Consider the following 72,089-nt stretch of genomic DNA (forward strand, 5'->3'; position numbering starts at 1 on the left):
AATTCATTTCCAATCTTAAACAAAATTACTGGAATCATTGGGTTTAGAAAGGTGTAATTTTGCTTAGGTTGTCACTGCAGGTCATTGTTTTGGTCCTGGTTAGGGAACTATCTACAGCAAGGAGACAGAACGTACTAATTTATTTGCTTTCCCAAGGAACAAATAAGGCATCTCTTTTTCCCCACCACTGGAAAAGCCTACAGTGTTTTGGATAGGCTACCTTTCATTATGGCATAAATCTTTCACCAAATAATACCCATGGAATACAAACACCCCAAACAGAAAAAAAAAATCACCCTGAATAACTAAGTCTCATGTAAGAACCAAGGTAATGACAAAGAACAACATATACAATATAAGTTGAAGGCTTCCTTGCACAATGTGTTTTTGCATGCTTCAGGTTTTTTTAAAAAAATGTGAAATGTGTGAGAGAAATAATGCATTTTGCAGGTATACACATCTGAGAGACAAGACTGGCTGCAGCTCCCAGGTGAATGACTACTACACAATGGCAAGCTTGGGTTTTACTGCTGTGTACTGCATGAAAGGAACCTCATCACTCTTTTATGCCTTGAAAATCACAGTGCTGCAAGAGATTCAGTGGCTCATATAGATTACTGTTAGGTGGCCAGGGATCCAGTGAGGCACATGTAGTAATTTGACCTAACAGTTGCCCTGCCTATACTTTTTTTTCCCTAAAGGAAAAAAAATAGGTTCAACCTTAGGAAAAAGAAAAGAAGGGAATGCAGGGGTTAGTGGAAGGACTACCCAGGCTCAGTCTCATAGCTGCATTGATGAGATCAGTCGTTCTTATGTCTGCATTAATCCAAAAGAAAGAATATCAGGTTCTGGTATGAAAGAGGGAGAAGAAGGAGATCAGTCTGTATATTAGGAGTCTTTTTAAAAAATTAATAAATGAGACAATTCTATGATTCTATAATTTAGGGGGAAGTGTTTATGAATTTCCTGCATTGTGCAGGGGGTTGGACTAGATGACCCTAGAGGTCCCTTCTAACTCTATGATTCTATGAACCTCTGAGCCTTTCTTGTATGAACATCTACTTATTTCAAAAGAAAAAGTGGAGCAGAAGCACTTGTAAGGCTCAAGGTCAGTGCCGGCTTTACACTGGAATTTATGCATGAAACAAGATTTTTCTTGTGTAAAATATTTTGAATATATATTAGCAAAATGTTTGGGATATGTATTGGCAACCACTAAGGAGCAGGGATTTTTCAGTGATGGCCTCAACACTATATAACTCTCTTTTTCTGGAGATTATCTTTTCTGCCAAATTTGACTATGAGATTTGAACTGTTGTGATTTTAATATGTGCATTGGTTGCAGTCAATGACAAATTTTATAGGGCTATTGTTTTACTGTATGGTTTTTCATACTTTGTAAACAACTTTAAATACTGTTGCATAAAAGGCTGTATAATAGCAAATAAAAGAAAAAGAAATTATCTTTCCAGGCAAGAAGGATAAATTTATCACATGTCTGATCCTTCTCTCTTGGATATAATCATTTTTATTTAGTTTGTATCTGATGAGTAATAACTATTTTCCTCTATAGAGGCTCATAGCATTATTCATTGGGAAGACATTCAAGGAAAAATCCTAAGCAGAATTATATCCTTCTGAGTCCATTGACTTCAATGGATTTAGAAGGGTATAAGGATTGCATTGTTAAACATCCAACTTCGGACCCTAAAACACACACACAATAATTAAAGAAAAATACAAAAAAACCGGAAAGTCAGTGAGGGAATGCTAAGCAAAGCAGAGAAGGCTCACCCATTGGCAGAAGACAAAGAGGGAGACAAGTGAATCTCTGGGGAGAGAATTTCATGGTTTTGGTGACACCTCTGAGAAAGCTCTTTCTCAGGTTGCCATACTTCTTGCCTCAGATGGGTAGAAGCAGAAGCATTAATGAGAGCAATATATTGAGTAGAATGGGAGGGCTATCTACAGCAAGGAGTAGGCTTGCTCACTGGTTTTCTTTTATCAAACTGTTTGACCAATTTTGACAAATTATATAAAGATTTTAAGAGCTATCTCACACAAGCCAAATTACTCAGGAAAATTTAAAATTAAAATAATTCAGTAGATACATATTCTACAACATATTCACAGATAGTTCTTAGTCCTTCATTAAAAACAAATATATCATTAAATCCAATCCGTTTTTCTGCTGATGAGAAAGGGAGGAGGGTTCTCCTTTGGCCAACAATAAGTCTTCACTGAGCAGGCCTCAGATTCAGCAGTTCACAGGAACGCAGCTCCTGAACCTTTCTGAGGGTTCCCCCTCTTCCTCCTCACTTACCTTGTCCATTGAACAGTAGGTGCAGCCAGCCAGCCACCAGGGGCTTTGCCACGCCCCCAGCAGCCGTCATTAACCCTGGAGAAGCCTACACCACCCTTTGTCCACTTCTTATGTGATTTTGAGTGATGGGTGGCTTGCTGGCCTTTTGACTGGGGGGGAGGGCAACCCAGGAGAGCCCCAGTCAAGTGAGACCTGCTTCGGCTGACTGGATCTCTGGCATCAGGTTGCTTTAGGCTGGGGGGTGGGCAGCATATACTAATGAGTTATGCTAATGAGCTCCACCACCTATTTTTCTGCAAAACGACCCCTGACACTGAGGATCATGAGACAAGCATGTACAAAAGCCATGTGGAACCAGAGTTTTAGTAGAAAGGAGAATTAGGTGAAATGTGGGACATCTGGTTGAATCCAACCCCATGTGTAATAATTATACTTACAACAATAGTTGTAACAGCTAAGAATTTTGTCAACACACACACACTATTTAAAATGGGATAGCTTTTGCAGATGCTGAGATTATAGATTTGATAACATGAAATACAAAAAAAGTTATACTGTACCATTTATGACTATGATATGACTATAAAGAAAGAACACTTTCTTTTCTGCTAGCAAAGCCTAGTCTTTGTTTTCTCTGTAACAATTTCAGGTGTATATTATTCTACACATCTAATTCTTTATGAGACAAGTGGGAAATTTATTCCATTAAAAACAGTGTAATAAATTCCCCCCTCCCACACACACACGCAAAAGATAGAGCTTGGGATGGAAATCTATTCACAGCACAGAAGGTGTTGCAAAGAAAGCTTCAAATATGAGATCTCTTTATGCCAATTACCCATGACAGATAGCAGCAAAGACACGCACAGCCTGACTGAGGAGCATTCAAGAGGAAGGGAGAGCAACATCGTGAAAAACCGCGGATGGGGTTCTTCTGAAAATTCAGTTTGTTCACATGAAATATATTGGTATATTCTTTACATAGCCAAAGTAACCTTTTGAACTGAAAAAAAAAATTGACATCTCAGATGCAACACTGACTTGAGTTTTCAAGCATAATTAACCCAAGACCAAATTGACTATGGGTTTATTTATCTTCATCCAATTAAAAAAAAGAACTTGCCTTAACATCACTTATAAACTGGTTTGCTTCTCTAATTGGTTCCTTTAAAAGTACATTATGAAGGACCATCATCTTTCTTATACCAAAGCCACCACTGCTTATAGATATATCAGTATTTCAGTCAATCTCTCACAGCTAAAACTAAATTGATTAAATTTTCAATATTTCATTTAAAAAAAAAACTGTAGAAGTTCAGGAAGTGATGTAAAAACCCATAAACTCAACACCAAATGTCTAACTTTTCAGGATCTGTTGGATGTTTCACACATGTTGTTCAACAAAACACACTGAATTATAGTTTCATTTCTCAGGCTTCTGCAATGACCACTAAATTGCATGCCAGAGGGCATATCTCAAAGTTAACAGGGAAGGGGTCACCTTCTGCAATCAGGATATGCCGCTTTATTTGTTTGTTTAAGAAATTTGTATTCCATCTCTACAGACCTGCTCTGGATACCTCATTGACTTCAGTGGTGTTAGTGTAGGGGTGTCAAACTCATTTGTTACGAGGGATGGATCTGATCAGGCTGTGTCAGGTAGGGCTGCCAAGCCCCCGGACCGGGCGGGCGTTCTCCTGCCCTGGAGGTTACCAACCTGTTGGCCCACATTGGGCTGGTGGGGGGAACCCTAACATTGCTGGTGCAATGACGTCACCCAGAAGTGACATCATTGCACCGACGACGCTGTGCACCAATCGCTCTAGACATTTTTGGGAAAACTCTATGGTTTTCCTGGACACTCCAGAAATTTGGAAGGGGATGCTCTATGGTACAATAGGTAGGAGGCCGCAGAGGACTTGGCAACCCTAGTGTCAGGCCGGGCCATGTGCGTACCTATCTAAGATTAGGTAGCAGAAATAATAGACAAACATGACTAAAGATTTTTTAAAAAAACTTTTTTGTTGTTCAGTCGCACAGTCAAGTCCGACTCTTTGTGACCCCATGGACAAAGTCACGCCAAGCCCTCCTGTCTTTCACCATCCTCCGAAGTCTGCTCAAATCTGTGTTGGTTACATCAGTAACGCTATCCAGCCATCTCATCTTTTGCAGTCCCCTTCTTCTTTTGCCTTCTGTCTTTCCCAGCATCAGGATCTTCTCCAGTGAGTGCTCCCTTCTCATTTGGTGGCCAAAGTATTTGAGCTTCAGCTTCAGCATCTGACCTTCCAGGGAACAGTCTGGATTGATTTCCCTTAGGACTGACTGATTTGATCTTCTTGCAGTCCAAGGGACTCTCAAGATTCTTCTCCAGCACCACAGCTCAAAAGTATCTATTCTTCTGTGCTCGGCCTTCCTTATGGTCCAGCTCTCGCAGCCATACATTACTACTGGGAATACCATCGCTTCGACTATACAAACTTTTGTTGGCAGGGAGATGTCTCTGCTTTTTGTTATACTGCCCAGGTTCGCCATAACTGTCCTCTCAAGGAGCAAACGTCTTTTAATTTCATGGCTACAGTTACCATCTGCAGTGATCTTGGACCCCAGAAATGTGAAATCTGTCACTACTTCCATATCTTCCCGTTCTATTTGTCAAGGTGTGATGGTGCCGGATACCATGATCTTAGTTTTTTTGATATAGAGTTTCAAGCCTACTTTTGTGCTCTCCTCTTTCACCCTCAACAAGAGGTTCTTTAGGTCCTCCTCACTTTCTGCCATTAGAGTGGTGTCATCTGCATATCTGAGGTTGTTGATGTTTTTCCCTGCAATCTTAATTCCGGCTTGTGCTTCATCCAAACCAGCATTCTGCATGATGTACTCTGCATATAAATTAAATAAGCAGGGTGACAATATACATCCTTGTCGAACTCCTTTTCCTATTCTAAACCAATCAGTTGTTCCATATCCCGTTCTGACAGTTGCTTCTTGACCCTTATACATGTTTCTCAGGAGACATGTGAGGTGGTCTGGTACTCCCATCTCTTTAAGGACTTGCCACAGTTTGTTGTGATCCACACAATCAAAGGCTTTAGCGTAGTCAATGAAACAGAAATAGACGTTTTTCTGATACTTCCGTGCTTTCTCCATAATCCAGTGAATGTTGGCAATTTGATCTCTAGTTCTTCTTCCTCTCCAAAACCCAGCTTGAACTGGTAGTTCCCGATCTATATACTGCTGAAGCCTAGCTTGTAGGATCTTTAACATGACCTTGCTGGCATGGGAAATAAGTGCAATGGTGCAATAGTTTGAATATTCCTTGGCATTATCCTTCTTTGGGATTGGGATATAAACTGATCTTTTCCAATCCCATGGCCACTGTTGCATTTTCCAGATTTGTTGACATAATGTGTGCATAACTTTAACAGCATCATCTTTTAGGACTTTGAAAAGCTCAATTGGGATACCGTCATCTTTGCTCGCTTTGTTGTTAGTAATGCTTTCTAAGGCCCATTTGACTTCACACTCCAGAATGTCTGGCTCAAGGTCAGCGATTTCACTGTCATGGTTGTCAAGTACATTGAGATCCTTCTTGTATAATTCTTCTGTGTATTCTTGCCACCTCTTCCTGATTTCTTCTGCTTCTGTTAGGTCCCTACTGTTTTTGTCCTTTATCATGGCCATCTTTGTACGAAATGTTCCCTTGATTTCTCCAATTTTTTTGAAGAGCTCTCTTGTCCTTCCCACTCTATTATTTTCTTTGCTTTGCATTGTTCCTTCAGGAAGGTCTCATCTCTCCTTGCTGTTCTCTGGAAATCTGCATTCAGTTGGGTGAAACTTTCCTTTTCACCTTTGCCTTTCGCTTTCCTTCTTTTGTCAGCTATTTGTAAAGCCTCATCAGACAGTCACTTTGCTTTCTTGCATTTCTTTTTCTTTGGGATGGTGCTGGTTATTGCCTTCTGTACAATGTCATGAACCTCCGTCCATAGTTCTTCAGGCACTTAAAACTTAAAACATGCTTAAACATTAGCACTTGTTAGTCTTAAAGGTGCTTTCTTTGTATTTCTCCCATGGGATCAAAGGAACTCGGCACAGGAAGCTCTGGCTCTTTCCCTCCCTCCCCAGGGGACCAGGAGGCAGAGGAGCCTCAACCAATGGAGAAGATAGAGGTTTTGCTCTGTAGCTCCTGTGCAATTGAGCAAGCCTTGCAAAGCAAGCTGAGATGCAGAAGGAGAAGAGGGGGAAGGAAGCAGACAAGAGCCAGTTGCCCGGGGGCCTGATAGGAGCCCTCCAGGGGCCTGATTCGGCCCCCAGGCCATGTTTGACACCCCTGTGTTAGTGTAACTATGCTTAGGAATGAATTGTTAAGCAGGCCACAAGCATGCCTCCTTCCTATTGGAGCACAGGCCAGTCTGCAACATTCCATTCATACGCAAGATCACCTAGTGCTCTTTGAGCCTGTGGGCACTTTTGGAATGGTGGTGGTGGTGGTGGTGGTGAAGAGGAGGAGGAGGAACCAGTTAGAGAAGGAAGAGGAAATTTTATATCCAGCCCTTCACTCAGAATCTCAGAGCAGCTTACAATCTTCTTTCCCTTCTTCTCTCCACAACAATCACCCTGTGAGGTAGGTGGGGCTGAGAGAGCTCTGAGAGAACTGACTGACCCAAGGTCACCCAGCAGCTGCATGTGGAGGAGTGGAGAATCAAATTCAGTTCTCTAGAATAGAGTCCACCACTCTTAAGCACTACACTGAACTGTCTCTCTTTCAGAGCAGTGAGCACAATCACAAAATGGCCACCATGGGAGGTGGGGCCACGTACAATTTTTTTTTAAATACAGTTGGAAAGAAGAGTGTGAGAGAGTAAAACCAATACTGCGATGGCAGCTGCTGCAGAAACAACATTATTTTAATCAGCACAACCACTACAGGCAGCAACTAAGGTGAACTTCATGAACTTGTCTAATCTCCCTTTAAAGCTGTCTATTTCTGTGGCCATCACTGCATCCTCTGGCAGTGAATATCATATGTTAAAACAATTATTAATGAAGAAGTATTTGCTATTGTCCATCCTGAATTTACTGCCCATCAACTTAATTGGATGCGCTCAAGCTCTACTATTTTGGAAAAGAGAGGAAAAGTTCTCTCCATCGTCTCTACCCTGTGCATAATTTTGCAAACCTCTATCATGACCCACCTTAGTCATCTTTTTTCTAAAGTGAAAAGTCCCATACTCTATCTTGATGATGACACCGAAACTTCGGAATTTCCTCCCACAAGAAATGTGTTTCAGTAGTTTTTTCCTTGAGTAAATGGTGAATGTGATTGAGATACTCTATTGTTGTTCTATTTGAATATCTGACACTGGATCTTGGTTTGTCATTTCTCTCAGATTTTTTATTTTATCCGCTGGCTGTTTTGATGGTTCTTTCCCTTATTTTATATTTTGTTGCATATGATTGCAAACTTTTTTTGGGGAAAACAAAGCATCATTTAAAATAGACAATTAAAAAAAATTATCTGCTTTGATAAGAATGATTGTCCCCAGCTAAGGGCATAGTGTTGCTTTCCAGCACTGTGATCAGAGAGGCTTCCTTAGGTGCATGTGGAGGGAATTTGAACCTGGAACCATAAAAATGCAAAGTGTGACCTCATATATTTGCAATCAAAGAACTGACAACCTGCTATGTTCACTATAGGAGAGCATCTCAGCTCTGCTGAATAGTGAATGATAATTCCACATCCTCTACCAAAAACCAGAGAAAGCTGTAGTGAATCACAGTCAAGCACATGGGAAATGAGGAACTCTTAGCCATTGTTTATTTTGTATTCTTTCTCTGAGCTCATTTTCCCTAGGAACTGGGAAGAGGTTTTGACAGCAGATCCTCTCAGTTCTCCCTGCTGGTTTAAGAACCCACAACATTCTCACAGAGTCAGCAGCTCTCATATATTTAGTGTAATGTTGACTCGCTCTAATTGCTGTCTTTGGGAGTAGGAAGGAATTTTACTATGGGCCTTAGCAACTGTTTGTTTGTTTTAGGTTCCTTCCTAGCAAATGGGTAAGATCAGCAACTGTTCATTCACCTGCATTCCATGCAGTGGCTCCCATCTTGGTGAACCACCTGCCTGAGGAGACCAGGAAGACTCCCATAGTAGTATCTGTTATGTCTTGAAACATAAGCGGATGTACCGCATGGCGACTGCTACAGAGGCGACCCCACGGGTCCCCGGATGTAGCTCACCAGACGCCCCGCCAATCAAGATCTGTGGCGGGAAGTTTGACTGACCAGGATTGGACTGGTCAGACTGGGGGGCGGTTCCGGGTAATGTATATAAGCGGGGCCCAGCCAGCGTGTTCCCTCTCTCTTGTAATGTACCACCGAATAAAGCATGTTGCCTTCAACCCGTCTCACAACTCAGTACATTATAGTATCATTATGAAAAATGTGCAAAACAGAAATGTTTGGAAGGAAACATTTCTGAGAAGACAATACTGACTTTGATGGACCAAGTGTCTGATTCAGTATAAGTCAGCTTCATATGTTCATATGATATTCTCTTAATGGAAATAACTTGTAGCAGGACAGAATGGTCATCTTCATTTGGGAATGTGATTATCATTGGCATCGTCTAGTTTACTGTCATTGTCTTAAACCTTGTAGTCCTACATTCTGCACTGCTTACATGGTGTCTTTGCCTTAGGCCAGTTTGCTGTTCTTACTGTTGCACTTATTGTCATTAAATTTTATATTACTACTCTCCTATTGCACTGGGCATTAGATTCCTTTTGCTGTATGGTTGCAGTTCATTTCTCTTTCTGTACTCTGTAACTTGCCGTAAGAGAAAGCTGGGCTATGAATACGCTAAATAAATAAGTGTGGCTTGGCTCATTAGCTTTATTCTTCTCAACTGTTATCCTAAATCCTGACCCAGAGTATGGCTGAAGCAGCAGCTTTGCTGAAACTGATTGGCTGGGAGTCTGGACATACCAAGATGAGAAAATTCTGAAGAATCCTATGTGTGCTACCTTGAATTCCATGATGGAACAAAGGCATGATAAAATTGTACTAACCCACAGCCTATAAGCTCTTCATACCCAAAGTGCCTATTTAACCTCAGCTTTCAGAATGTGACCCACTTCATTTTATTTTTTGCTATATACAAGCATAACTCTGCTTTCTGTCAGTATGCTATATAGTCCTAGACTGCAACCTAACAGCAGAAAACCAATGGTCTAAACAATTTTTGCTTATCATTGGTTCCATATTAAAATCTGGATGATGGCATATTGCAGTTTTAAACTCAAAAAAATATAGCGAATTTTGCTTTAGGAAAGGGGAGTTTAGACTCAACAACTTTTAGGAACTTCCCAGTAAGATACAACTCTTTTCAAGCAGAACTCCTTCTCAACACTATTGTTTTCTATAATTCATCAAAAAAGCAACAAAAATCCTCAGTAGTAAACTAAATGCTCTTCAAAATAACTTCTGCCAAATATGAATGGTAAGGAAAGGTGTGACTGACTGCACTTTTAAAAGATTAGAAGTGTTGTATAAACAAGTACGGGACTAATTCTTCACAGAGGCAGAGAGCCCTGAGGGACAGATTGTTCCAAGCAACTTGATTGGTTAGCATCAGTTGAGCAGAGAAAGACTTGAGAGCTGCATGCTAAGGAGACAGTCAGATTTCTGCCTTGACTCAGTTGAGTACTAGTGGTCTGATTTCAGTCCTAGATGAGAAGAATCAAGTACTGAGAGTTTCAGAATTCAGCCCTGATGGAGAGCAGTTTAACACAGACAGGAAAATTGAGGGAAAGTAGGTAAGGAAGTTCAGGAAGTAGGCGAAATCTCCCATTTAGGCCAAGGAAAGATAACAGAGCTAGTAAGAGAATTTCCCTACTCAGTCTAACAGGGAGTTAGCTCTGAAGAGTGCAGAGATGGATGGTCTGGTGTGATTAGAAACTGCCAGTTAAAAACTCAAGATGGGTACTAGTGTTTCAAGAAAAAAGGTTTGGGTCAATGTTTCCTCTAAGCTGAGTTTGTGTGAAATAGCTCACAGTTTTTTAGCCTCTGGCTCACAGATTTTTGTCATAGCTCAGGAAAAATGGCCTCAGAGCAAATTAATTTATGCAGTAGCTCACAACTTCAATGCCAGTAGCTCACAAAATAGAATTTTGCTCACAAGGCTCCACAGCTTAGAGGGAGTATTGGTTTGGGTACTGGAAAGAGTGAACCAACCTTCTGGAATTCAAAAGAGTTAGAAAATACTCAATCAAAGTTTATTACATTGTTTGGGAGAAACACTTGAACAAAAGCCTCTCAACATAAAAATGTAAGTCAATGTGAAAAGCTTAAGAAGCTCTCATTAGCCTGAAACATAAGAACTAAAGTCTGTGCTGGTTTTGCCTCAGGAATTTCAATCCCTGGTTTCATCTGACCTCTATGTTAAATGGAATATTTTATTTTTAAATTTTAAAACTCCTCAAGCGCCATTTAAGTTGCTCAAATTAAAGCAGGCTCCTGATCCTTCTCTTAGGTTCCTGGGCTGAGCCAATGGCCAAAATATCGTAGGGTGACAGGGTGGGGCACCCAGAGTTCTTCAGCAAAGAAGAAAACACATTACTAGGGTGGCTAAGTCAGTAAAGGGAAAGAAAAACCAAGAGCAAATTTTGCCTCAGAGAGGAAAGTGGATGGGGGCATAACATGCCATGCACTCTTTTCTCATACTGAGAAGGAAATCCACTGATTTCACTGGAACAGCCAAACATCTAAAATATGGCACAAGTGGTTCTGATACATTCACATTTAGGGCAGAGAACAGGTGTCAGTTGTATCTCATTTGGGACCAAAACAGACATTTTGAAGATCAAGGATCACCATCCACTGGTAAGGTAAACTGCACATAGATGCAGGGGATTTAACCCCTGCAACCCTGTTCAGTTCCATTAATGGAAACCAGGCTCCCCACACTGTTAGTGTTTTATGAGGCTGAGTGAGAAGATGTGCCCTTGTCGTCTCCCCCATTAAAATTTTAAAGCATGGGAAGACTGGTTTTGATTAGAACTCCCTCCTCCCATTCCAATCCAAATCATGGTTGTACATGCACACAAATGTACCTTTTCAAGACAAACAGAGATCACAGAAATTTTATTTTGTCCCTTCATTTTACATTTGTATGGAACTGCAACCTGGAGGAATAAACTTGGGCAAATATACCATTTTGATGTTAAAAGGAAGACTCCAAAGACATTCTGGAGTTTGTTGTCAAAGGCTTTCATGGCTGAAGTTCATTGGTTGTTGTAGATTTTCTGGGCTGTGTGGCCATGGTTTGGGCATTGTGAGACCTGGCGTTTCACTAGCTACTGTGACTGGCATCCTCAGAGGTGTAACCCAGAAAACTGGTGTTCTCTCTGGGTGACCTCTAGAGAACTTGTTTTCTGGGTTACATCTCTGAGGATACCAGTCACAGTTGCTGGTTAAACGTCAGGTCCCACAATGCCAAGACTACAGCCACACAGCCCAGAAAATCTACAACAACCAATTCTGGAGTTTGTTTAGAGGATATCAGACAAACACTGTTCCTTATTGTCAGTTAATACTTGAACTTAAAGTGCATCCAACTTTAGCAAGTTATTACCATAAGTGCTGATCTACAAGACAGAAAAAAATTGACACAGCCATTTTAGCTAGGTATTTGTCATACATATGTAACATATGATATAAATATCAGAGCTTATTGAGAACCTTGGAATAATCTCACAGTGTTTACTAACTGTACTCCTAAATCTAGTTGCTTTCATATATGACTCAGCTCAAAACCAAATGGCTTCTTTGATAAAGAGAATTTTTTTAACTCTCTAAAGCAGACATGACCCTATTTGAGGGTTGCCAGGTATCCCCTGGCCACTGGCTACTGGCAGGGGATGGGGGAAGGTTGCCAGATACAGGTTGGTAAACTATGGAGATTTGGGGATGGGGAGGATAGGGACCTCAGCTGGCTATGATGTCATCCACCCTCCAAAGCATCCATTTTCCCCAGGGAAACTGGTCTCTGTAGTTTGGAAATGAGCTGTAATTCCAGGGGATCCCCAGATCCCAGTTGAAGGCTGGCATGCCTATCTCATTTGAATGCCCTATATTCATGCTGAGTTCATAGGAATACCCCAAATGCCTGCAGCCTTAAATCCTCTTTGCTCTTCCAAACCTCATGATTGTGTTTGCCATTGGTATAGGGCAGCCACATTTTACTAAAGCACAATCCTAAATAGGCTTATGAAGGATTAGGACTGCACTGTGCAAAAGCCATTCAGGCAGGGTGCAAGTCCCTTCTTTATGTGTAAACGTCTCACCCTAATCTCCCACCACCTTTAAATAATCAATTATGTATATTTTATGCATTCACTCTTTGTGTAATGTTGGACATTTACACTGAAGAGCAGAACCATTATAGCTGTAGCTCCACGTTTATAAAATGGCTTTTTCTTTCACTTTTAGCAAGTCATGCAGCATATATGTCTGTATGCACATCCCCTAGCCTTTCGGAAACAATATTAGGTTCACTTGTTGTGCAGAGTTTTTAGCATTTTAGACCAGCTGAATTGTTGACTGCTGATGAATTATTATTGATTTTTTGTTTTAACACTTTTACAGAAGGTTTTGTTGATGATGGTCATTTGATCATTTGTTCTTGTTATTTGTTATTGTGTTACCATTTGTTACAATTGCTTATTGTAAAGCACCTTGAACACCCAGAGAATTTTAAATACATAAAATAACCACATCAGCCTTGTTACAGCTACACACTTAGTCAGTTATGTCTAGTAAGGCTGCATTTACCCTGACCTGGATAATGCAGGCTAGCTCAATCTCATTACATCTCAGAAGCTAAGCAGGGTCAGCCCTGGTCAGTATTTGCATGGGAGACCACCAAGGAAGTCCAGGATTGCTACACAAGGGTAGGGAATGGCAAACTACCTTTGAATGTCTCTTGCCTTGAAAAGTCAACAGGGTCTCTGTTAGTTGGCTATGACTTGACAGGAAAAAAGAGCCCTATTTGCCAAGGAATCAAGGACTTTGCCTGGGCTCAGCTTTGTCTTTCAAGCATGCAATCATGAGTTCTACATGCCAGCATGATATCCAGCTGGGCTACAGATGTCTGATGCACAGACTAAGCATACACAAGTATTTTGTATGGGTTGCAGCAAAAGTTCAATGAGACAATGCAGAGTCACATGGAGACGCTCTTTGCTCTGTCGGCACCAAATTGATACTTGACCTTAAGACTTCCTTCCAGCTACCAAGCCAGGAGTCTAACAACCGGTGGTGATTTTGGTTTTATCCTTTTAGATCACAAGGTAGGTATTTGGAGTCCAGAAGGCAAGTCAAATGTTGGAGGGCTAGTTACTCTTTGTGGATTTATAGATATGTGAAAAAGCAGTACAAGGTTATAGTTGTACACAAGGAATACTGGGCATCCATCCAATGGGTGTCCATCCAATGGACCTGATGCCTGAATGACAGGGCCACAGACAGTTCCCTTCCCTTGCAGAAAAATAGGGTGGGTCAAAAAAACCCCCCACCTTCCCCAAAGCATCCCAAAATTGCAGCGGCTGGAGGACTGCACAGGATAGCCATCAATGAACCGGCCTTAGACCACGCATGTCCAAACCCAAATCCACCCAAACTACCAACGTCAACCCCTTTGGTGATAAATTTCACCATCAGGACTTACAGCTGGGGTTCTCCTCAACTTTGTTGAACCTGAGAGTACTTTTGGAATTTTGAAAGCAGGCAATGGGCATCACTCTCTTGGAGGAGAAGGGACCAGTCACACACCATTAGGGGATCCCACAAAAAGTCATCAGTTCTGAAGCCAAACATCCTCCTATGATGAAAGTAGCTGTGTCCAGAGGAGTGCTCCCTGCAGACAGAAAGGCAATATCTCCAGGGCTCCTCTAAAGCATTTACTTCACTGGAGCAAAGAAAAAGCAGAACTGGCTCTTTGTTTTGGCATAAAGATGCTTTGGGGAAGAAACCATTGTGCACCAGTAAAACAAAACTTGCAGCTCGCTGACTTGAAGGATTACAAGCAGGAAAGGGAAATCGGTTACATATGATGGAAATATCCCAGTGCAGGATTATTCCTACAAACCATATGAAGCTTCATAGTGCACACCCATGGACAAAATACATATGCATTATCATCAAACAACCCCATTCTAGCAAGATTTTAATTTCTACACAGAGCAGAAGCACTTTCCATGTGTGAAATGTGGTGAAGCAGCCCTGAGCCCAGAAGTGACAAAGATCAATGTTGAGGAATGAGAGATACATACACTCTGTGGAATATTCAAGCATACTAACTGCTTCATATCAAACATCACGAAATTGCATATGTTTAAAGCTCACAGATCAAAATCTAGTTTGTTTTTTAAAAAAATGTCATGCACCCACTCTTTGGTCCCAGACTGTTTCCTGGACAAGAGCTTTGTTCCCTTTGTGTTTCAAGGTACTTTTTGTCTGCCTTGAACAGCAACAAGAAAAAAAGAGAGAGAGAAGAGCACACCCACCCTTTCCCCTTTGCTCTGGCCCCAGCGCAAAAGGGACTGGAAGACCGGGTTGCGGAGGGAAATAGCGGCCTTTCCCCACTCTCCCCATTCCTACAGCACCGCCAGGCCGCCCCATTAAACCACCTCACTCCGGCTTTCCTTTGTTAGCAGCCCGTACAGATGGTGCCCTGCTTGGGTCTCTGGTGTATTGAAGGGCGGGGGGGGGGGGAGAACGGAGAGCAGCCAATCGCGAGGCAGACCGTCAGCTGACCCGCTTTGCTTACACCAGGTGCACGCCGGCTGCAGGCTTTGCAAAGCGGAGCTTAGGAGAAGGCAGAATGTAGCGGCGGCGGGAGAAGGAGGAAGAAGAGAACCGGAGGGACCAATTACCCAAGAGTGGAAATTAAAGCCGCCATCGCTCGGCCGTGGAAGGTGAGGGGGTGTGTGCTTCGGCGATCCTCTCGGTTTCTTCCGTCGCAGTGTTGCAGCCTTACAAAAGTCAAACTGGTGGAGTCTGAATCTTGATTCGCCCCCCCCCCCCTTTTTTTTAACTGTTTAAGTCCTCCCCATCAGGGATTGTTGTGACTCTTGGGATAGGGCCGGCGGATGAACGAGCCCCTCCTGTCTTCTGCATGGGGGCAAAGAGAGTCTTTTCCTTCCTGGTCCCCCCCACTGGATAAGTGCTTTCTTCTTCTGTTTGGGCCGCAGGGAGGCGGGTTACCTGGAGAAAGAAGAAGAAGCCGCCAAGTTGCTATGGAGTAAGGCAGCGGAGGGGGTTGCCCGAGGTGTGGCGAAAGACTTTTAAAAAAGAAGCAACAGCAGCTCGCGGCCCGGTGTTTATGAAAGGTGATGGGAACAAGTAAGTGATTCCCTGGAGGGATCACAAGGAGGGATGTCACCTAGCAGTGCTGCTTGCTTTTTTTGTTGTTTGGAGAGGTTAGAGAGGGGGAATTGCGTCGAGGGCGCAAGCGTTGCCCCAGTGTACGGGAAGCCTGCCCTATCGCGCCCTTTTTCTCCCTCCGAAGGCAACAAAGAACCAGCTGCCCCCTTGTTCTTCCTTGCGCGACGATGGAGGGGGGGGGGGGTCGTAAGTGACGAGGGACGGTAGAAAGAAAGGTCGCGGCATTGCCTAATCGCGCCGCTCAGGGAAAGGAGGAGGAGTCGGACAGTAGCGGCGCGGTCTTCCCAAGAGGTGTGGTGGTTTCAAAGGGTCCATCTGCTTGCAAGACCAAAGGGAGACGGCGGCCGCCGCCAGCCCTCATTTATCCCAAGCCAGGCAAAGTCGGGAAAGTTTGCCATCCTGTGTCCTTTGTGCTTTGGAGCGTGCGGGGGATAAGGGGTGGTGGCTGCAGCCAGAAGTCCTTTTCTCTCGGTTTGCTGCTTCCCTGTTTCAGCTGAGGTTAGAAATCCCTTTTTGTCTTTCTGCAGAGGCTTGAAGCACTCCAGTTAGAGGCGTGAATGCTATTTTGGTTGCATTGTTCAACCCTGGGATATTGCTAATTTCTGTAAAGAAAGTTCAGTCCAATATGTGATTATTGTTGGCGATGCTGACTTCCGGGATGCATTAATGTGACCCTCTAGCGAAGCGGAGTAGTTTCTTTCTTTTACAAATAGTATGCACAGTAGGGAGGGGGATGATTTCCAGAATATCATAGGATGCAGATAATTTTTTTATTATTTTCACCCTATACTTGTTTAAGACATGTGGCCCACAGAAGCTTTACCTTTAAGATGACATGAGATTCTTTGTCATGTTGGCGGCTACTTCGGGTTTTTGTTTTGTTTTTTAAATTCTCCTAAATGCTTCCCTGCGTATTTGAACAGCTACCGAATTATGCTTCAGGAAAAGTAGAGCTGAAGTTTTGCTTCCCCTTTTTGGATGTATGGCAAGGAGACTGGTGCTGTTTGTCCAGCAAAGGGGCATGTGTGTCCCCCCAAATCTCTGATTTGCATGCAAATGGGAGCGCACCCTGGCAGATGTCTTGCCTCATCCATTCACATGAAGGAATTTGAAAAGACAAGGAGTCTTCAGTTTAACAATAGACCCTAAGAAAATGGCATAAAGGCTCAGTGTGAGTGGCTTTTTTGTTTCCCTTTTCGGACTGGAAATTATACGCCTTTGCTGTCTTTCACCTTTATGCAACAGCCAAAGTCTTTGAACAAAAATCCTAAAGTGGTACATTTGCTTCCCGAATGCCCCCAATGACTACTTTCTCAAATGAGGTACAAAGATAAGAGCACTGTTTAATTTTTCAGGTTTTGTGATACAATTTTTTTTAGTGCTGGTATTTAAAACTGTACTCTCTCACTCCCCTCCCCTCCCCCCATTTCAGTCCATGATGCCAGACACCAAATCAAAGAATCAGTAAGCTTGGTCAGTTTTAAATCACCTAAGACTCCAAATGTGCTGGTTTTTAAATTTTTCCAGCTGTATTAACTTGTAAAGATCTTTATGTGTTAACTTATTGCCCCCCCCCCCCGCCCCAGGATGTGCACAATCTGATATGGTTTCATGTAAAACACTAGAAATGTAAAAAGCGGCCTTCAGAGCATCCCCTTTTGGGTATTAGGCTGACAGCAGCCTGTGCATTTCACCTCCCAGCATTGTGAATCCCCCTCGGACAAAAGCATGCAGCATGGACTTGTACATGAGCATGGATGAATGTACCTTCTTGCATGCCAGGCACCAGTTGCCTCTTCTTTTGTTGAGTTCCATGGCCAAAAGTAAAAGACCCCATTCACCAAAATGAAAAGGAGGGGAGGGAAGATTCAATAAAGAGCTAGAGGGAAAAAAGACATTGTGTTAGGAGCAGCATTGTTCTGAGGAGGAATATATGACAGATGTTCATTTGCTATTTTACATGTTTTCCCAAGTTACTTAGTGCTGGTTTGTTGCATGCTTCTCAGTAGCAGAGTAGAAATTGGGACTGATGAAAAGTTTAGAGTCCACAGGAAGAAGAAAGGTGCATCACAATGTAATGTTAATAACACACACACACCCAATTTCAGTGTGCACACTAGTTGCTCCAGGATGAGTTGTAGAAGGCTGAATATTCTTTTATTCTTTATGGGAGAGATTCCATGTGAATTTGCTTAGCTACATGCTGTTAAATGAAGCCTTTAAATTTTAAAACAAAACTATTTAAAGTAAGGTTTCCTTCCTATCTCATGACGTTAGGTATCACTTGTGTTTCTCTAGCATTACAGTTAAATGGGATTTCAGGTTTTTCACTTTGTTGAACGGCATGAAATCTCTCTATTGAGACTGTTGAAATTGGGGAGGACTGTATTTGGAAAGATGCAAACTTGCAGAAAAGGAAGTCGCTCACGTTGATCAGCCAGATGGTCCTTTGTATCAGCCTTGGCACTAACTCCAGAAAAGTTACTAGTGTGCAAAATGTACTGTGCTTCTTGTCCACATATATCTGTCAGTGCAATCTAAAATGCAGCACAATATGTCTAAACCTATGCTCTGAGACATCTGGAATTCTTCTTAGGACTGTACCATTTGTGGCATTGAACGAAACAGAACTACTTGGTAAAGCTCAAGTGTCTCGCTGTGTGGAGGAAACTTTTTTTATGGCTACCTGTGGCTATTTGCTAATATATTTTTTTTTTAAGTTTGTCCCTTATTTTAGCACATAACCGTTCAGTTTCATGATGGCCTGAAAATTTATATTAACTGTGGTCATGATGGAACATGGTTATCCTATTGTGCATACGTATATTCCCTTTTACATCACGATGAAGTCAATTGCCTATGAAATAGGAAGTAGAGACCTGGATTAGGATCCTAGACTGCCAGATGACTCTTTTTTTTATAAAGGAGAGTGGGAAAGGTTTTGTTGCAGACTAAATCTCCAGTGCATTTGGAAATAATTTGCCCATCCTCACCTAAGATAATAAAAATGGCATTAGTTAAAGCAGCTCAAGCCAATACATCTCCTTTCTGTAATGCAACAGATGCACAATCCCCCTCAGATGCTGCACTAGTGTTCAGCTCAGTGTACTTTTTTTCTAGTTCATGTTGATCTCCCAAAAATCAACTATGCATTTTATGTTAACTACTGTTAGATAGGGCATGTGGAGCAAGTGTTTGAGTTGGGAAAACTTTATCAGATGAAATGGACAGATATTGGATTCTCTGCTCTATGAACAGCTATATTCCTTCCTCAGTTAACACAGCCTAATTGCACAGTTTGCCATAACCCCATTAAAATATATAGTTCCAGGGGTAGGGTTGCCAGCTTCTTGGTGGGACCTGGAGGTCTCCCACTTTTACAACTGATCTCTGGCTGGAGAGAATGGCTGCTTTGCAGGGTGAACTCTATGGCATTGTATCATGCTGAAGCCTCTCCCCACTCCAGACCCCACCCTCTCCTGGATCCACCCCCAAAATTGCTGGGTATTTTCCAACACAGACCTGGTAACCCTGTCCAGGGGTGATTTTAAAAAAATCAGATTCCTAGGCAGTAGTCCTGCTCTCAACTGAATCTTTCGACTGCCTTATAGACAAGCATCAGATTTCTATGCAGAGAGGTGCCAGGGATTTGCCCAATACTGTATACATCAGCTGGTGTACCATAAATATCCTCTGGTCTTAATGTATAGAGTTAGCTCTTCAGCAGAGTAGCAGTTAATGTAAAAATTAAGGTAATAATCTCATCAAAAAGCTTGTTCTCAATATGAAAACAGAGGCACTGATATTTACACACAAAGGAAATTTTAGTAACAGGATGTTTTACTTTAGAAGTACTGATCTGGAAGTTGTTGTTCAGGTATCATGGAGCTGAGTGCTAGATCAGCTGCTTGGCATGCAGAATGTCCCAGGTTCAATCCAAAGTAGCTCCAGTTTTTTAAAAAAGGTCAGATAGGAGGTGATGTGAAAGACCTCTGCCTGAAACCTTGTAGAGCCACTACTAGTCTGAGTAGGGAATACTGACCTTGAGAGATTGATGGTCTGATTTAGTAGAAGGCAGCTGTATGAGAGATAGGGAGGCGTGCAGACATTATACTGAGTTTCACTGTCCAGGTTATAACTGTAGTCAGAATCACTATTTCAGCTGCTGTTTTTGGTTGTGCTTGAAATGAATACATCTAATGGTCCAAATTATGGAATTCAGTTTTATGAAAGCAATGTATGTTTGTGCATTCTAATTTTCTTTATACAGAGAGATACTTTAAAGACTCTAAGCTGTTTTTTCCAGTGTTTTTTAAAAAAGTGTTAACAGAAGTTGTCCAAGCTTCAAGGAAAGCATTAATACTCACTGAAAGATCAGCAATTACATACAAATGAAGTGCAACATTACATGCAAATAAAGCTTGTGTTACAGCTAAACGTTACAGCTTGTTACAGCTACTTTTGCTGGAATGTTTTAATTGGGAGTAAAAGCTTACATTCAGTCTAATTTTAACATGATTACAGATAGGCTGGGTTCTCATGAGAAATAAGCAGTTCTAATTCATCCAGTATATAGACAAGGCATTTTTAGTCTCACTTTTTCATTAGATGTTTTTTAACAAGTGTTACATGTCCCAGCACTGTTGAAAATCTGGGCTTAATTTTCTACAGTTAGTTCAAAGCTAAACTCCAGATACTGAGAAGTTTCAAGAATGTGTATAAAACTCCTCTGGAGAACATTGGCAAACAAGAAGTGCTCCCTTGCCATATGCTTAAAATGCAGTTAAGTTTATAATATATCCTTTGGTTATAGAGTTGGCAGGCTGTGCATTGTGCAGGAGGTTTGGAGGGGTGGGGGGGGCAGGGACTGTGATGTCCTGTGTGCCACTATGTAATTTCTGGAGAAAGCCCAGAAGTGCTATAGGGTGGCTCTAAAGATTTCTAGAATCTTAAGTATAGTAAAACCATAGAGATTCTGGCAATTCCTAGAGCCCCCTTATGACATTTCCAGGGTTTGGGGTTTTTTTTGCCAGAAGTGATGTAGTGATGCACATGATGCTGACTTTTCCCTTAATTTATCTCCTGCTGCCTTTTGAAGTGGCTGCGGACAAGGATGGCTGCTGGTGAGAGAATGTGGTTAGAATGTCAGCATTCTTATTACATGGATGTGGAACCTGTGTGACCTTTACAAAAGGACTTTGGGAAATTTAAGAGAGCATATATGTACGTATGTGTAAAGGAAAAGAACCTTTTCACATTCATCCTGGCAAATGGAAAGAAGCAAGTGTAATAAAAAGACTGTCAGGATGAAATGTATCTTTCCCATTGTTACCTTCATCTTAGTGCATTACATTTTTATACCCCCCTCCCCAAAATTTATGACATGAAAATGAGTTTTAATTTTTTAGACCCAAGCTATCCTGGTTCACAAATGATAGTCTTTTTGGCAAACATGTGGTCCCCACAGCTGTCCTCTCATTTGTGTATAAAATAGAAACACTGGTGTCATTTGTAGGTTACCATAGTTACATGAACAATACACGTGTGATACTTCATCCTTTCAAGCTAAAAGGAGTTTTCAGTTCTGTGCTTAGAAAATGTCTGCCAGAGGGGGAAGCCTATGTGAAGGGTGGGCTGTTGTTGTTTTTAAGAGGGGAGGCATATAAACTTCTTAGTCCAATTCCATGATGTTCAACAAAAGCTAATCACAAACCTTCAGCTAATTAAACTCTTCATGTGGCAGTCTGCTGCACTCATGCAGCTTTCAGATGTTTTCACAGGCTTGCAGATTTGGTCACTGGATAATACAGATACCTTATACAGTGAGTTTACCTCAGATACAATGGACTGTATGCCAAATATTAGGGGTTGTTCTGCTCTTTGAGAGAAGGTTTAGTTCAAGGAACTTAGTTTTGAATTTGGCTCTACATTTTAAATCTCAGTTTGACAAAGGCCTTGGCATGTGGGTGTTGGCAAGGCACTGCCCATCACCCTCATTGCACATTGTAAGCAGTAATTTTTCTACTTTTTAGTGGGTTGTGTAGAGAATTTCCATAAAAACTGTAATGTACTTTGCACACTAAATTGCTAGATAAATAATAGCTAATAAATATTATAGCTGTGGGCCATTGCTCTCTGTTTTGAAGTGAACTTAAAGTTATGAAGAGAAACTAACTGAAGGAACTAATTGACCTCAAAGTAGCTGTCTTATTGCAAAGGAACTTCAGGAACAGAAAAGAGAAATTGCTGAAGTTATTACAACACTCAGAACAATAACCCCCCCACCAGGATTTAACAAGGATATTGGTTTCTTATCTCACAACACATGCTAAGCTCATTCAGTTCTTACATCTATATTATCACCAAGAAGGGCTATATGTCCTCTCTATTTTACTGTATTTCATATTTGGAATAGCAGTTTGGAAGACTGATTGTAATGCAAGTGATTAGTAGAATGAAATGTAATTTTGGAGCAGTAGATAACTTTTTGGAATGGTATTTCTTTGGTCTGGTGACAGAGGAGACATGACTTCATAACCAGTCAACCCACCTTTAAAAAAGGATGCTGTTAGCTATCTCCATGCTTGAGAAAAGACAAATGGAACGTAGCAATAAGGTCTCAGTTAATTGCTCTCAGCATCCCCCAATTAAGAAGGGTACATTTACAGATCAATCTCCAATATTTGCTTCACTGTCCCCCCCTCCTCAGAATTAAATCCAAACGGTGATCATATAAACTTAGCTTGCTACTCTGTTTGGACCTTGCATCTGTTAAACATCTTCATTAAGTTGTATTCTAATTTGCTGCTTATCCTCTACCTATCAGTCATAACTCTGTCAGAAGCCCTTCTCTCAAGAGCTCTGTTCTGTCAGAGCTCTCTCAGCCACACCTACCTCACAGGGTGTCTGTTGTGGAGAGGAGAAGGGAAAGGAGATTGTAAGCCACTTTGAGACTCCTTCGGGTAGTGAAGGGTAGGATATAAATCCAATCTGTTCTTCTATATGAATGGACTGGTAACTTTAATTTCAATATATCTGAAGTGTGCACACACACAAAAGCTCATACCTTGAATAAAACTTCCTTGGCCTTAAAGGTGCCACTGGACTTTGAATCTTGTTCTGAAGGAAGTTTTGTGAAGCTTCACTTCATAAATGAAGGTTTGTGTAGATAGTCTATTCTGCATGGGGTCAAACTCCCTGTAAAGAAACATAGTCACAGTTTTAAGACTACTTCTAGCTTTTGATCTATAGAAAGCACCACAGGTCTCTTGTGACAACGCAGTGCCTTTGCTCAGTTGAGGCTGGTTTGCCACCTCTGGGCCTTTCCTCAGTAAGCAGGATTTGGGCACAGTTATCCATGCGATGATTGCGTGCAGACTGACTTGTTGTAGTGCCTCTTTTGAGGGATATCCTTTGAAAAGAGTTGGGAAGCTACAGTTGATACAAAATGCAGCAGTCAGGGTGTTATCTGGATCTAATTACAGAGGCTACCTCATGCAGTTTTTTCAAAGGCCTTTATGGTTACCCATTTACTTCCTGGCCCAATTCAAGTTGCTGGTTATTATCATTAGAACCCTGATTAGGAGTCTTGTTCATATTCTACGGTGAATGCACATTCAACCAGCATGTGTGTGCATACACCTGTTTGTAAGGAGGAGCCAGTGCACATTAACTTCACCTAAGAAATGTGCCTGGATAAATGTGGGATTTTAATTCACACATCCAGTTGTGTGTGCATGGAATGGAATGTGAGGATTATTCAATGCACATAAAGAAAAACCAGTGTACACTGTACACAGATTGTGCAAGCATTCACTGTAACTTGTAAATGGGGTCACAGTGCAGCAGGATACTTAAAGGATCACTTTCTACCATACACTTCAACCTAACAAGACAGGCCCTTCACTGTGTGAAGGTAAGACTACTTCGGTAAGTAGTCACATGGGAGAAGGTGTTTTCTTTTGTGCCATCTGTAGTTGTCAATCTCTAGGTGGGGCCTGGAGATCTTTCATTATTACAGTTATAGTTATTATTATTATTAGTTTATTTATATTCCGCTCATTCCCCTGTAGGGGCTCAGGGCAGAGCACAACATAATAATAAAATTACAATAAAATCATATATTAATAAAAGTCAATTTCAGTATTCAATAGAACAAATTGCCCTACAGAATAATATGAGATGGTGCAGCAGGACAGTACAGCAAATCAGCACAGCAAGATAGTACAGTAGGGGAGGCCAACCGATCTAATGGGTAGATGCTCACCGCCTCACCCGAAGACCTGGCAGAACAGCTCCATTTTACAGGCCCTGCGAAAGTCTAGCAAGCCAGGTAGGGCCTGGATCTCTATAGGGAGCTGATTCCACCAGGTTGGGGCCAGGACCGAGAAGGACCTGGCCCTGGTAGAGACAAGATGGGCATCTCTTGGGCTTGGGACAGTCAGCCTATCTTGGGAGGCCGAGTGAAGCGGCCTCCGGGGCATATACGGGAAGAGACGGTCCCACAGGTATGCTGGTTCCAGGCCTCGTAAGGCTTTGAAAGTCAGAGCTAACACCTTGAAGCAGATCCGGTACTCTGTGGGCAGCCAGTGCAAGCCATGGAGCACTGGCTGCATGCTCACCTGTATAGGTGATGCAGTCAGCAGGCAAGCTGCCGTGTTCTGCACCCACTGCAGTTTCCGGATCAGTTTCAAGGACAAGCCAGTGTAGAGCGAGTTACAGTAATCTAGTCTGGAAGTGACCATTGCATGGGTCACTGTGGCCAGATCTTGGGGGGATATATATGATGCTAGTTGTCTGATCTGCCATAGATGGTAGAAGGCAGGCCTGGCAGCCGCCATGACCTGGGCCTCCATAGAGAGTGAGGCATCCAGGATCACTCCCAACTCTTCACCTGGTCAGCACTAAAACCATGCCATCCAAGGGTTGTAGCTGGTTACACAACCTCCCCCCCTCCCCTCATCTCAGGCACAAGGCCTCCTTCTTAGCTGGATTTAACTTCTGTCGGCTCTGCTGTAGCCATCCCGCTACGGCTCCTAATGCTTCAGACAGGTGTTCAGGAGCAGAGGACTGTCTGCTATCCATCAGCAGATAGTGGTCCAGTATTGGACCATGTGACGACCAAGGGGCTCCAGATGACAGAGATTAGTTCCCCTGGAGAAAATGGCTACTTTGGAGGGTGGCTTCTATTGTACCCTACTGAGGTCCCTCCCCAAACCCTGCCCTCTCTAGGCTCCACTCCCAAAACCTCCAGAAATTTCCCCACCTAGAGCTGGCAACCCTACTGCCATCCTATCTATGGCACTCCCTTCCTGTGAACGTTGTCATGGTCGATAGTTAGGTGTTTCTTAGATGCCATATGAAAATGTTCCTTTTTGCCCAGGATAGAGGGATGGAGAAAGTGAGAGAATATATGTGTGTATTTCTACTCTTATGATGTTAAATAATGGCTCTAATGTGACTGCTAGATCTGACTGGTTCTGATTTTTCATTGATTTTTATCTGATTTTATGATAAGATGCTCTTGCATTTTTAATGAGTTTTATTGTATTTTATAAATTGATTAAAGTTGTGCCACTGACTTGTATAGATTTAGAGTTGTGAGGTTTGTTTATGAAATGATTAACAAATGTGCTAGTAAGAAAAAGTAAAGACAAGAGTTCTCTGTAACTAGTGGGGGAAGAAACTTTTAATTGCTTCTCTTCCTGCAATTAAGCTTACTAAAAAAATAGAAATTGAGTGATTTGGTTAAAAAGTCACTCAACCATGCTATGAAATGCTGTCATTATATCACAATGCTAATAAGTATGCCTGTTCTTCAGGAAGAATTAGTTGCTTGAGATGGTGAGAGGCTATTAAGACAATCAAAAGAATTAACTTTGACTTCTTTAAAAATGTGAAATCATTCTGTGGATGTCTGTTCTTCATGCTATTAAGTCCTGTGTTCTCTTTGACACAGCTGAATGAACGTTATAATAATTTAAGATGAATTAATAGGGATGGAAGATGGAAAAATCATGTTAACAAAGGAGTCTAAGATTCTGAACATGAAACTGATATGGCATGTTGAAACAGTTAAACTGGACTACCATCTGACCATAGCTACACCAAGTGGCATTGGAGGGGGAGGACAGAACATTAACAGTACCAGTTTAAGTAGAGTTTTGTCTTCTGAAGCAGACTTCAGAGGCCGATCTGTTCATTTAAGTCAAAGGGCATGGAGGGATATAACTCTGGAAAAGATGGTGCTGTAAAACATGGGCCTGTCAACATATTCAGACTGCCTGGTCCATCTTCTTTTCTCTGGCTCTTTCTAGACTGAGTGAAATGTTACAAGATAAGGCAATAAGATCTAGATTAGACAATATCTAAACGGAATAGGACAAACTGAAACGACAGTTCTGTCAGTAACTATTAGCCATTATAGCTAAATTCACTCATAAGGTCCAAAGTACAACCGTCACCATTTCCTCTTTGTAACATTGGGATATGGAAGGATTTCTAGCTGAGGTATTAGTGAAGGTATTAGACAACATTGAGTTTAATGGACCAGTGTAAGGCAGCTTCATTTGTTCATTCTCTGTTCAAAAGGCAGTGTAAATTCTTTTGAGTATCCAACATGGAGGAGAAACAACCTGAGGGGCACCTTTTCTTCTTCACATCCTATCTGGAAGCTTCGAAACACTGCTGGTCCTTGTCTGATCCAGAATGACATTTTTTGTTTTCATTATCTTTGCAGAGGATTCAGCCTTGTCAGGGGTTTAGATTAGATATACTTCAAGTCCCTTCCAGCATGAGAACTTTTAAGATTCTGCAGCGATGAAAAGCATGAGCTAACAGCTGAACAACGTTTTTTTCAAACTCTGCTTAAACTTCAAATAACCCAAATTTTCTCTTCTCAGACATTGAAAGTTGTTGCATAGTATGTTAGGTTTATTTGCAAAGGGTTTTCTATAATGTGTGTCTGGTTTCTAAATTTTAGAAATAGGGAACCAATTTGAGTGTTAAATGTATTTAGGATGGTACTGTAGCACACCTATAGTGGATTGCCATGGTAATTAAATATGTTGGAGTTCTAATGTAACTCCAGTTTATGTATGGAAAGTCTTTGGTATTTTTATATGTATGAACATTGTCTAGAGTGGCTTGATTAATAATCTGCCATGGAAACAGTAGAGATGATCTTTGAAGATTTAGTTCCAGGAATGGTTGGAAGGCATATAACACAGCAGGTGTCTAGTCTAGTCAGTACTGGAATGGGAAACCTTTAGTGAATTCAGTGTACACGTGCCTTAAGTTTCATAATGAAAAGATGTATAAATGTACTAAGAACTAAACAAAGGTTTCTTTTTACTGACATCCAAGATGGTTTATTCACCCAGTACAACTTTGTACCCGTTTCCAAAAAGAAGTCTGTAAAAAGAAAAGTCATGTTAACTAATGTTAATGACTTTAGGATACTGTATTCTCAAAGGTTTTAAAATATTTCCATGTTATTATAGTTCTAAGGAAGTATATACAAATACAACATTTGGTGTATATTTTGTTTGGGTTGAGATCTTTAGCTTGCTTTTGGATGTTGGTTGTAATGTTTCTTTTTCATATAAGATGAGCTCATCCTTGCGGGAAATATGTACTGGAATAACAAGCAACGTTGATTTCCAGTAGGAATATTTTGGCGCAATCCCTTGCAGAGCTATCTCCAGTCTGAGCCCAATGTAATCAGTGGCTTTAAACAGGAATAATTCCGTACAGGATTGCATTGCAGCACAACTACAGTGGATTGACACAGTGCACGCATAAAGCACAAATGAGATAAGCTATAATTTTATTGTTGTTCTAGAATGTAATATGAGAGTATGAGTCTGACTTCTTCATTTAGAGCTGACAGGTTCCTGGTGTCCTGATCCTTAAGGTGATTAGTATAAGACGTCATGATGTTGCATTGAATAGCAGTACTTATGGTATACTAGGAATTGTAACTTGTAGTATCTCATAGGATTGCCAACCTCCAGGTGGTACCTGGAGATCTGGGATTACATGTGATCTCCAGAAGCAGAGATCAGTACACCTGGAGAAAATGGCTGCTTTGGAAGGTGTACTCTATGGCAGGGGTCCCCAACCCCTGGTCCATGGACTAATACCAGTCCGTGGACTGTTGGCAACCGGGCTGCACAAGAGCTGATCTTCCTCCCCACCCCCTCTGTTTGCAAAGGAAAGTTGTAGCCACCTGAGCGGCGTCAGGGGAGTGCTACGATGCTTTCATAGCATGCGATGCTTGTGTAGCGTGCTCCTTGCAAGGAGCATGCTACACAAGCTCTGGCCTCAGCTCCTGGCCCCACTCAGGTTTCCTGCATTGCAGGAAGCTTGAGAGGGGTCAGGGGTACTACAACTCTTGCATAGCGCGCTCCTTGCAAGGAGCATGCTATGCAAGTGCTGGCCCTGGCCCCGCTCAGTATTCCCAGGTTGCAGGAAGCCTAAGTGGAGTCGGGGAGCGCTACAATGCTTGCGCAATGTGCTCCTTGTGAGGAGCATGCTACGCAAGCACTGGTCCCAGCTCCTGACTACCCGCATTGCAGAAAGCTTAAGAGTTAAGATCTGTTTTCCTTCTTCTTCCCCCCACCCCATCTCAGTTTGCAAGGGTAAGTTGGAGCCCAGTGGCCCTTAAGATCTGTTTCCCTTCCCCTCTCATCCACCCCCCCCCCCTCCGTTTGCACTCTCTCTCTTCACCCAGCACGTTTTGCTATATAGCCTGGGGATTTTGAATTTAAGTCTCCCAAACTGTAGGCTCATACTGACCACTATACCTGACTGTCTTTGTTATTGTACTGCTTCTTAGGAGTTGTAGCTGTTTTTCTGGGGAAGAATATAGTTTTGCAGACAAACCCTCCAGTTTAGTTTTCTAGACTTCCCCACTCCAGGCAGCACTGGGACATCAGCAACAAAATATTAATTGACTGTTAATGTTTTAAGTATGTTTGTATTTGAAGTAAAACAAAAAATGGTGGGTGGGTGTAGGGGGGGGGAGTATTTGTGATTTTCCTAGAAATAAAGTGCATAATTGTATCATCCCAAAACCATCACTTCGCCCCTCCCCTGGTCTGTGGAAAAATAATCTTCCACAAAACGGGTCCCTGGTACCAAAAAGGTTGGGGACCACTGCCCTTGAAGTCCCTCCCCTCTCCAACCTTACCCTCCTCTGGTTCCATCCTTAAAATCTCCAGGTATTTCCCAGCCTGGAGCCAGCAACTCTATCTGTAACTATACACTTCCACAGTCATGTGGCCTTGAAGGGTGAGACTATTGATCACACAATAGAGAGATTAACTGTGCATTAAATTTAACATGTGGTTGAGCTGTTAGTGGCTGATGGTTGCTTACCACCTCCAGTCTATGTGTCTATGTGCACACCCAAGCAAGTATGTATGCACTTCTTCAAAGGAAGCTATCTAGTAGGGTTGTGTGTGGATGACTGTGCTAGATGATTGACAGCCCTGAGATTTGAGCCCTCTGCTTTGAGTCCTTGAGAGTGAACCCCTCAATGACTCGAGAATGAGCCCTCAAACCTGAAGCAATCCAATTTCTAGTAGTTCATCAGTCTTATTCTAACACACTATAGGTGGTATTGTGGGGGGGGGGGGGACCTTAAAAGGTATAAGAATTAAATGTTGAAGTAGAATTGCAAGCTCCAGGTTGTGAAATTCCTAGAGATTAGAGGATGGAGCATGGGGAAGGGAAGATTGAAGAGGGACCTCCATGGGGTATAATGCCAGAGTTGCCATTTTCTTCAGGGGAGTGGATCTCTGTAGTCTGGAGATCAGTTGTAATTCTGGGAGATATAAGTTGAAAATGGATGCTTTGGTGGGTGGACCCTGTGACATTGTGCCCCCTTAGGTCACTGTCCTTCCCAGGCTCCATTCCCAAATCTCCAGGAATTTCCCAACCTTGATCTGGCAACCGTACTCCTCCCTGTCCCCCACCAGTGGCCAGGAGGCACCTGGTAACCTCCCCTAGAGCTTTGTAACTCTATCCTGAAGCCACTGAAATCAGTGACAGTTGTGTCATTAATGGTTTCCATTTTTCACCTCAAGTGGCATAGCATTTGTGGTCCAAACATTTATTACAGTACTTGCAAAACTCTACTGGAACTTGGGCGCCTCAGAAGATGGTACTTTAGGAAAGCAGTTTGTTTTATTTCCTTCTTGTTTGTTTGCATAGTCTGTTGTATAAGCCTCTTCACTAAATTGTCAACAGTCAAGATTTTATGGCAGTAGAGTATTATATTTTCCTGTTTGCTGCTGGCACGAAGTTAAGCAGTTCTCTTTAATAACATACAGATAATGATTTGGGGTCTTCTAAAAAAAAAACAACCCTTTTCAAAGACATTTAATTTGATAGCAGGCATGACAACCCAAGTGACAAAACTTAAAAGCAGAGGAATGCAGGTTACCATGCTCTTTTTATATAGAGGCCTGTGAACTAACTCAAGCGCTTCAAAACTACTAGGAACTGATGGAGCAACAAACAGAGGGGCATGCTTCGAGTAAGGATATAAGGAGCTGCCATACAGTGTAAAGCAAACTGTACGTCTATGCCAGTACTATTGACTATGAGTGGCAGCAGCCCTCTTTGGTCAATCCAGGTCTCTGATCTGAGGCAAATGGATTCCCCCACCCCCTCAGCAATGTCTGCCTGTGATTTTTTTTAACAGGCAGTGCTAGGACTAGACGGGAACTCTGTTCACTTTGAAAGCATGCATTTTGCTGCTTAGTGACTGGTACGAAAGTATAACTTTGTTTATACACAGTGGTATAAAAGAAGGATCTTTCATAGAAGCTGATTTGAGGGTACTTCTGGATCAAAAGGTAGGGTAGAAATTTTAAAAAGGGAAGTTGTATAACTTCTGTGCCAAATGATTGTCTGAGAGTTTGTTTGCTTCTGTAGCTGAAGTTGTCTGTGTATCATACAAACCTTTGAACTTCTGTTGCAAATGTATGTTTTGCTAAAATCAAAAAGGGCTTTTTTTGAGCCAGAACGCGCTGGAATTCTGGCTCACTTCCCAGATGGCTGGCAGGGCTCAGGGGGCCAAGCAGCATTTGTTGGGCAGCCTCCCAAGGTCTCATGTGCCGGTGGGACTCTGGGGGCCCAGCCGTGCCTGCACGGGGGTCTCCCGACATAGTGCACGTCGGCAGAACTCTGGAGGCCCAGCCACGTCTGTGCAGGGGCCTCCCAATGTTGCACGCACCGGCGGGACTCCGGAGGCCCAGCCGCGCCTTTGCGGGGGGCCTCCCAATGTCGCTCACGCTGGCAGAGTTCCAGAGGCCCAGCCACACCTTTGCCGGGGCCTGCCAACGTTGCACGCGCTGGCGGGGTTCTTTTGGTGATGTCAGAGGTGTGGCCTACTATGAAATGATGTCAGAGGTATGGCCTAGTATGCAAATGATGGTGATGTCAGAGGTGTGGCTTCACATACTAATGAGTTCCTGCTGGGTTTTTTCTACAAAAAAAGCCCTGTCAGGAACGATAGTTTTTAAATGAGCTGTGCATGGTATGGTTCTCACAGTTATTTTAAAGAATCTGTTCTTTGTGCATTATGGGTTGAATCCTGTGAAAGAAAAGGAAGGAGTTACTGGAGCAGATATAGAGAGGGCCTCACTTACCTGTGACTTTCCTTTTGTGGTGCTGGGCAATGGGGGAGATTTATTTATTTAATTCAATTCCATTTATATCCCGCCCTCCCTGACTAGGCAGGCTCAGGGTGGCTCACATGCTCAAGACTATACATGAGTATAGACATATAATAAACATAAAAACAATAACAACAATATAAAACATACAAATTGACATTTCAGGTGCTATGATCTTAGGTTGTCTTGCTATTCCAGCTAGATGTTTTCCGTAAAGCAGATCTTAATGGTCCAGATGTTCTATGTAGAGCAGATTGCAAGAGGTAGTCCAGATATTTTTTGGATAACTGTAGTAGCCAACGATCTAAATTGTGAATGCCTGGTGGAAGAGTGTCAGGCCCTGCAGAACTGTATGAGTTCTCGCAGGACCCTGACCTCCTCAGGGAACTCATTACACCAGTGTGGAGCTACTAGAGAAAAGGCCCTACCTCTAGTTGACATGAGCCTGGCCTCTTTAGGGCTGGGGATTGAAAGCAGGTTTTTTGACCCAGACCAAAATGCTCGCCAGGGAACGTGTAGGGAAAGGCGGTCCCTGGCCATGTAGGACTTTGAAGGTAAGAACCAGCACCTTGAAACAAACCTGGTATGCAGTAGGCAACCGGTGCCACACTTTCAGCACAGGTTGGATGTGCTTCCATCGGGGAAGACCCGTTAACAAGCTGGCTGCAGCATTCTGCACTAGTTGGAGCTTCTGGGTTTGAGACAAGGGCAGCCCCATGTAGAGGGCATTGCAGTAATCCAATCTTGAGGTGACCATGGCACGGATCACTGTCGCTAAGTCATTGCGTTTGAGGTAGGGGACTGTTTATGTCAGAAATGTAATTCCTTGGGGTTCATAGTGGGAGCAGCTGTTCATTGGTTTCTCTAAACATCTGGTTAGCCACTGTAGAAAATGGAATACTGAACTAGATGGGGCCAAGGTCTTAGTTTGCCTAGAAAACCAAAAGGCATTGGGCTAGCCCTGGATGTGTCACCATACCAAGTAAATTTGGACTTGTGGGTCACCATACCAAAAAGAATGGGGAACTGCTGTTTCTTCACTGCAGATCTCTCTCTTTTACAGACGTTAGGAAACACAGGGTATCACATGCATATCAAAATAGAGGATTGGTGGAAGTAGCTTGTAATTTGAAATTTGATTTTTCAGAGTTCCTAAATGCAGAGAGGGCCATAAATATTGAAGGTGTCCCAAATGTATACAGTTTATTGCTATAACCCTGCTTCCCCATATGTTCATTATCACCCTTTACAACCTCTGAGTGTACATATACAGACTGCTCTAACTGGTTAGTAGCATGCATTTTGGTCTGAGCAACCTGGAATTGTCAGCTACTTCTGAACAAGAACAAATTTTATCTTCACAGGTGCTCTTTGAAGTAGGTTTGGCAGTGTCTGTGACTGATCCACGATCATCCAACAAGCTTCCATGGTAGAGTAGAGGTTTGAACCTCGGCTTTGCAGATCCTAGTTTGACATTCTAACCACTATACCACACTGGCTCAGTTATGTGATATTTAGGATAAAAATGGAGTCTTCCTAGAGGGTATAAGAATGAGTGTCTTGTTACCCAAGCTCTTCCTCTCTAGGGTTTTTGTCTCACTTGAATAAACCATGGGAGTTTCAAGCATAGCTGCACTTAGCTGAACATCTGGGGTTTTTAAAAAGACTTGAACCCATACTGAAGTAATTCCTTTCATGTGGGGCTTAAGATGCAACCATTTCAAGGTGTTAATGGTTGTAGTGAGGGCAAGTCATAAGGCAAGGTTGACTAGGTATGGAGAAACAGAGGTTCATACTTCTTCCTTTAGTATTTCTCAGTTTTATAATTAAATCAGCCTGAAGATTTTTTTTTCTGAAAAAATGGCATCAGCCCACTGTACATTAATTTATTAAAACCAATTTAGTAACATAATGCTACTATACATCAGTAGATCTTAAAGTCACTAGACCAGCCATATACGTATAGTTATAATATTAAAAATTGTGTACAAAATACAAGATATACCAAATAAAAAGTGAAAATTGGAGCCTAGTTGAAATACAGTTTCTATAACCTAAGTATCAGTACACAAAATCTTGCTACTTGATACGTGATTTTGGGATTCTTATAAAATAAAAGGCAATCAAGACTGTTATTTGTGTAACCAGTAATCTTATCTAGCAGTGGAGTAATAATCTCCAAATGAGCATCCTTATAATACAGGCAACTAAAAAAGCTCTATGGACTTGACCTCCCTTAATGGGTTTGTACTGTACATAACCTTTCTAGGTGGGGTTTTTTCTTATACCTGCCCTCAAGAACTGCAGTAAATCTAATGTTCAACATGGCCCCATCTGTGGATAATTAAATCCACCATGCAGGAGGTGGGGCAAAGACCTAGGGGTGCTGTCAAAGTGACCATGTGAAGTCACTTGTGGGGAAAACCCAGAGTGGCAGCATTGCATTGACAGGATGTTGTAGGATTCACCTGAAACTCTTTGTTTTTACCAGAGAGTTTCTAGTGGATCCTAAAGCACCATGGTCAATGCAATTACATCATTTCTGAGTATGACCAGGCATACACTAATGGCACTTTTCAGAGCATTTTACTCCCTGCTGTCTTAGCAAGCGATTGTGGGGGAGGGATCAGTGAACAGGAGACATGGCAGCCCTAGATTAAACAAGAAAGGTCAATCAAACCAGCACCTCTGCTTTGTGTGGGCTGCTGCTTATTAGTGCTAGAGGGATGACTTTATAGATTAATCCTCAGATATAGCCTTCTATGCCATGTCAATATAAATTAGTTAAGTCTCCAGGTAGGGGCAGAAGATCCACCGATTTGACAGGCTCCTGCCCACCACCCATCAGCTGGCCAGCAGGGGGGAGCCCTGCCCTCAAGAGTGACCATACCTCTACCTCTCCTTCTACAAGATTGAAAGGGATCCTCTACCTGATCTGCAGCAGCACATGCTCCCATGGATCAGCTAGATGGCCCTTTCAGTCTTGCAGGAGGGAAGGGAGAGGAGTGGCTCTGCCAGTCACATGCCTGAACTCCAAGCAGCAAATTCACAGCTGGAGTTCAGGCACATGTGGTCCCCATTTCTCGTAAACAGCATTTAAAGGGCCTCTTTAAATGCTATTTGCAAGAAGGGGAGTCATGTCTGAAGTCCAGCAGCAAATTCAGTGCTTGGAGTTCAGGTGCATGCTGCCCCCCCCCCCCCCCCTGTTTTTTTGTAAACTGTTTGTAAGAAGCCAGGGTTTGGGGGGGACTCCAGCAGCAAATTCGCTGTTTGGAGTTTAGGCATGAAGGAAGCACCAGTCCTCAGTTCCATGATGTTACTTCTGTGTGATGTCATCATGTTGGGGATGTCCCGACCCTTCCAGAAATGCTCCCCAAAGTCCCCTCCTAAGGAAGAAGGACCTGGCAATCCTATCCTTGGGGGTTCATCTGGAGTATCTTTTAGGAAGCATGGGGACTGTGGAGGGAAGTGGAGACCAGGAATGTTTATTCTGTGAATTCTTTCCGTCCTCAGCTAAAGAGTTCACTGTAAATCAAGCCAGCCCTTGATCACATAGTCTGACCATTATAAAGCACATTGAAGTGAGTGCCAGTATAGCATAGTGACTAGAACAGGGGTGGCCAAACTGTGGCTCGGGAGCCACATGTGGGTCTTTCACAGATATTGTTTGGCTCTTGAAGCCCCAGCTTGGAACAGGCATTTGTCTCTTTAAATTGCTTCTCCAAGCCAGGTCACCTGGCAGCTTGGAGAATGCATTTATAGTTAAAGTTGCTTGCTTTCTACTACTTCCCCCCCATTGTATTTGCTTTCTTTCCACCTTTCCTTCCTTGCGGCTCCCAAACATCGGACATTCATGTATTGTGGCTCTCAAACATCTGACATTTATTCTATGTGACTCTTATGTTAAGCAAGTTTGGCCAGCCCTGGGCTAGAAGAATGTGAACTATGGAGGCTTGAGCTGAAATGCTTACTGTGCTGTTTTGTCTCAGCAGCATCTACCTTAAAGACTTGAACCAACTTCACACTGGACCTTTAATCCTGGTTTAGCCCTAACTCCAAGCTGACATTCTACACTAAAATCATGGAGTCACAGAGTTGGTTTATCTGATTCTGTTTCTAGTGCAGAATGCAAGTTTGGGGACAGGGCTAAACCAGGATTCAGGGTCTAGTGCAAAACTGGTCTTGTTGTGAAAGCAAAACAGGATTGCGTCTTACATTTCCAGAGTTTGACCTTTCTTGGAAAAAAGATGAAATAGAACTGTTTAACTTTTTTTTGTCTGGGAAAAATAGTGCCCAAACAAAGGAATCTTAATTGCTATTGCAAAAGAAACAAACTTTTGCTGTCTCTCCAGTTACAGTTAAATGATCTTTCTCACAACAACAAACAGGATGCCCTTACCGATAGTTTATAGCACGTTTCAGAAATTAGCAATATTGTTTTGAGAGAACATTGTTTGGATCCTCCATGCATACCCATCCCCACTGCTGTCAAAAGTATTTCTATTAAAATTTCTATTAAAAAGATCCCATAAAGGCAGCAAGTGTGGGACAGCATGTTATTCCTTCCTTCCAAGAACGACTGGACAATTGGTATCCTGTAGGTCATACTCAGTCCCAGAAGCAGGTTTTCTGTGCCCCCATAGTAGCTCTGCCAAGTTTTAATCAATATATGGTGAAATATTGTGTACCATCTTTGCCTTACATTCTTGTTGTACATTTCAAAGCAGTGCTGGCCAGAATGAAAGAACTATGGCCAGTCTGGTTCTTGTTCCTGAGACCATCTATAAAGTGATCTAATAATTCAGTGTATATGCTACAGCTGTAGGAGGCCTTTATTAGACTATTTCAGCATCACAGCGTTCTTCACTCTGCCACTATGAAAGGATTGACTGGAGAATGTGGCCCCCCATCAAATACAGAGTTGGCCAGCCTATTCTGAGAAGCTCTGTGCCTGTGTTGCAAGCTCATGCATAATTCTGGGATGAAGAAAAGATACTGGCTTTGTGCATACCTGAAATTTGTGGCCTCTGTACAGACCATCGGCATGCTTCTCTGAATCCTCAGTTGCCAGTGCAAATACTGGAAGCCTGAGCTATGGTTTCAGTGCTAGGTTCTAACTCTCCAGTCTTGGGAATAATTAGGTGACACTGATCCTGAACTAGTCACGTATGCCTGAAGGTCTTTCTTTTCTGGTAATGAACTCTTGTGCCTCTGCCTTTCTTACTTGCCACATAGGGCTGCCAAACCCTCATGGAGCCAGGGGATCCCCAGTCCTGGTTTCTCACTCCCTGGGGATTTTTTTTCCCTGGGAGCATTTCCAATGTGAAAGTGTCACTTCTGGGAAAAGCCTGGAAGTAACAGCAAGTAGTTTTAGGAATTGCCAGAAACTTAATGGCTTTACTGTTGGGAGCAGCGGCCAATGAGTGCCTGGGGTGGGGCAGGATCCTCCACCCTCATGGGAGGGGGCTGCTGGCTGCCCTAAGCTATCTCATAGGCTTGCAAGATTTTCGGTCATCCCTTGAATTAGCTTACTAGAAGAAATTCAGAAGGCTTCTCTGTTGGCTTTTAGAAGGCTGTCTATTGCAGAGGCTTTAGGAATGTGTGGATGTAATTATATAACGTTGCTAGGTTTGAGGGACTGGTTATTTTGTGTAATGACCAGCTTTTGGACTATTTACTGTTCTCATGCCTAAATGTAAGCTGTCTTGGACCCACTTTTTGAAGGGAAAGGTGTGCTATAAATAAATGGTGAATCATCCCTTTGGTATAAAGTGATCCATTGCTCTTAGTAGAGACCCAGCTTTAAAACTGTGTAGTTTACATATGATTACAGTTCTGATAACATTGGCACAGTTCTGGGACACGATTAGAAAAATATTTATACATTTCTACACAGCAGCATCTGTTAAACATGCATGTTCTTTCCATCCCTGCTGTACAAGCTGCACCCCACATTAGTATGACATGGATATTGCCTTGTCACATTTCTTTTATACATGTGCTAGGAGTATAGTCCTCCATGTCTTAAAGGACAAATGTGTTTTCCTGCATGCCAATGTGCTGGAAAATAGAAATGCACAGTATCTGAAACGTGAGTGTTTTGATAACTAGATTGTCAAACCAGGCTGCAGAGTTCAGTATGCAGAGAGGTTGTTATTCACCAATTCTGTTCATTTCCCTTCTTTCCTTGTTATAGGCTTGTAACTTTCTCAAGTGTGCATAGTTCTGCTCTGCACAATTGCACTTTTAAAATCATGTTGAAAGTAGGTAATCAGACTTCAACACCCAGTAACTTTGTTGAGATTTGCCAAAAGATTTATGTGCTATTGTAAAGAAGCTGCAGTACTATAAGGTCAAAAATAGCAATGTCTTCCCTGTAGGAAAGTACTTAAATATTGGCAGATTGTGGCAAATATGTGGACATCTGCAAATGAAACTTTTATAAAGGAGGATGGAGGCCCTTTCTTACATGCCCAGGGAAATGCTGTTCACCGCTTTGGGGTCAGGCAGCAATTGTCCTCCAGGCCAGTTTTGTCAGGGATCTTGGAGGGTCAGGTTTGTTTGTTTTTTCATTTTCTGGGCATGGAGCAAGGGTTACTGCAGGTGAGGGGAGTTACTTGCAAATTTCCTGTGTAGGGGCTTGGACTAGTTGACTTTGGAGGTCCCTTCTAACTATGATTATGTGACACTATGAGATGGGTTGGTGGGTGTATATACAGATCTGTGTTTTGTATCAGCCAAGCATAATCAAATATAAAGTTGATCTTTTGCTGTCTTGACTTTAGTTCACAGTTATCTGCAGTTGGCTTCAGATTAATGAAAACTAGCTGCTTGATAGCTCTCCAGGGATCTAGCAGCTAGGAAGTTGAAGATGGACTGACAGACAGACTAACCTTTAGTGGCATATCAAAGATAAAAAATACATTAAAAGATGGACTGGTGGGTCTATGCACATTGTTGCAAGGCTGAACATATGAACATATGAAGCTGCCTTATACTGAATCAGACCTTTGGTCCATCAAAGTCAGTATTGTCTTCTCAGACTGGCAGCGGCTCTCCAGGGTCTCAAGCTGAGGATTTTCACGCCTACTTGCCTGGACCCTTTTTGGAGATGCCAGGGATTGAACCTGGGACCTTCTGCTTATCAAGCAGATCCTCTACTTAGGTAAACAGATAATTTAGGCTACTTTAGGTAAACAGATAATTGTTCTACATTTTATGACCAATATATCAAACAGGCAGGCAATTGTTCACACATTGTTATAGGTTTCCAAAAGTATTTTTAAAAAACAAACAAATAAATATTAAACTATGTTGTAACCTGATAAGTGGTGGGATAATAGCATGGATATGGGACATCACAAGCAAAACACTGTAGTTAAGAGGATATACTCTTGAAATGTTAATTTTCACACAAGGAAGCCACAAAGTAGAAAACTGATCAGTGCAGTGTACGAAGTCATGGGAGCAATTGCAGATTGTACCAATGGCTTCTTAATGTTTTCAGTTTTAGATGGCACAACAAAGGCAATAGTGGAGGTGTCCTCTTCTCCTTTGTATCCTTACAAACTATCCTGTGAAGTAGTTTAAGGCTGAGAGTGACTGGCCCAAAGTTGCTCAGCAAGTTTCCATGGGAGTGAGGATTTGAGGATTTGAATCTGGGTCTCTCAGATCTTAGTCAAGTGCTTTAGCCACTACAATGTGCTGGCTCTTTTGAAAGAGGCCTCTGTTTGCTGATTTGGGAACTCCTCTTTGTTTTGTTTACATTTTAGGGTGGTTTTTTTTAGGTGGTTAAAAGAATGCAGTAATTAAAGTTGTATGTGGCTTAGTGGAAAAAAAGATGTATCCATTTGATACATAAATAAATAAAAAATCAATTGAAAGTTTGTATTTTCCAGTTGCCACTTGAGGTGCTTGTTTAGTACTGCTGTTAATAAGAGTACGCAATGCAAATTAGGTCTGTAATACAATGACGGAGGATTGGATTTTCATTATTTGCCATGTATTTAACGTTTAATCACCATAGTGAATAAGGTGATTGTTGTAGGACAGCAGTAAATATGTTAAGAAAAAATCCAATCAGGTTTTTTCAAACAAAAATTGTCCGTGCCCTCCTGCTTTTATTACGTTACTGTTGAAGAGTCAAGGCCAATGAAGTGTTTATATGTGTATTTATCACAAGGTTTATGTTCTTCCAATAGCCTTTGTCATTAATATGTTTAATAAATGCACACTTAGAAACTGCATCGTTAATTTTTATTTTACAAGCTTGCATCCATGCTAAGGGATTTCCCTGATACTGTTTGTCACAGTTTGAGGACTTCCAGGCTGGGAAATCCTCTGAAAAGATGTGAAGGGAATGCCCAAGATTTGCAAGTGACATAGGACCAATTTCAGATGGTAGCTGGAGATCTCCATCTGATCTCCAGGCAACAGATCAGTTGGAGAAAATAGCCACTTTGGATGATGGACTCAGTTGTATATACCCTACTGAAGTCCCTTCCCTCCCCAAACCCCACCCTCCCCAGGACCACTCCCTGAATCTCCAAGTATTGCTCCACCCATGCTTTGGTACTTCCTGTCTAAATTATTACACTGTACTAGGGATAAGACCCGTTGTGAAGAAAAATATAAGCTCTAGAAAGAGGCTCTGGGTGAGTGCCCCCCACCCTTGCTGCCTTCCCACCCAAATAAAAGCATTCACTCCCCCCCCCCCATCTCAAGGGAAGCTGATCTCTGCCATCTGGAGAGCAGTTGTAACTCTGAGTAATCTCCAGCCCTCACTTGGAGATTGGGAACTGTGGTTCTCCAGGAGGAAATGACTGGTTTGGAGGATGGTGTGTATGGCATTGTACCTGTCTGACATCCCACCCTCTTCAGGCTCCACCCCTTAAACCTCCAGGAATTTCCTAACCTGGAGTTGGCAACACTATCTCTTTCCCTTTATCTGCCCCTCTGACTTCAGCTTTCCATTGCCTCCCTTCTCCTTGCAGCCTTTACATAGGAAAAGGACAGCCTTTCACGACAGTGGCGGGGGGACAAAGAAGCTTACATAAATTTCCTGTTCCCCCTTTGATCTGTATCACAACACTGTGAGGTAGGTGAGGCTGGAAGTGTGTGAGACTGGTTTTTCACAGCAAGAACCTGGGTCTAGCAGACCCTGCTCTGAAGCCCTAACTCCTTTGCCCTCCTCAAACTTCACCACAGAATCTCCAGGAATTTCTCACCAACTTGGAACTGGCAGCCATAATCAAGACTGGCCCCAATGAGTCCTCCCTCAGAGGCCTTTAGTGATACCTTTCAAACCAACAGTCTGTCTCTGATAACGTTGACTTCAATCTCTCTCTGTCTCCTGCTTTCCTTCCCTATCTGTCTCTCTGTATCTGCCCTACTGCAGTGGGACACCATTTTCCCATTGTCATTGGGTGTTTCCTTCCCAGAAGAGGATAGGGAGGAGTCCTCAGCTAATTGAGGGAGTCCTCAGCCAATTGAGAGAAAGCCTTCCCTCCCCTCTCTTTCAGCCAATCATGAGAAGGTTTTCTCTATGGCTCTTTCCCTTCTCCATCTCTCAGCCAGTCAAGGGAAGGCTTTCATTCTCTCCTCTGCAAAGCCAATGTGAGAGTAGGGAGAGGCAGCAACTGCCAGAACTAAGGTTGGTTGCCTTTGACTGACAGAATCAGCTTGGCTGGCTAGCAACAGCCACTCAGGTGGGAGAGAGAAGAGTCAACCAATGAGTTCTCCCTCAAAGGTCAGAATAGGACTTGAAAGGGCCTTCCCAACAAGCTTCTTCTGAGAGAACCAATCTTGGTTGCTTTTTACTGAGAGAAGCAAGATTAGTTGCCTAGCAGCAGCCACTGCCTAGCTGTTTCCCCAGAGGGCCAATCCTCGTCTGTCCTGGGGCCACCAGAGGGTGGGGGAGAGCAGAGTCAGTCAGTGTGACGCAAGAGCAGTTGATGGATGGTTTGACGGGCCAGAGGTTGATGCACCACAATCCAACCCATTCCCAGCCAATGAGGGAGCTCAGATTTGCCAAGACAAAAGAGTTATATATAAAAGATTATTAGGGTTGCCAGTATCTGGGTGGTAGCTGGAGATCTCCAGGAATTTCAGCTGGTCTCCAGGTTACAGAGATCATTGCTCCTGCAGGAAATGGCTACTTTGGAAGGTGGACTTTATGGCATTATACCCCACTGACGTCCCTGTCTCCTTCAGGCTCCACCCCTAAAATCCCCAAGTATTTCCCAACCCAGAGCTGACAAACCTATCTATGGGGCTGCTCTTCAATGAAATTTGAGAAATTGAAGCTGCTTTCATTTCTTGGGAGGGTGGGGGGTGGAGGAGTGGAGCTTCAATTTGTATATTACTGTTTCTTGTTCAGTTTGAAGGTTCTGGTGTTTTTGAAAATCATAAAAGCCCCCTGTGCCAGGCATAGTACATATTGCTTTCTGTCCCCTGCTGTAATCTGAGGAAGCTGCAGTTTTGGCCTCCTCCCTCTCTTCTTTTTTTGCTGAAAAGGGCCGACCTAGTGTTTATATTGGGCTGAGACAAAAGATTCAGCTAAACTAAGAGGGTATAATGGCTTGCTGGTGGATCCCATTCTTTCCAATAGGATTGCCAGGTCTTACCTGACTGCTGGTGGAGGACTTTTTCCATGCGGAGTAGTCACCATACATCACCATAGAGTTTTTTATCCAAATGCTAGAGCATCCCCCACATGACATGACTGGTTTGATGTCAGTTCTGGGTGTGTCATCACGCTGGGCACATCAGGCAAGCTCTTCAGGGGTGGGGCTCCCCCTTCTGGCCATCTCCATGCCTGTGTGTTGGAGGCCCCTAACTGGGAGGAAACCCCACCTGGGGTGGGGAAATGGGAACCCTACGTTCCAAGCTGCGTCCCAGGTTCATTCCTTACCTTCATTTAAGCAATCATGGGTAGCAGGGGAAAGACTTTTCTTTGTCTGAGATCCTGCCAGTCAGAGCAGACAACACCAGTAGGTACACCAATAAATGACTAGCTATTAATGGAACAGTCTGGGTATGAGACAAGTTATTGTGTTAACTGTACTGTAGGTTAGTGCTCCATACATTTTATATGCTTTTAGTCATGTGACTTTTTCAGATTGGTGTGCAACACTTTCAGTATTGTTAAGTTGAAAAATATTTCAATTTTGAACCATCTAACCCACATGTCCTATGGTAGTCTGCCAGCTGTCTTGAAAGGCTGCCAGAAAATGGTGTCCATTCTAGAATCTACTGCCACAAGTGACTGCTCCGTGGTTAAAGCAAAGCAGACCATTTTCCTGAATCAGAGAGAGCAACTATGTCATTTGAAAAAGTGAGGAAAGGAAATATTTCCCATGTTAACAAGTAGTAGGAAATGGAAATCGCTATCCATTTCACTTGGATAAAAAGATGCTGTCTTAAAATATGAGAGCGCTCATATTCTGTTCTGCCAGGTGATTGTGCCCAGTGATTTTTTTTTCATTTAAACTGTGTCTGCCACCCCACAATGTAGTTTGTAGAAATGAAAGTTTCAATATCCTGTGGGATTTGCATATGCTCTCCAACTCTTTTTGGAGAGCTATGTTCTTTCCCACAGGGAAATATCAGAAACTTTGTGGTAGAACTGCTTATCATTTTATGTAGAGTCTGGTGTAGTGGTTAGAGTCTCTAGAGTAATACTGGGCTTCAGTTCCAATCCTCCTTGAATATGAAGCTGGAACTTGCAACCTGAGACAACTGAATACTCCTAGCCTAATTTACCTCTGAGGAGTTATTGTGAAGATGAAGAAGAAAATCATGTATATCACTTGAGCTGGGAGAAGGGGCAATAGGCTGTAGTAAACCACCCATTTTAACCCTCCCAAGGAAAAAACACACAGCTATACTACTTTGGCATAGGGATCAAAGTGACACCCCATAACAGAAAAGAGCAATAGAAACCTTATAGCTTTCTCAGTCATGGCATTACCTACTAAGAAAATCAGGCCTCAAGAATAATTTGCTTCAGAAATGCAAGACAAAGGAGAGTAAAATTTGGAATTGGTGTCAAAAATTCCCCACTGAAAATGTCAGAACTCCACAAAAATATAAATAGGATCAAATTGACCCTACCATTTTTAAAACAGAAGACACTGTTGGGAATCAATAAAACTGTTGATTTTTCAGAAAACAATCATTTTTAACTCTTACAATATTGAAACTTAATGTGATAATAGTGGAACAACAAATAAGAACAATTAGCTCAAAAAACAGGTGGCCAGGGGTCACTGGTGAACAGTTCAGTGCACAGGTGACTATGGAGTCCCCTAGAGTACCTTTCCCCTGTAAAGTTGAGATAGTCAAATCAGAGGTTTGGAAAATTTGAAGGTGAACAGTTCAGTGCAAAGGTCAACTCAGTGGACTGGTATGTCCCCACCCCAGATATGTAAAGTTGAGAAGATCACTCTGAAGCTTGCAAAATTTGAAGGACAAGGGGAAGCAATTAGCTCAGAAAACAGGTGGCCAGGGGTCATCTAGAGTTCCAGGCTTCGTAGTTCCTTCAAAAGTCTGGAAAATGAGGTTCAGAGGGTAAGTCCAAACATGTCCAGGCTTATCCTGCTGGGGGATAGAATGACCTCATTTCCAAAATTGCAGCACAGTTCAGTTTGAACTTTTCCATGTGGCTTTGGCATGAGGGAAGCTTGAATAGAGCACTAACACAAGGCTTTTACCTGCTCCTACTATATACTCAACAATTCAGGTTGCGAAGACTGGTTTCATTGGGGGTTGTTGCAACCCCCAATTCTGAAAGTGGTGTAAAATCTCAAAACCAAAAAATGTCTATAAATAGAAATTATGAGATTTGTTTGTTTGTTGTCACTGCTTGCTCCACCATTCAATAAAAAGGAGCTAATACATGTTCGCAGGGCTTTTTTAATAGAAAAAAACTCAGCGGGAACTCATTTGCCTATTAGGTCACACCCCCTGATGTCACAATTGTTTCACATAGGGCTTTTTATAGAAAAAGTTCAGCAAGAATTCATTAGCATATTAGGCCATACCCCCTGACACCAAGCCAGCCAGAACTACATTCCTGTGTGTTCCTGCTCAAAAAAAGCCCTGCATGTTCGTCCATCTTTTTAAACATGGGAACATTTTTTTCAGTATTTGTGGGGGGAAATAGAAACCCCAGTAATGATTATGCATAATGCTTTCATTTTCAAGCCAAGTCTATTGGGGCCAGGTGGACCCCATTTACCATTTTGATAAAACTAAAAAAAAAAAAAAAAGGCAGTGGGGAGGGAAGAGAGGGATTTCAGGGCAGTGTAGTTCATTGAGGAGAAGGCTCAACAGTTCCTCATCCCATATAATTTCTTGAGGCATGGATGAAGGGTTTTTTTAACTTCTGAAAAATGGTTGCCTTTGCTATTTTTGTTTAATAACATCCAGATTGAGAGTCTTACATGTTTGTTAACTAATTTGTAGCTTTTTGTTCATTAAAAAGGGATCACCTTGTGAAGCTTGGTTTTTTAAAAAATTCTAATAGACCAACATGGCTGCATAGACCAATTAACTTGAAAGCTTTATATTTCTGACATTTTTAATTTCATTTACTTGCTTTGGGGGAGAACTGAAAACCCTACAAGACGAAGAAAAAAAACAGCTCCCATTATCTTATGATGCTCTGCTGTGCCCTTCCCACCAAATGTCCCTCTCTCCTGCCTATGCACATGGAGCCCTATGACTTGTAGTTGTTGGTATGATAGACCATATCAAGCAGAGAAAAATCTGTCTCTCAGTCTCACATAGTCCTATTTTAACTGCTCAAGTGCACTCTTTATTTTAGAAAAGGACCTTAGAGCTGCACCAGGAAGCATAGCAGTTCAGAATAGAGTTCCCAGCCTCCCGCTGGGGATGGGGTTTCCCCAGTTTTGGGGCCCCAACCAGCACAGAACTGGCCACTGGGGGACCCCCACCACCAAAGAGCTCCATTGGCACCCAAATGCCTGGCACAATGTGCCGGCACAATGACATCAGTTCTGGGTGATGTCATTGCACTGGGCACTGCCAATACTGAGTGTTACCATCGACCTGTTAAGTTCACTATTCTCTACTCTGACTGGCAGCAGGACTTCTGGGTCTCAGGAAGAGATCTTTCACATTGCCTACAACCTAATCCTTTTATTTGGAGGGGCTTGATGTCAAACCCAGGACCTTATGTGTGCAAAGTACGTAGTTGCTCTAGCACTTAGCCACAGCACCTCTTCATAAGCAGGTTACTAATTTATCAATTACAGTAATGAATTACCTTTTAAATGAAAAATTATTAATGGCTTAGTAGTTACTGAGACGTCTCTGAAGCCAAATCCATATGGTGATTGTTTGCATTCTTACATATAGGACATGTTCAATATGTGTGACTGAGAATGTCTCTGGCATCTTCTGGATGAGCTTTCATTATAGCCGTAGAGTACCTGAACAGTAAATTCATAAAATTATACATGTTTCCTCATAGTTGAATGAGAAATAGGGTTGCCAACTCTCACTTGGGAAATATCTGGAGATATGGGGAGTAGAGCCTAGGCAGGGCATGGTTTCAGGCATAATGCCATACAGCCCACCTTCCAAAGTTATTTTTTCCAGGGATACTGATCCCTGTCATCTGGAGAAAGGTTGTAATCCGAGATCTCCAGTCCCCACCAAGAAGTTGGCAAACCTAATGAGAAACAAAATAGCTCATTAAATCTTCTGCAAACATTTTTTCACCAATATGTCTGTCTTTGTTTGTTCATGGGCCAGAAACAGACAACCACTGACTTGTATTGTAGCTTCTTAGAAATTTACCAGATGGGTGTTCTAACCATGTGGAGTGTGCAGCATAAGTAGCATCTGGCCACACAGTAACCTCAACATTACCATATTACTGGAGGCTGCCCAAGATTGGCAGCTTGTATAGTTAGAGGGCGTCTATTTCTGTAAATGGAGAAGCCAAGTCAAGAGTCGCAAAACAAAAGAACTTAAATGCTTGATTAAAAAAAGACATATTGGACCATTATATAAATAAATTTTCCAAATACATTACTTAATTGCCTTTCCTCTGAACAGAGCATATCTTATGCAATTTGAGGGAATGAAAGGAATGATTGAAGCCAAGCTATAGCACTAGGGAGGATCTTTGAAATAATAATTTAAAAAATCTGTATATACATATTTCAGTTTCAGCCCTTCATTTTGAAACTTTGACAGTTCTTACTCTTTGAAAGACTTTAGGAGGATTTGGTAACCACAACATAAATTTTATTTTTGCTACTTTAAAAAAAGCTTTTGTTCTGTTCTGTTTGTCATGCTTGACTTTAGACTTGAATTATTATTTTTTATGTATGTGTGTGCATAGGTGTGTGTGTGTGTATACATACATACATACACACACACACATACACAGGCCTCAGATTCAGCAGGAGCTCAAAAAAGCGCAGCTCCTGAACCTTTCTGAAGGTTCCCCCTCCTCTTTCCCTCCACCTACCTTGTCCATTAAATAGTAGGTACAACCGCATAAAAATCCCTGGATTAGGAGAGCGGGCAGCCAGCCAGCCACCAAGAGCTTTGCCATACCCCCAGCAGCCTTCATTAACCCCCGGAGAAGCCTGCACTTTCTCCACTTTTTGTGTGATTTTGGGCAGTGGGTGGCTTGCTGGCCTTTTGACTGGGGGGGGGGGGGGGGGGCTGCACATGAGAGCCCTAGGTGAGCAAGGTCACCTTGGGCTGGCTGGATCCCTAGCCAGCCCAAGCAGGCCTCACTCATGATAGATAGATAGATGATAGATGAATTTATTGTCATTGTTCTCAACAAAAAGAGAGCAACGAAATGAGGTGCTCTTCCACAAACATACCAACACATCAAACACACATATTCATAAACCATTTAAATACATCTAAAACCATTAAACCATTTAAACCATTAAAACCATTTAAATACATCTAAAACGGATAAACATTCATAAAACCATTAAAACCATTAAATAAACATTCATAAAACCATTAAACATTCATAAAACCATTAAAACCATTTAAACCATTAAATACATCTAAAACAGATAATCCTTCATAACCCTGCATTTAACCTAACCACAGCACTTGGATAGAAACTGTCCTTAAATCTGTTTGTCCTAGCCTTCAACACTCTATATCGTCTACCTGACGGTAAGATCTCAAAAAGCAAATGGCCCAGATGTGTATGGTCCCTTAGGATCATTTGTATCTTCCTTTTACATGCCATATTATACAGATCCACCAATGAGGGGAGAGAACATCCACAAATCTTTTGTGCTCTTCTCGTCACTCTTTGGAGCACCCTTCTCTCTGCTTCCGTGCAGCTCCCAAACCACGCGCAGAGGCAATAAGATAAAATGCTCTCAATGGAACTACGATAAAAGGCAACCAGCAGACTCCCTGACAGTTGTAGTGATCTTAAGAGTCTTAAGTAGTATAGTCGTTGCTGGGCCTTCATCTGGGGCTCTCCTTTCTTGCGTTGGGTTGCTTTTGGCTGGTGGAGGGGATGGCATATGCTAATGAGCTCCACCACCTATTTTTCTACAAAACGACCTCTGTATATATATGTGTGTGTGTGTATTCTAAATAGAACAGTTTTTCATCAATTTTCCTTTATAACCTATGGGAATTGGTCTCCATGGGGAATAATGGAGTGCCCAGCAAACATCCCCCCCTCCCCCATTTTCTGATGACCCTGAAGTGGGGGGAGGGCCTCCAAACTGGGGGATTCCCTGCCCCCACTTGGAGACTGGCAACCTTAATGACACTTCAGTTGGAAAGGCTAGGCTCATTGGGAAGGTCCTTATTCCTCATGACGTATGTGAATTGTTTTGAGTGATAATTGCATGAAAATGAAAATACATACCTAAGAAAATGAGTAGATATTAAAATTTCTCTCATATAGAAAGGATGCAAAGTACTTTTACCATGACACTGGAAACAATGCATGTTATGAGGTTTTAGAAATAGTGTTAATTTATATTTCTTTTCTTTTCAGATGTATTGCTACATACTGACTAAAGTAGCTCACAGAGAAGGCTGAGTGAAAATACTGGTGTTGGTGAAGATACGTTGGATCCCTTGCTGTCTGCTAAAACGAAAGGCCTAGCAGTACTTTTGATCTTCTGAATGTGCCAGCCTTTCAAACGGCAACCTTCACTACGCTTATTCCTTGTTCAAATATAAATTTGATATTTTTGTTCTTTGCAAGGATTAACTGACAGAACCTACTGGGAAACCAACATGGCTGGGATTAGTTATATTTTAAGAGTTTGCCATTTGGTGCTGGGATTACTCATAAATCCATTTAGTGCATCTTCCATGCAGAATAATGAATGTCCACAGTTGTGTGTATGTGAGATCAGGCCATGGTTTACACCCCAGTCAACCTACAGAGAAGCCACAACAGTTGATTGCAATGATCTTCGTTTGACAAAAATCCCCAGCAACCTGTCCAGTGACACCCAAGTTCTTTTGTTACAAAGCAACAACATTGCTAAGACTACAGATGAGCTCCAGCAGCTTTTCAATTTAACAGAGCTGGATTTTTCCCAGAATAATTTCACTAGTATAAAAGATGTGGGGCTGTCAAATCTCACCCAACTCACTACTTTACATCTGGAGGAAAATCAGGTAACAGAAATGACAGATTACTGCTTACAGGATCTGTGCAATCTTCAGGAACTTTATATAAACCATAACCAAATCAGCACCATTTCTGCAAATGCATTCTCAGGCCTGAAGAATCTTTTAAGACTTCATCTTAACTCCAACAGATTAAAAGTGATTGACAGTCGTTGGTTTGATTCAACACCCAACCTGGAAATTTTGATGATTGGGGAAAATCCTGTGATTGGAATACTAGACATGAACTTCAAACCACTTTCAAATTTAAGAAGTCTGGTTCTGGCTGGTATGTACTTGACTGACATTCCTGGAAATGCACTAATAGGTTTGGATAGTCTTGAAAGTCTGTCTTTCTATGACAACAGGTTGGTTAAAGTTCCTCAGCTTGCACTCGAGAAAGTTCCAAATCTAAAATTTTTGGATCTTAACAAAAACCCAATTCACAAAATCCAGGAAGGGGACTTTAAAAACATGCTTCGTCTGAAGGAACTTGGAATCAACAATATGGGAGAGCTGGTTTCTGTTGATAGATATGCACTAGACAATCTTCCTGAACTTACCAAGCTTGAAGCAACAAACAATCCAAAGTTATCTTACATACACCGTTTAGCATTTCGGAATGTCCCTGCACTGGAGAGTCTGATGCTGAATAACAATGCCTTGAATGCAGTCTACCAAAAAACAGTGGAATCCCTTCCCAACTTGCGTGAGATCAGCATCCATAGTAATCCTCTAAGGTGTGATTGTGTCATCCATTGGATAAACTCAAACAAGACCAACATCCGTTTCATGGAGCCCTTATCCATGTTCTGTGCAATGCCACCAGAATACAGAGGGCAACAAGTAAAGGAGGTGTTAATACAAGATTCCAATGAGCAGTGTCTTCCAATGATTTCTCACGACACTTTCCCCAATCATTTGAATTTGGACATTGGCATGACTGTCTTCTTAGATTGTCGGGCCATGGCTGAACCAGAACCTGAGATTTATTGGGTAACTCCACTTGGGAATAAAATAACTGATGACACCCTTTCGGACAAGTACAAGCTTAGCAGTGAAGGGACTCTGGAAATATCTAATATTCAGACTGAAGATTCTGGAAGGTATACTTGTGTAGCCCAAAACCTAGAAGGTGCAGACACCAGAGTAGCTACGATAAGAGTCAATGGAACATTGCTGGATGGTACTCAGGTGTTGAAAATATATGTCAAGCAAGCAGAATCTCATTCAATCTTAGTTTCGTGGAAGGTAAATTCTAATGTTATGACTTCTAACTTAAAATGGTCATCTGCTACAATGAAAATTGACAACCCTCACATTACCTATACTGCAAGGGTCCCTGTTGATGTGCATGAATATAACCTTACACATTTGCAGCCCTCCACAGATTATGAGGTTTGTCTCACTGTATCCAACATCCATCAGCAAACTCAGAAGTCCTGTGTTAATGTTACAACAAAAAATGCAGCTTTTGCCCTGGACATTACTGACCAGGAAACAAGTACAGCTCTGGCTGCAGTTATGGGATCAATGTTTGCTGTTATCAGTCTGGCCTCTGTTTCCGTTTACATTGCTAAACGGTTTAAGAGGAAAAACTATCATCATTCACTGAAAAAGTATATGCAAAAGACCTCTTCAATCCCACTGAATGAGCTCTATCCTCCACTTATTAACCTCTGGGAAGGTGACAGTGAAAAGGACAAAGAGGGTTCTGCAGAAACCAAGCCGACTCAAGTGGACACATCCAGAAGCTATTATATGTGGTAACTCAGATGATATTTTGCTTCTGGTAGTAAGGAGCACAAAGACTTTTTTGCTTTATTCTGCAAAAGTGACAAGTTTCAAGACTTTTGTATTTTTTGACTTTGCTAGTTTTGTGGCAGAGTGGTGAGGACAGGTGGATATTTCAGAATTTTTTTAGTATAGCGTATCGCAATGGTTTTGACACACACAATGGCAGCTTCACCTAGCTTCCAGTTTCTTTTTAGTTGTGCTTAATTTAACAATGCTGTTCTAACTATGGGGGGAGGGGAGGAAATGAAAGGTTGGGATTGCCCAGTGGTCTACAAGAAACATGACCCCTTTCTTCTGAAGCCATCAACAGAAAGTACAGTGTTCTGCAAAATCTGATACCAACTTGAAAATACATTAAACCAGCTTTGTCATAATCTGGTCTAAGGACTCTTAATAGAGATAAAATGACAAGATTTTGAACAATATTAGTTGGCTGTACTGTAATGTTGTATCAACTGATTTGAATGTTTGTTTTTTGTCTATGAACAATTTTTATTTTTCTTTCCTTTTTTAATAGTTGAGGAGGCTTAGGTAAAAGCTAATAAGGCAACTGAAATATGTATACTTTTTCCAATGTAACAAACTAAACGTTAATTGCTCTTTTATTATATTTAGTAGAAACTTTTGAAGAAACTTAGAATTTTGTTCTGTGTAATCCACCAACACCTTGCATAGAATGAAGACAGAAGTATAATAAATTATAGTTTTTGTTCTATTTGGGTTTTTTAGAAGATTTGTGATAGTGTATCTCTTTAGCTGCATTATCAGCTTTAATTGGTGGTTATGGCTTGGCATAAAATATATCCAGACTTATATAAAATTGTGGATCTCTGGGTTAAATTAGATTTCATTTTTCCCCTTAAAAGATCAATTATAACAATTGTAAATTTTATTCACACTTTGTGTGTGTGTGTAAGAGAGAGTGAGTGAGTGTGTTGGGTAAAAATGTCCCTATGTCAAATCCAAAAATGTGTAGAAGAGGAGATTGGATTTATACCCCACTCTTCACTTGGAGTTTCAGAACAGCTTACAGTCTCCTTCCCCTCACCACAACAGACACCCTGTGAGGTAGGTGGGGCTAAGAGAGCTCTTTCAAGAACTGCTCTTGAGAGAACAGCTCTGGGAGAGTTATGACTGACGCAAGGTCACACTAGCAGCTGCATTTGGAGGAATGGGGTATCAAGCCCTTTTCTCCCAGATTAGAGTCCACACTCCTATCCACTACACCAAACTGGTGAACATATATACACACACAGGGCTTTTTCTGAGTAGGAACGCAGTTCTGGCTGGCTTGGCATCAGAGGGTGTGGCTTAATATGCAAATGAGCATACTACCAAAAAAGCCCTGTACACACGTACAAGTATATACTGTGCTTATGCTATGAGCAAGACTGCCCTTGTAGCAAATGGCTGCTGTCCTTACAGTAAGCAAAGAAGAAAGGAAGCATCCTAAATTGCTCAGAATACATACAAGATTGAACATGTATGACAAGGAACTTGAGATGTAAGTCTGGGATCCTGCAAAGTGTTAGCTTGCTTGTTGAAAAGGGCAAAGGTAATAAGCTAATTGGTTCTCATTACATTAGGCTGAATGTAATTATTTTTCTAATGTGGTGGACTAGAATGCCGACTCATGGATCGCAAAGGTGCCCTTTTGCCCAAGGAGCCGTAATGCATAGTGAAAAGGAGCTGAAGATTGTATTGCAAGAAACCTAATGAAGGCTTTCTTCCTAGTAAGGCAGAGTTGTCTGAAATGTGAACGAAGTACAAAGGGTAGAAGAATTTTATGCCCCAAACAGATATCTTCCCCCTAGCAGTAACACCTCTATTTTGTTGGGATTAAGCTTCAGTTTGTTAACCCTCATCCATTGCAAAACTGCCTCCAAGCACTTGTTCTGTTTTCTCTCCCAGAAGCTATACCTAGAACTTGATGAGTATGGGGGACGATATAGAACCTTGTGAAATCCCAGAGGCCAAGGAGTTGGAGCAGCAATCCCCCAGCACCACACTAAAGCTACCAGAGAACAGTGCCTCCGAGTCCCAACCCTGAAAGGTAGTCCAGAAGACTATCATGATTGATGGTATCAAAAGCACCTGGGAAGTCCAGAAGCATTAACAGGTTTGGACTCTCCATCTCCTGGTGCATGTCATCCACAAGGGTGACCAAGACTGTTTCAGTCCCATAAACAAGCCTGAAACCACTTGAAGCAATCTTGTTTCATTCTAAAGTTGCTCAACCACCATTTGTTCAATTACCTTGCTCAAGGATTGTACATTTGAGACTGGACAGTAAGTGTTCAGCTCTCCTGGGTCCACAGTAGATTTCTTTTAGATTGGACTTGGGCTTGCCAGCCCCCAGGTCTGGACAGGGGGTACCCCAATTTTGCAAGCTCCACCCCACCACTAGCCAGCTGGCCGGTGGAAGGAAGCCCCACCCCAACAGCCAGAATGTGCCTTTCGATCTCAGCAGGTTTAGAAAAAGCCAGCAAACTTTTTGTGTTTTGGAGTGTGTGTGTGTGCCTTTAAATCTCAGCAGGATGCAAAAGGTGCATCGGGTGGGACAAGCAGGCAGAGCCATGTGGCTCTTCCTGGTGAATGTGTATGAGAGGAAGACAGCATAATCCCTGCATTCATTTCAGAAGTGGTTTGTATAGTTAAATTGATAATAAAGAGTTAACTGGAGCCTGATTATGAGATGGAGGCAGGCCCGTAGCCAGAAATTTTAAGTGGGGAGGGCCCAGGGGATAAAATTTTAGGTGGGGAGGTATAGGGCTTGGGTGCTTCTTCCTTCCCATGCACAGCCCAGCCCCAGCAGCAGGAGCCACCAAACGGAGAAGTGGCTTCCCTTCCCCCTTCCATTTGGTGCCAAAAGGCTACAGCACCGAGGTAACAACCCCACCCTTCATCCAAAATTGTGTGCCTGCCACTCTCTGCTCCCTGCCCCACAGCATCCTCCACTTCTGTTGCCAGGCTCAGTGACCCCAGCCCAAGCCTTTGTCAACTTGCTGGCTCACATAAGCTTTCCCACAGGTGCTGGCAGGAGCTGGGGAAGTACTGCAGCAGGCAATGTTTGGTGACATCAGTGGGTGCACGTGGTTCAGACTCCAAGTCTTTAAAACAGCATGTAAACTGAGATGCTGCCACAGAGAGCAGCGTGCCAGCAGTGCCACAAGGTCCATGGGCAGGTGTGGTGGCCAAGATGGCAGCCTTCCCCCTTCCACATGCCACACCAATTATTTTCTTGACTCACCCACCCACCGTCTCTCTCAGGGTTGAATGGAGTGGCCTGGCCCCCCAGGCCCCACCATAGCTGTGGGCCTGGATGGAGGAAAACCCCTTGACCCCTTGAGTAGACCTCTCTCCTTTTTCCCCTGTGTTAAGTCTGAAGAAATTGATGGAAATGCAACAGGTTGTTACATTCAGCGACTCATATGACTAAAGTCCCAGTGAGATCACAAAAGTGAGGGCTTGCAAACTGTTTATTTTGGCTGCTTTGTGAGTGTGTGTGTGTTCACTTTCATTTAGTAGGAGTGCTGCTGTTGGGAGGCGAGAAAATGAAGACTGTATTTAGGGAATGGGAGTCTCCAGGCTCCACCACATCACTCAAACAAGGACAACAGTGCTACTGAGCCACTTGTGGGAAGGGCGGGATATAAATTCTAAATAAATAAATAAATTCTAAATAAATACTGCAGAGGCAGGCAAGAAAATCTACCAAGTAGAACTGCGGAGAGAAATGCATTGAATTGTACTCTTCAAAAAACTCATCTCATAAGTGATATTCAAAAGATATGAGGGTACTGTGTAGGTTGGTCCTTTAAAAAAACTCCTATAGCTTGATGTATTGCCTCATCATTTTGGGACTCCTCTATGTCAATTAATCTTTGTGTGATTAGAGCTTTTGCTTTGTTCAGCCCTATATCAAACAGGGCTTCTGCCTTCAAGCCAATCAGTTTAATTTTATTAAGAACATAAGAGAAGCCATGTTGGATCAGGCCAACGGCCCATCAAGTCCAACACTCTGTGTCACACAGTGGCAAAAAATTTTATATACACACATACACTGTGGCTAATAGCCACTGATGGACCTGTGCTCCATATTTTTATCTAAACCCTTCTTGAAGGTGGCTATACTTGTGGCCGCCACCACCTCCTGTGGCAGTGAATTCCACATGTTAATCACCCTTTGGGTGAAGAAGTACTTCCTTTTATCCGTTTTAACCTGTCTGCTCAGCAATTTCATCGAATGCCCACGAGTTCTTGTATTGTGAGAAAGGGAGAAAAGTACTTCTTTCTCTACTTTCTCCATCCCATGCATCCCATGCATTATTAACTATCTTTGAAGACCATATAGGATAAGGGTCAGAACCTGACAGCAAGGGAATTAGACGCTTTGGTTCTCAAATTAATTCTTAACACTGTAATGTATTGCATGTTTCCAGATTTTTAATTCAACTTTGGGTACACTGGCTTCTTGTCTAAGGATAACATTAGAAGTACATTTGGATGTGTTAAATAGAGATCTAAGAAATTTTGATTGACCAGTTCAAGGATATTAACTTCAAGGATATTAACAGTCCCATTTGAGATCCATATAAGAGTCAAGTTAAAAAATTTGTTTGAAGGAGTTTCAAGGCCACATATATAAAACCTGCAGCATTTGCTAAAGAAATCACATGGGCCTTGAAGTTAGCATTGTGGTGTTGAAAATTCTTAACTTGGTCTGTGATGTTCCATTCATTTTCCAATTAATTTTATTGAAGTATCTACTAAAATGTATGATATTAAATTTTGAATAATGTATTGTTAGAAATTCAGTATTGCGTTGGTCACTAAATTTTTTAATAGCGTGCTTTAGGCCAATTTTAGTTTGTGACAAAAGAACAGCATAATCTGCATACATCAAGATTGGTACCTGCAAGACTAGGAGCATGAACATCTGTCATATGTAGGCATTGGATCAGTGTATTTACACAGATGTTAAAAAGGCGCTAAGAGACAACCTTGTCTAATACCCTTCTGCACTGAGATTTTCTTAGATAAGATACATGCAAGATGGTAAATTATCTGGAGTTCATTGTTCTCATGAAGTTTCATCATCAGATATAGCAACCTGTTATCAATGGACGTGTTCCCATTTTTGTCCATAATCTTCCTTGAGATGGTGTCAAAAGCAGCCTTAAGATCTATGAAAGCTGAGTATAAGTTTTTCTTAGGAGACATTGCATGTTTACGAATAAGATAATATAATTCCAAACAATGATCAATGGTTGAGTGGCATGACCAGAGAAACCTGCTTGTTCAGTTTCTAGTAAACCATTTATACCAGGGGTGTCAAACATGCAGCCCAGGGCCAAATCGGGCCCCTGGAGGACTCCTATCAGGCCCCCGGGCAACTGGTTCTTGTCTGCTTCCTTCTCCCTCTCTTGCTTCTTTCTGCATCTCAGCTTGCTTTGCAAGGCTTGCTCAATCGCACAGGAGCTACAGAGCAAAACCTCTGTTTTCTCCATTGGTTGTGGCTCCTCCCTCTCCTGGTCCCCTGGGGAGGCAGAACTTTTTTTGCCCAGTTCCCTGATCCCATGGTAGAAATACAAAGGAAGCACCTTTAAGGCCAACAAGTGCTAATGTTTCAAGTATGTTTTAAGAGTTTTTTTTTAAAAAAAAAACTTTAATTGTGTTTGTGTCTTCTAAAAGTTTATATCTCTGCTACCTAATCTTAAATGGGTACACATGGCCTGGCTCAACACGGCCTGGCCCAACAAGGGCTCATTTATGTTAGATCTGGCCCTCATAACACATCGAGTTTGACACCCCTGATTTACACAATTTCAAGTATAAATGCTTGGTGTATAATTTACAAATTACAATTCAAGAGACCAATCGGTCTATGATTGTTTTGATAATTTCTGTTCCTTTCTTATATAAAGGGACTATAATGGCTAAACCCCAATCCTTCAGTATTTGAGCTGTTTGATCTATGTTTGTAAACAGATTGGCAGGGGCAATTTATTTACAATTCCTTGGATAAAGTCTGCCAGCCCTCCCCCAGTAGATTTAAGTAGCCAGAAGAAGGCAATGGTCATATAGGCAGGTGGTAGGTCTTAAACTTCCAAAAATCCTGTACATATGCTGATAAAAGATGAAAAGTATCCCACAGAACTGGACAAATATGAGAATTTCTGATCCCATCACTTCTAATGTAAAGTCTAAGTTGGAATGAATGTGGGAGATGTTATCCTCAATGCTTAACAATATGATTGTAGAAGGCTGCAGAACAGTCCACCTTCTTCTGTGGGCTAGAATCCAATATGTTCCACAAATCTACACTGTGTGGATGCAGTTGTGCTGGGAAAATATTGTTTCTTCACTGGCATCTCAGCCATGGAATAGGCTTTAAAATGAGCTCTAGCCTGTGCTTTTCTAGGTACATCTTGTCTTTCTACACTGCCATTCTAGCTGTCTCCCTTGTCTTTTCATTGTCTGTAGCCTCTCAATAAACTAAGAGGTGCACAGGCTCTTAGAGCTGAGAGGGGCCACCTAGGAGACACTGATCCATCAAACTGTGGGGGCAAATCATCATAATCATTCCCCCACTCTTGTGGAGTCTAAACCTCATCACATAGTCATCTATCTTTACCATCCCACCTTAAGATCACCCTCCTGCCTGAAGCAAAGCAACAGATCATGAGTGTGACCTGTATAGTATGTGGGCCTGCTATCAAGGTGGTGGGAGAATGAGGATTTGCTATGATGCAGGTGTTAGACTAGATGACCCTGGAGGTCCCTTCCAACTCAGTTATAAAACCCATAAAAGTCACAGTGAAACACCCCAATTAGAACTGCCAGTAATAAAAGCTAATTCAATCAAATTGCAATCCTGGGGAGGTCGCTCTATGATTCTGCGGCTGGCACAGAAAAGCCCCAGTTTGGTGTAGTGGTTAAGAGCAGCAGACTCTTAATCTGGAGAACCAGGTTTGATTCCTCCACATGAAGCTGCTGGGTGACCTTGAGTTAGGCACAGTTCTCTCAGTGCTGCTCTCTCAAGAGCAGTTCTGAAAGAGCTCTCAGTCCCACCTGCCTCACATGGTGTCTGATGTGGGGAGAGGAAGGGAAGGAGGTTGTAAATTGCCCTGAGTGAAGGCTGGGGTATAAATCCAATCTCCCTTCTCTTGTGTACCCACCAACCAAGCATCTTTAGTTGGTAGGACAATCAGGAAACCATCTCCCCAGGATCTTAATTCATAGGCAAGAATATATGGGAGAAGACAGTCCTTCAGATACCCCAGCCCCAAGCCATGTAGTACTTCAAGGTAAAAACCAACAACTTAAATTGGGCCTGGAAGCAGATCAGTAGCAAGTGCAATTGCTGTAGTTTTGGGGACATTTTTTTCCCAATAGCCGGCTCTGACCAGCAGTCTAGAAGCAGCATTCTGCATTAGCTGCAGCTTCCAAACATTCTTCAAGGGTAGCTCCAAATAGAGCGACTTACTCTGTGAAACCAAATGGAATATTACAACAAAATTCATAGTTGCAATAATGAATATAATCAAGTTTTTTAAACAAAAAAATTTAAACTGTACGTTCCTATTGTCATGGTCTTTTGTTCAGTTTTACCTCTTTCTTGGCCATTGGAGGAGTATAAGACCCCCGCCCTGCCCCTAGCAATCATTTTGTACAGGCAGGCTTTTAGTCTCCTGGACTCACACACTTTAAGAAGAACTACACAATTTTATTCTAAATGCCAGCAGGACAGCATGAGGTACAAAAGGATTCCAGTTAATGACTTATTTATATTTTGTTTTAAATCGCTTTCCTTTTTTAAATCCTTCAGTAACTTCCTTTTTGCAAGATCTCTCTCTTGGAGGCCATGACCAGTGGTGATTATGTCAGTATGATTCAGATCAAGTGCAAACAAGTGGAATTTTAATCCTAACCTTCAGCCCTGACCATAATCTACATTGTTCCCTTTTCCATCTATGAGTAAAAGAAAGGTATTTTTCCCTATGCCACTCTAGTTTTTCCTTATACAATGTCATTTGACAAACTGCATGAGCTGCGACCCTATATAATTTTGTTGTTTTTGTGTGAAGCCAATTAAAATTCTTTGGAGGGGCAGTTTCCCTATCTGCAAAACAAATGAATGTTGTTGAATTAGTCTTAAATTTGAAAGTGGCAATTGAATGATGAAGAGAAAAACAACACAGCTGTGTAAGTTGTTTTTGAAACTTGGAACCAGTTTACACAGCAAAACTGCTATGTGTGTGTGCATGGATATGTATGTGTAGCTTCAAAACAGATAATACAGACTAGCTCCCATGATTATCCTAAATCTCATTCTGCCTTCCTGTGTTTCTTCTACCCAGAGGAGCCAAGTTGCATTTAGTTTAATTGCCAATAAAATTAATTCTCTTATGAGTCATTCCATGCAGAAGTTAAAGTATACATTTCTTAGCAGCAGGGGTTTTTTTTTTAAGTAGGAATGCAGTTCCGGCTGGCTTGGCATTAGGGTGTGTGGCCTAATATGCAAATGAGTTCCTTTTGGGCTTTTTCTACAGAAAAAGGAACAAGGAGGGAACATGCAGAACATCTGGGGAAAAGAGCTGCTGTGAGGTGCCCCGCACAGAAAGGAGGGAAGTGCTAAGCACATAATAGAGGTCTCTCTCTCTCTCTCCCCCCCTCTCTCCCTCTCCCCTACTCCTACTCATACAGCTACCTGATATGTGACCATTAGAACAACCTAGGGGAACAAGACCATTGAGATTATTGCATCCTGAACCCAGAAACTAGTAGTATAGTCCCTTTAGTGACTTCACCATAACCAAATGATTGCTCTTGTAGGAGCTTATTTTATGGATCAGGTAATTTCCCATGCCATATGAAGAGTTCAGTATGCAGACCCAATGTGGAGAGACTGGTCAAATTAGAACTAGAGAGCCAGTTTTGTGTAGTCAGGGGTCATTTTGTAGAAAAATAACAATGAGCCCCACCTACTATTCAATGGACAAGGTGGGAAGGAGGAGGTGGAACTCTCAGAAAGGTTCATAAGCTGCACTCCTGTGAGCTCCTGCTGAATTTGAGGCCTGGGTGTAGTAGTTAAGTGTGCAGACTCTTATCTGAAAGAACCGGGTTTGATTTCCCACTCCTCCACTTGCACCTGCTAGAATGGCCTTGGGTCAGCCGTAGCTTTCATAGGAGTTGTCCTTGAAAGGGCAGCTGCTGTAAGAGTTTTCTCAGCCCCACCAACCTCACAGGGTGTCTGTTGGTGCGGGGGGGGGGGGAGAGGTAAAGGAGATTGTGACCACTCTGAGATTCAGAGTATAGGGCAGGATATAAATCCAATATCTAATATCTTCTATCCTGGGATAAAATGCCCACTTGGCCATAAAATTTGTAGGAAGGCACTCAACCAGTGTTTGGGAAGGGCTTTGACTCAGAGACAGAGCACATGCTTTGCATGCAGAAGGTCACATGAATCTCCAAAATAAGAGGATCTCAGGTAGTTGGAGTTGGGAAAGCACTTTCCATACCTGAGGGCCACTGCCAAATATAGCAGACAATATTGCAGTACATAGATGGTCATTCTTCTGAGTCAGTATAAGACAACCTCAGAAATGATAATGGACATAGGAGGAAATTTATAATGGTCTTCTCTGGTGGTTGCAATATGTAGAGTAGCCCATTGTCTAACACCACTTCTTTGCATGAATTGTAGCTATCAACAAAAGGAGAGAGAGATCAAAATTTCTACTAAAGTGTGGCAGGAACCAATAAAAGTTCCAGATGGAAACCTATACCTGTTCACTCCTTGCTTCCTGCATTCCTACGTATTCCTCTTTGGATACCTGCACATTCTCTTCTGCTATTTCACCTTCCTGTGGCTTTTTATCACCACCGTCTCACCGTCACTTAAATTGTCACTCAATAATTGTCCTTCCTTGCATTTTAAAACTATAAAGAACTGACCACTCTACACAACCAATTTTCTGACCATTGCCAGACATCTTTTCTTTTATAGATGTCTGTTGTTTATCTTGTCCTTGCCAGTGATCATGGAAAGTGGGATACAAACTTATTCTCCTCATCCTCACAACAACCCTGTGGGGTAGGTTAGACTGAGAGTTTATGACTGGGCCAAAGTCATATTTTGATGGGTGTATTCCTTGCTTTCTTATAGCGCTTACCCTCCTTATTTTAGATTTGAAATCCTTCTGTTGAAAAGTTTCTTAAAGTTTCTTGTTTAAAAAGTGGCCATTCTAGTACTTTTCAATCCACCGCATCTATAGATAATCACTGAACCACTTTCCAGTTGTTCAAAACAGCAGCCATTGATTTGCAGATATGCTGGAAATAGAACTTTGGAAGCACAGATATTAATTATAAAGTTAGGGCACTGCACAAAATGTAGGCTCTAATTAATATCATGGGCTAAAAATTAGGAAAACTAAAAAAATCTTTTAATTCTATATTCTGGCTGTTGATTAACAACTTGTCTAATTGCAGTTTCTGATGACTTTCCATCTTTCTCCAGACTACAACTTGCAACATCAAAGTCTCACTTTTTTCCAAGCCTTTCATTTTACATCTTTTTTGGTGTTTTTGTATATTTTAGGGTGCGTGTGTGTGTGTGTGTGTTACACCCTATTTTATCCAAAGCAGCCTCCATACTGCAGAGACAAAACTTTGTTTTGAGTAGCTTCAGTTGCAATTTGAAGCACTCCTGAGGGAAGCTGTAACTTTATTGGAGAGCAGCATTTAATTTCCATTAACAACTGAGGGGAAGGTAAAGCAGACTGAGGAGTGTAAAGGTGAGTGGAAATAGAGCATTTGGATCTTATCTGCAGATTCACATGACATGTTCTTCAGATGGTCAATCTTCATAGAAAAACAGGAACAATGCCGCAAGAAAAGAAATGAGGCCTGCTCGCTGTTTACCTATGTATTTTTTTAAAAAAATGTATTTTATCATCACCAGCTATATACCCTCCAGCATTTCAGTGATAAAAATAGGGACAATCTTGTGCATTTTGGCATCTTCATTCTCTCACCCTGGCTCAGTGCCTGAGCACATTACTCAGATATTGCGGCAATACTGTCAGATTTTCTGGGCCATTTCATATCTCATAGTCATGTATCCTGCAGTTGCCTTGTTTGTTCTAGATTCTGGAACAGGATGTGTTGTGTCAGTTTACCAAAGTTAACTTTAAAAAAAAACCCAACATTTAATATGTTTGGTTAAGAGTTGGGCTTGAAAGCTTCAGGCAGCTTTGAATTCTCATTTGTGACTGCAGGGTAGAAATGTATTGAAGTGTTTGTGTGTCCACTGTCCACGTACTTCATGCATGAATAGTAAGAATACTTTTTAAAGGCATCTGCAGCATCTCTCCAAAAACTATCATTAGGCAATGGTCTCACTGGGAAGGGTATCAGAAAAGGGCTGCCTTTGGAAACTGGGGTTGCAGTCCCCATCTGGGGGCAGGGGATTTCCTGGTTTGGAGGCCCTCCCCATGCTTCAGGGTTATCAGAAAAGGGGGGGGGGTAATGTCCACTGGGCACTCCATTATACCCTATGGGTATAATGGGGAACATCCATGGTTATCTGGGGGGGGGGGGTGCTGCTTCTTGAGGTAGAGCCATTAAATTTTAAGCATAGCATCTAGAGCGTCTAAAAAAAAAATCTCCCCAATTTCAAAAGATTGGATCAGGGGGGGTCCAATTTTATAAGCCCCAAAAGAAGGTGCTCCCATCCTGCATTATTTCCAATGAGGGAAGGCATTTTAAAGGCGTGTGGTTCCTTTAAATATGATGGCTAAAACTATACCTTCAGAGTTTGATCATGCTTGTCACAACCTTGCTCTTGGCTCCACCCCCAAATCCCCAGATATTTCCTGAGTCATATCTGGAACCCTCACAGAGACACATTGTATGTAGGTACAGTCAAGCCTGTGGTCCCATTTAATGATGAAGTTGCCAAATATAAGTGACAATTCTATTTGAGAAATCCAGCAAAATGCTTTAACTATAGAATGCATTAAAAAAAATCATGTTGACTTAACAGAAATTTTGATTGTTACAGTTATTACAGCTTGATGTAAAATGGCAAGCTTAAAGGTACAGATAATCATCTAACAAAGATTAGTTTATCCCTCTGCAGCCTATAAATACCCATTAGAGCTATTTCCTGGTGGGTAAGGGGATGGATCTCATGCTTGCACTGAGATTACACCTCTGAAATACATGCTTATGTTGTTTTGTCCCACCCCCATTTTGAATGCAAATCTAGGCTGTAAATTATTCTTAATTAGAATGCTGCTGTATAGCATCTCTTACTGGATATCAGGGTTTTTATGGCAACAGCATTTTAAACAGTCGCCAAGTGTAACAGAGGTGGTTGGCCCTTGTGCGTCATTTCAGGTTCAGCTAAAGTTAAGGAAGACTTGTGTCTAGTCAAATGCCTAGACAGGAGATCTCTTGGGGATCCTATGTAAATTGGCTGAAGTTCAATAAATGCAATAAACAAAATAATAAAGTAAAAAATAAGTAACCAGCAATTTCTTTAACCATGCTGCAAGTCAGCCTTCCCAACTCTTTGCCACAAATGTAGTTTTATAGTTAAAACAGACTGTACTTTAAAGCCAAACATACTACTACGGCAAATAACAAGTACAGTCTGCCACCCAGTGCCAACAAAATCTATAAAAGTTCACAATGAAAAACCCTGGCTGAGGCTGTCACAGTTTGCTCACAAGAATTTCTTTCTCTGATACCAGAACAAGTCCTTAATCTTCAAACATCCTAAGTCTTTCATATAAAACACTGTCTTGGACTTCAGAAAACGACTGTTCAACTGTCAGTCCAGTTGCCATTTTAACATTCCCCCTTTCAGGGCTTGGCAATTTACAGTGCTCTGCATGCTCACCTAATAGCCCAGTTGTGATGGGAGACTCATAGCACAGTGTCTTTTTACCTTAGGTCTCTCTTCTGCCTTATTCTCACCTGTCTCATATTCTCATCCTGCTCGTGGGCCTGCTCATTGGCTGGTTGTCCAATATGTAATCAGAATGCTGGATTTAGGCTTCCCAACCCTCCCACCCTGGCAGGGGACCCCAGGATTTCCACCCTCTTCCCCCGCTCCCCAAAAAAAACGGAAGCTGGGGAAGGGGGGAAACGGCGCTGGGGAACATGGCGAGCCGCCCGATCCTGGAGCGGGTGAGGCCGCCGCACCGCTGCCACCCCCTCCCCGCCCACCGCAGCTGCTCCTCCAAGATGGGCCCAGGCTGAGCCCATCTTGGAGGAGCAGCCCAAGAGCAGTGCAGGTAAAACCAGAGAAGGGGAGGGTGAGGCAGGCCAGGAGCATGGCGAGCCGCGAATCCGGGCCCTTCTAGGACCCGGACTCGCGGCTCGCCACACCCCCCGGCCTGCCTCCACCCCCCCTCCGATTCCACCCCAGAGGCGGAGGGAACGGGCGAGGCCGCTGCGCCGCTGCTGCCTCTTCTCCGCTCGCCGTGGCTGCTCCTCCGAGATGGGCTCAGGCTGAGCCCATCTCGGAGGAGCAGCCATGGCAAGCGGAGAAGAGGCTGGCAGCTGCGCAGCGACGTCGCCCCACTCCGAGACGGGGCAGCTCGCCATGCTCCCCGGCGCCGTTTCCCCCCCTCCCCCTAGCTCCACCCCAGTGTCTCCTGGCTCCACCCCCAAAGTCTCCTGGCTCCACCCCCAAAGTCCCAGATATTTCTGGGGTTGGACTTGGCAACCCTAGCTGGATTAAATGGACTTTGGTCTAATTCATCAGGGCTCTTATGTTCTGTCAGGCAGGGAAAAAGTAAGAATTGCTTCTTTTGCAGTTTATTCAGCAATAAGAGTTTTATAGTTAAAACTCTTAATTCTGTAAGATGCTCCAGGTCTAACTGAATCTGTAGCTGAACCATAAGCATTTGTTCTCAAAGTTACAGAAACCTTGATGAGAGGTTCCAGCATAGCTGTCATGACATGCTAAATTTCTACATGTAAAGAATTATGTTATGCAAAGGGGAACTTTGTTATGTGAGTTTGTGCTCTTGAAGTTGTTCAGCCCAGACATTAGCTTGCCACTTCAATGAAAATTAGACCTCAGCAATGGCAAACCTAGGCAGTATAATAAAAAGTAGAGACATCACCCTGCCACCAAAAGCCGTATAGTCAAAGCAATGGTATTCCGGTAGTAATATATGGCTGTCAGAGTTGGACCATAAGGAAGGCCAAGTGCAGAAGAATAGATGCTTTTGAGATGTGGTGCTGGAGAAGAATCTTGAGAGTCCCTTGGTTTGCAAGAAGATCCAATCAGTCAGTCCTAAGGGAAATCAACCCTGACTGTTCCCTGGAAGGTCAGATGCTGAAGCTCAAATACTTTGGCCACCAAATGAGAAGGGAGCACTCATTGGAGAAGACCCTGATGCTGGGAAAGACAGAAGGCAAAAGAAGAAGGGGACGGCAAAAGATGAGTTGACTGGACAGCGTTACTGATGTAACTAACATGAAATTTGAGCGCAGACTTCAGAGGATGGTAGAAAACAGGAGGATCTGGCATGACTTTTCCATGGGGTCGCAAAAAGTTGGAATCGACTGTGCAACTGAACAACAAAATGCTTTATAAAAGTTTTTTTAAGTTTAAAAGGTTGAATTTCCTCATTAGTTTTTGACAGAAAACCACTACCACATGACCACCCCTTACATCACATGTTCCTAGTAATATACAGGTATAACCCCAGTTTCTCCCACCAACCCCAGCTGAGGGAAGAAATTATGTAACTGGGTTTATTAATGGGAGGCAAGTGACAAAAAAGAAAACAGCAGTGCCTCCAGCTCACTAGCCTTGACTTCCTAACAGGGAAGATGTCCAGCAGAAAAAAGAAATTAAAAACATTCAAACACAACTCCTGGACCCTGCAATCACCTATAACTAAGACTAAGTAAATTTAAAATAGAAGTAGGATTTCATTTAACAAAAAGGGCTGGGAAATCAATGCAAGAGACTCATACAAAACTCAAATTGAGACAACACGACTTCAAGATGGAAGCAAAGAGGTAATTGGTCTTTTACTGGGTCTCTGAGGCCTTCGACAAGTCTCACGCACTGTCCACTGAGGCTTGGATGGCTCTCTGTAGTGATGGTGGTGGTGGTGCTGTTCTTCAGGTTTTTTGTGTTGCTGCAGATCTCTGGGGGCTACAGCTGTCTTGAGGCTCCTCAGTTCATTCTGGCTAATTTTGATTGGTTTGTGTTTCATAAAGTTTGTGTTTTGCAAACATGGCAGGTCAATGGCACAAACTTTTCAGCTGTTCATAGTCATTCATGAATGGATACATTTCCAGACTATCTCTGCTCAGTCTAAATGTTCACCAAATGTCAAAGCAACAGGTGTTAGAAGTCAGACTCCTCCTCTCCCTGAGGGGCAGTTTATAGCTAGAATAACCATAAACACCCTTCTTAAAACTGTAAGGACAGAACACTGCCTGTGCGGGACATCATAAGTGCAGCAGGACACTGCCTGGTTCAAAATGAAACAAAATAGATGCTAGTCAGAAACAAGCCTGGACATATAGTTTAGAAGTGTAAAAGCAGCTGACTGTCTACTGTCCCCTCCATGCTCCTAGAGAGATGCATAGTTTGGGACAAAGGTTCAGGTGCATCCAGGGAAGGTCCCCTGTGTCTCTAGTTGCACAGAATCCATTCTATACACTCCTGTGCCTGTGCCTGTCATTTCCCCAGAAAGCACTTTCCTGGGGGCACCTTCTTTGGGGGCCATAACTTTGACCTTGTACATCCCTTGTGTTTGGCTTCCCTGCACTATATTCACTGTTGAGGTGGATAAATGGTCTGCCTAAGACCAGAGAAATGCAGCAGACGGGATATCTTCAAAACCTTCTTTAAAGTACAGAATAGCAAGGCAAGAAACCACTCAGACTTAACAAGGACTGGAGTCCTACATACCAACAATCCAGTTCTAATTAGTATATTCCAGAAGACACAGCCATTCATGTGAAGAGAGGGAGTTCCACTTAGGACCGAAGCCTGTCTCTTAAAGAAACAGGTTCCATATACTACAGTCTGTTCTCTGCCCTTGGATCCAGATGGCTTTTTCTTCTCAGAAATCTCTTCTCGCCCCCCCCCCCCCCCAAAAAACCCTCTTTATTCTGTCAGCACTGTCCTTTCCCTCTGGACACTCCTATGACTTCCCTCAGGCACACAAAATCTTTTCCTTCCAGACTGCAATAGAGGGCCAATTACACAAGGTTGCATAGGTATAAGTTAATTCAGTTGCCTCAGGTAACATGTACTGGCCATATTGCATCACAAGACAGCACATAAGAAATGTACATATGCTTGATGTGTGCTTGCTGTGCACACACCCAGTCTGCAATCCACCATATAAAACTGCTTGTAGCTTCAGTGCTGGATTGGGGTGTCCTCTTAGTGAATCCATACACACAGCGCCCCACTGCAGCAGCAAATCTCAGTCCTTCAAAATAATTTCTACCCTTAACATTTTCTCATTCTAATGCTTTTTGTGGGCTCATTTCAAAGAAGCTTTGTATTGAAAGCATTACCAACTTAATTAAATGTAAGTCTCATTGGGAGAGAATGACAACAAAAATTCACTAGATGGTGGCACTTGTCTATCAAAATTATTGTGTAACCTCACCCTTAAGGAGCAAGTGAGCAGAAGAAACATCTGGGTTTCAGAAGAGATGCTAAAGCCTTCTGACACTATCCATTGAGTGGCCCTCGCTTCCCATTGACTATGGTAGAGTGCACCATCCACTGAATTGATTTCAAGTGACATAGTTTTACCATGGTTCCAGTTCATCAAGCCAGTGACTGTACAGAAACTCTATCCAGATACTTGTGAACTGGAGAAAATGTTCTGATGACAGTGCCAGACACTATAACATTTGAGCTTGACATGGAAGTCACAATGACAGCATATTAAATTTTTAAAAGCACTCCAAATAGCCTCTTGCATTTGACTCTCTTACACATGTAACATTTCCAGCTGACTTCGATGGTGATGTTAAGGGAATGATGATTCCAAAGACAGTATTGAAAGGAAATGCAATAGAGAGCTTTCTGCAAGATTTGGGACAGGACAATTCTCTGCGTACTAAGTCTGCCAAAATAAACTGAAGCATGTTTTTGCCTTAAGGTGACTCTTTAAAACACTGAAGGTGTCACAAGCCAAATAGCTAATGTTTACTTTTAATGAAGTGCCATTAACCAAGTTCAGTTGGCTTGCCAGCTGTAGTTCTTCCTAAAAATGTCAGCTGGCTGCAGTTCTCCATGCTCTAAAAAAATCAGGCTAAAATGCTGCATTGCAGTCTATGTGGGGCAGTCTGTGAAATAGCTCAGAAATCTTATCTTTGTCCAGAACACTTACACGGCTGATAACTGAAAGAAACAGGAATGAATATGTTGTGTCAGTGCTTAAAGAACTTTGTGGGCTGCAAAGTTGTTTCTGGGCACAGTTTAAAATGTTAGTTTTGACGTATAAATTCCTAATTTTTGAGGACCAAGACTTTTATAAAAAGAGTTGCGAGACTGTGGAAGAAACTATTAAGAATAGTTTGGGGCAATTTTATTGACAGGAGCATTGTTTTATTGAGATTTTTACTGATTTGGGGTGTTTATACAAAAATAATGATATCCATTTTGTGACATGGAAGATTGGTTTTTAAATGAGTAAGCTGCTTTGTCACATGCAGAAGCTGGGTAAAAATTCAGACAGTCAAACATATCCCACATGAACCTGCCTGACTGTTAAGATCTTCTCTTCAAATCTCTCACTAGGTGCTTCCCTGGTACCCTGGAGTTTTTCCATGGTGGCACTCAATCTATGCAACTCTCTTCCCATGGCTATTTGTCTAGTAATGCCTACAACCAACACTCTCTCTAAGCCACTGTTTCCCATTTGCAGGGTCAGGAGCTGGTACCAGGCCACGGAAGCCTCACTACTGGGTTACAAGAAAAGCCAAAGCTAGCCCCGCCCCCAGCAAAGCATGACCTCTGCTCTGCTTCCTTCCTTCCCCTTTCTCTGTGTTGTGCAGAGAAAAGCTAGCCTCGAAGACTGACATGGGCTGCAAAGCCTGAGCTCTGTTTGGCTTCCTTCCATCCCCCGTCTCTGTGTTGTGCAGAGAGGAGCTGGGCTGCCTCTCCTTCCTTCTCCCCCTCTCCCAGTGTTTGAGATAAAAACTAGAGTCCACTGGCATTTTAGATCCATGAAGTGTTCGTCAAGGTATGAGCTTTCATGTGCCTTGCAGTATGTTCTTTTGGGGAGATTTCCCCGGGAGGCCTAAGCGGCAATGAAGGGGTGTGTGTTTTTTTCAGCCGGGGGGGCGGGGAGTGGGCATTCCAGTAGCTATTTTTTTTACCAAATGACCCCTGAGCAGAATTGTTGCTGGCTGGAGTAATCTGATGGTGAGTAAGGCTTTTTTCCCCTTTGTCCCCCCTTCTTTCTTTTTCCATCTGCAAGGGATGCTCTGTCTGTATTCTTGGTGCTGGGGGTGGGGTGAAGCAACAGTGGGAGGGCTTCTAGAGCCCTGGCCCCACTGGTGGACATTCTGGTGCCTTTTGGGCATTATATGAGGGAATTTTGGACTGGATGGTCCACTGGTCTGATCCAACATGGCTTCTCTTATGTTCTTTCTTTCCATGTCTTTCTTTTCTTTTCTTTTCCTTTTCTTCCATTTCATTCTTTCCCTTTCTTTCTTTCCTTCCATTTTTACTGGATGAAACTTTTCTGTTCATCATACTGTTGTTGCAGACATAGGAGATATGCCAATGAAAAACTGGCACCCCCCAGTTGTAGCCAGCTGGCCTTTCTATGTGATTTCTGTGTGGGTGAGTGAGAGTTAGAGGTGTGGGGCAGAAAGCGATTATTGGAGATTACTGCTGTATATCTCAAAAGCACTGGAAGTGATGGTACTATGAACTTGGCACCATCTTACTGGTCCTGCTTTTAACAGCTGTCTGACACCAAAATTAAACTCCTCCTGTAGATATTGAAAAAAAAGAATGAAAGAAGTTCACTGGCTAAATATCTGCACACCATGTTGCTTTTAAAGGCATGGGAAGCACAGCCTGTAAAAAACTGCAAGCCCCTCATAAATATCCTTTTTGGGATAACTGCAGAAAAGCTTGTATGAACTTCATATAACTTGAAATTAATTCATTAATTGCAGTACAATTCTCTATTACCTTTCACAGCAATTTCCCAGTGAAATGTATGAAAAAGTTGCAGACCACCCACTTTCCACCCCATTTTGGCTCAGGATGAGTTTCAGAGAGATTTTTCTGAAAATGAAGTTACTTCAGAAGAGGAGGCAGGTTTGGGGAAGTGCCCTGGAAGTGATATCACAGGAAAAGATGGAGTTTGGGTTTTGGTGGAATTTTGGTTCAGTGTGCCCTGGAAGTGACATCACTTGGCCCTTGACCTGGAAGTGACACCACAGGAAATGACATAATTCCTGTCTCCCGGCTCCACCCCTAAAGTCTCCTGGCTCCACCCCCAAATTTTAGTGGGCCATGAAGGCGAAGTGTAAAAATAACCGGGCCACGGGAAAGAAAAGTTTGGAAAACCCTGCTCTAAGCTGTGGAGTCTTGTGAGCAAAAATTCTCCTTCATGAGCTACTGGTATTAAAGTTGTGAGTGAGCTATTTGGCTACTACATAAATTAGCTTGCCCTGGAGTAATTTTTCTTGAGCTAAAACAAAAATATGTAAGCCAGAGGTTAAAAAACTGTGAGCTAGCTCGTACTAACTCAGCTTAGATGGAATACTGACTACAACTGATAGCTTTCAATTGAAGATGGTGTTGTTTTCTCAGATTTTCAAGGGTCTTTAATGATTTAATCTTAAAGTCTGGGGCTGAGTTTTGTCATTTTATTGTTTTTATTTTATTTGTATTGATACATTTTAAAAATATGTTGTCAGGCCCCTGGAAAGTCATGAATGAAAGGAATGGTATAAATATTTCAAATAAATATATGATGCTTTCTATAAAAAATTCCGCAATTAAAGGTGAACTTTTGGGTAGCACTGTACTGGTATAGCTTTTTCACAATCTGCCTAAAGAGTGTAAATTATTTTTCATAGTGCTGCTTTTAAAGCTTCAGGATTCTGAGGAGAAATGCAGAAGAATGTTAGATTTGGCTTACAATATTGTCATATGAATGCATTAGTTTGGAACTACTTGTTGGTACATGTTTTTTTCAAGAGGCACTCTATAATCAAGATAATGTGGATTAATACATAGAAAATTGGTTTCAGAGTATAAATATGGATAATTAGGGCTATCAAGTCATTGAAAAATTGATTAGCTTTATGCCTTTTAACTGATTAATGAATTCATTGATTACATTTAAATAAAATCTTCACATGATACAAACGTCAAACCAAAATATTTATTTAAAAAACTTCAACTATAGCTTCCAGACAATTTTCAAAAACAAAAACTTTATTACTACAAAGTCTCAGTTCTATGAAGTCCGGAAGCATGGACACCAATCTTTCTAGGAAAGGAGGGGGGGGGTGGTATAACTTTCTATGTGGTCAAGAACATGCTTTGTCAGCAGAACCAGGCACCCAAATCACCTCACCTCTTGTTGCTTATGGGATACCACCACTTGCCTGTTGGGTGCAGGTTGGGGCCCAATGGCAGTCCATTTGCAGAGCACAGGCTGTTATGGGGCTGCCTCCCCACCAACCTGGAGCTCATGTGTAAGACGCCTTCATGGGGAAGACCCTGGTGGGCTGGGGGCGCATCTGCTCTAGCTCTGGGACAGTGATACCTTCCATCAGTGTTTCAAGCCTCTTGACAGTCCCAGCCAAGGAGGAACTTATCAAGATGACCAAGCCCAGCTCTGTTGTGATGACCAAGCCCAGCCAGGCTCCATCAACTACAATGATCCAAAGACCACTGCTGACTCCTCAGAGCCTGATCCCATCTTTTGGCATTGTTTTCTTATGTAGAGACTTCCTTCAAATCTTTGTTCGGATGGACTGGTCACAGATCTATATGTATTTACCTTACTCTCATGACCCTGGCAAAGAAAAGAGTGGGGGTGGGGTGGGGGGGGAGTGGAACAGAGCAACTCTGACAAGAGGAAGAAAAATACCTCAATAATATGAGTGATAACCCAAATATGAGACTAACTAATCTA

General features: G+C 42.3%; 1 protein-coding gene across 3 annotated transcripts; it reads left to right on the top strand.

Moving 5' to 3' along the window:
* Positions 1-15,034: 15,034 nt before the first annotated feature.
* LRRN1 (leucine rich repeat neuronal 1) lies at positions 15,035-51,635 on the top strand. Of its 3 annotated transcripts, none has more exons than XM_060239578.1 (2): positions 15,035-15,297; positions 48,482-51,635. In XM_060239578.1, the coding sequence occupies exon 2, from the start codon at positions 48,727-48,729 to the stop codon at positions 50,875-50,877; it is 2,151 nt and encodes a 716-aa protein (XP_060095561.1). In that variant the 5' UTR covers positions 15,035-15,297; positions 48,482-48,726; the 3' UTR covers positions 50,878-51,635. The 3 variants fall into 3 exon arrangements, with proteins under 3 accessions (XP_060095561.1, XP_060095560.1, XP_060095562.1); XM_060239577.1 differs by lacking the exon at positions 15,035-15,297 and adding an exon at positions 15,407-15,724; XM_060239579.1 differs by lacking the exon at positions 15,035-15,297 and adding an exon at positions 16,022-16,264.
* The last annotated feature ends 20,454 nt before the right edge of the window (positions 51,636-72,089 follow it).

Source organism: Heteronotia binoei, chromosome 5 (assembly GCF_032191835.1).
Source record: "Heteronotia binoei isolate CCM8104 ecotype False Entrance Well chromosome 5, APGP_CSIRO_Hbin_v1, whole genome shotgun sequence".
Classification (NCBI taxonomy): domain Eukaryota; kingdom Metazoa; phylum Chordata; class Lepidosauria; order Squamata; family Gekkonidae; genus Heteronotia; species Heteronotia binoei.

Bases quoted from the DNA above. Each gene is read 5' to 3' on its own strand.
- LRRN1 (XM_060239578.1), top strand. From the start codon at position 48,727: ATGGCTGGGATTAGTTATATTTTAAGAGTTTGCCATTTGGTGCTGGGA.